We start from the raw sequence: 72,089 nt of genomic DNA, 5'->3' as shown, positions 1-72,089 counted from the left end.
AGGTGAAAAAGAAAGAATATAAGAGAGTAGAGATTATAGAAGAAGAGGGAAGATGTATGTGACAAAGAAGGTGCGATAATGTTATTAGAGATCTGAGAAGATCGGGACTGAAATTATATGTGTAAGGATGAGAAAATTGTTCGTAGTCATAAGGCTAATGTATAATAGGTTTAAGTTTGGATTGGATGTGAGTTAAGTAAAATTTAGGTTGTAACATAATGCAGTTTGATTCGGTTTGGTTCGGTTTACAAAATACAAACCGCAACCTGAACCGAACCGTGCGGTTTTGTTAAAAAATGACCCAAACTAATCTGAACCAAATGCGTTTTTTTGCAGTTTCGGTTTGGTTTGGTTTGATTTGCGGTTTTCTATTGGGTTGGTTTTGTTTTGAACACCCCTAAAACTAGTAAACTAAATCATATAGTATAAATGATTTTAGAACCGAGCCATACGACAAAGAAGTAAAACTGAAACAGAAAATAAAAATATATTAAAAACAAGTTTTAAAAGTTTTTAAAAAAAATTGAAAAATAATTTAACAGTTGTGTTATTTAACAAATAATTCAATTTAAAAAAATGTCTTCTAACGATTTTGTATGGTTCAGAAAATCAAATAACAGTTTACGGAACCAGTCATTTTAGTTTGGTTTGGTTATGAGTAAATTAAAACAGTTTGATTCAATTTGAGTGAATTTTTGCTATAATTTGAATCAATTCGGTTCGATTATGTTTTTTCAATAAACATACTATGAACACCCTACACACAATAATACTATCATAATTATGCAAAAAAGATAACCGTTTAAATATAACTATGGATTATATAACATGAAAATAAGCTGAAAGAAAATATGGTTACTTAACATTGACAATTACTAATTACACCTAAACAAGGTGTAGATTCAGGCATGGTTTTAAATTGCGTTTGCGGCTGCGGATGCGGTTGCGGTTGCAGTCATTGTGGTTGCGGCTATTGCGGTTGTTGCGATGCAGAATGCGGTCGTTGCGGCGTAAATTCATATTTAAGAACATAAAATATTATATTTTATTATTTACTTTCGATTTCACATATCTTCCATTTTCTCTCTAAATTTTCATCTATCAACTATCTACCCAATACTATAATGTTGCCCAATCTTACTAATATACCCTTCCTTCAAATATTTTTTACACTAACAAAAGGCTATCTAAGTAATTAACAAAATAAATATTGCTCAATGCCATTTTTGTGTTTTTCATTGGACAAACTCAAAAAGTTTTGTACTTCCATTCAATCTTCACCGTTCAAATTCTATATCCCTTTCCCACCATAAACTACATTCTCTTTTCTCTTTCTCTTTTCTGACTCCCTTTTCTCTCCGTCTTCTCCTCTGAGAGAAACCCTAATTTATCTCCTGCTACCCGAGCCCTTCTCTTTCTCACTCTTTCTCATTTCAATCGCTCCATTTCTCTCTTTGAAACCAACTTACACTTCTATCGTTTATTCTAAATCTTGGTACTCCTATTGCTCTGAGGTGGAATAATTGTTCAAGAAGTTGGGTGTTCAACCACTGGTCTTTGAAATGGATGCAATGGGTATTTCAACTTCAAACCCTAACTATTGCTTGCGAATTCGTCAAACTCTATCGTCACCTGCATTTACCGGGTAATAATCTCTCTTTCCTTTTTCCTAGATCCAGCTTCTGGATCCGAATTCGTGTATGCAATTTATGTCTATCTTAATTGATTTTGTATTTCATGTTAGGTCCACAAGGTCCACAATTGCAGAAGTTTCTGAAAAGACTCACTGGCCAATACATAGGTCGAAATGTATTTGTTGGTAAGCAATCACTCGAAAAAACGCAGGTTCAGTGGTGAACGTTTGTCCATTTCATTTCTCTTATTCAATTGTCTTTTTTCAGATCCAGTTTTTTGGTGTCATGGTGTGAAGATGTTCATGTTTATTTCCTTCTTCCAGATCTAGTTTTTCCCTTTTGATCTATACTCTGAGACTGCAAAAGTCACATTTTCTGGTGAGCCTTCAAGTGTTACAAATCAGTTTATGAGTTTATCAGTTAAAATGAGTTTATGGGGTAAAATGAGTTTATGAGGTAAATCACTTTCTACATAAATTCAAAAAGTTTGGATTAGCTATTAACTTGCATGAGGTTTATAATTAAAATGAATTTATGGATTTCTTCTAATTGAAAATTGCAATATTCTTTTTTTGGTTGATATTTTTTGTTGGATGCTTACTAGGATTTTAGATAACTAGATTTGTTTTTATGTATTTTTTATCCCAACTTATACTCTACTGGAACTTTTTGAATTGTTGGCATTTGGACCTCCTCCATGTTTATACAATCACTGCCGTTGGTTTTTAAAACCCTATAAGTCTAAAGGCTTTCGGATACCACACGCGTAACTATTAACTATTTGGCTATTGCACTGGTATATATCCTTTTAGTTACAATTACTACTATTCCTGTATAAATACCGTGTAACAAACTTGAGTGACTTCTGATTTTTTTGAATAGATACATTAGTGCACACTTCTGATTTCTTTTAGTCAATACTTTTTGAATAGATACTTTTAGTCAAGAGGAGCTTGGTGCTGCAAGTTTGCAAGAACATGAAGAGATCACAAAGTTGAAAAATATAGCTGTTATTAAGCTTGAGATTGAGGTATATTGTATAACCCTATGTCAACTCACATGAGTTATATTGTTATAATAGTATAGCTCTTTGTATAGCTCACATGTGTTTGAGTTATATTGTTATTCATTTTGCATTCATTATTAGGATTGTTTATATATTGCAGGGTCTCAATATTCTAAAAGCTTCTTTGACATCAACTTCTTCTTTAACAAGAGGTCTCAACAATGTTTTTAGTTTGCGGATGTTGTCGTAGATACAACTGTGGGGGCAATGTTTTGATTGTGTTAGGTGCATTTTAACTTATGCTTCTTATATGGTCTTAGATCTCTCTATTAACTTAACTTTGCAGTAGATATACTGATTCAAATAGACTACTTTGACGGTTTATTCTTAAATAGACTAGGCCATTTTGAATCGACCCATCTAGCTCATCAACAAATGAATAAAATAACAGGTTCATATTCTCTACAGAATAGTTTGAAATATATATAAAGCTATGGGTTTGTCTTTTCAGTTGCTTTTAAGTCCAACTTCTTATCTTAATGAATTACATATGTCTGATGAAATTTGGATCCTTCATGGATTTGAAGCTTGTCTAATGTTAATGCATACAATATTTATTTTGAATTGATCTTTGTAGATGTTATCATCTAATGATGAAACTATTAAACTTATATCTGAATTCCAAAATGATCTATATCCATCTTTTTCACTTGAGTATGTCCTGTGTATTTTTTTTATTATATGCCCTTTAATTGACGCAAAAGATCATTGTTTGGTTGTAGATTAAGTGTATTATTTTATACATGATTATGGGTAAATTTATGATTTCATAATTACTTAAGTTGTAGTCTGCATAGAAAATAATTTCTCATTGTTACTTGTGCTCTTTTGACATGTGAAACAGTATCCGATAAGAATGATCAGCAAGATGATGTGGATAGTAACGCTGAAGGCTTGACCGAAGGTGACGAAGATCAGTCTGATCTGGATTTCTTACGGACAACAGGGACATTAGAAAGAAGAAGTGAGTTCATTCCTGGTAGAGTTGTTATGGCTAGAAGAACAAGCTAAACAAGAAGGCTTTGGTCGTTGGAGCAAAGTTTCTCTGGCTGGTGTCCCTATTGAGTTTGACATTTTGTCTATCAGCAGAGTTTGGTATTTGAAAAATTGTAGTTGCATTTCAATTTTAGGTTTGTTCAAGTTAAATATCATGGATTTGATGGAAGTCATTTTCTACTGCTATTGGAATAAAGTTATTTGTTAAATTCATTCTGCCTTAGTTTTTCAATCTGCCTCAATATTTTAATCTGTCTCATGATAACTCTTTTTGTACTACCCTGCCTCATATAACTTCAATATGCCTTACTTTAATCAAATATCCGATTAAAAATAGCCCAAAGAATTAACATCTTTCATTTATGCCTATATTTATCAAACACATTTTTGGTTGACATTTTCCAAAACATTAACAGCCCAAAAAATTAACATCTTTCATGTATGAAAAAGCATATTTTTCCTCGGTTAGTGATGTGCATCTTGCAGGCTAGGCTAGGTCCTTGAAGGCTGCACCATTGTATGAGATTGATAGGCGCTGCTGAGCGAGGCATGCAACTGATGGCTCACAGAGCTCTTGGTAGGAATGCTTCTGGGAAAATGATTTCTCAACATGGCTCATTTACTTCAGATTTGGCCAAGGTATTATTGTGAGAAAGCCAAAAACAAAACTCTCTCTCCGTTTCACTTTTTACCCGATATTGCTAACTTATATCTAACTGTTATTGTTCAGTGCCGAGTCGAGCCAGAGAAAACTAGATTACTTGTGTTGGAAGTCGCATACCAGCTTGATCGATATGGAAACAAAAAAGCTCGAGGGATAATTGCAATGGCTAAGGTAGCTGCACCACAAATGGGATTAGTGGTACTTGACATGGCAATCCAAGTGCACGGAGCGGCTGGTGTATCGTCTGACACTGTCCTATCACATCTGTGGGCAACCGCAGGGACATTGAGAATCGCGGTCCATACGAAGTTCACTTGGGTACCATAGGCAAGTTAGAATTAGAAATACAAAGAGCCAAGCTTTGAAAACAAAAAGAAAGTCGCTCGTGCCTGTTTGGAATCGCGGTGAATTTGTTCAAGCTCCGAAGTAAAGCTTTTACCATGCGGCGGCTCGCCATGATTTCGAACAATACAAATAAAAACTTATATGAATGAAGATGTCACAATCCCACTTAATAAAGTGTTCCAAGGAAAAAACATATATTTACACTAGCAGTGTTCTTATGTACTAAATATGATAAATATTTGTTTTGCTGCAGATAAAATTTGGGCCGATGTTGAAACAGTTGCTGAGTTTTGATCCAGATGAATGGACTGGAAGTTTAATTGAATGCTTATTAAAAGATAAAAAGAATGTCTTGCTTAAAGAATTGTTGTCTATGTGCTATGTGCTATGATTGTTAGTCCTTTTCTTTTTTGGATGTGTGTTGTTGCATTTTGGCAGGAGGAGATATAACTCACTATGTGTGACAATAGATTTTGAAAGAAAAATTTGTCTCTGGTTGTTTATGCTTTTTGTAAGTTGGTGTTTAATCATTCTTCTTTGACTTTTAGTGTAGATGAAGAATTAATCATATCTTAATAACATAACATGTTTGATCATAGGCCAACCATGAACTACTGCTTTGAGACTATATTTCTGGATTCTGTTATATATTTAGTGAGCTAAAGTGTGTATCTTTTACATTATACTAGTGAACATTTTGTATGTTAGTTCTCAACTCCTGAATATACACACATTTGCTATTGGTTATAAGTATAGCTTCTCACATTAATAACTTTTCTCTCCTAGGAATGTGTTCAATTTATAATTATAATTAGTTACAACAGGCCATTATAATTAGTTGCAAAACATTAATAAATTATTTTCTTTTAAAAAATTATTAACAAAAATTGAGAATACTTTAAAAAATTAATAATGTTTTGTTTAAAAAAATTAACAAATATCTTAATATTATTTTGATATTTTTGAATATTTAACACATTAGCCTAATTGTTATTTTACACATTAACACAATTGTTTGATAACTCTCTTAATGATTAATGGATATTACACACAAAATTAGCACATAAATACAATAATAAAATATTTAATTTTACGGGTCACTATCAACACAATGCATATTTTATTTTAATCAATAATGACTTTTATTTGAAAAGTAAAATCTTTATTTTCAAATATCAAAATTTTCTTTTTTCTTTTTCTTTCTCCATCTCATTGGACCATTTTTTCAAAATTTTCCTTTTTTAATCTTATCGGTCACTACCATCACAATGCATACATACCCGTGTTGACCTATCTTAATAATTTCCATTTTATGTATGCAATTTGGTTAAACTTCTTTACTTAATATTTTTCATATCGTTTATAAAATACTACACCACAAATAATACACCCGGGCGACAGCACGGGTCTCCGACTAATATCTCATTAATAATTCGTCACCCTTTTAAATATCACTAATCCTTTTAAAATATATCTTAAATCTATAATATAATTAAAAAAGAAGGTAGACCAAATAATTTTTGCGAGCATTGCATAATCTCTTGCGGCCTGATGCGGCTTGATGCGGCCGATGCGGTGTTATGATGCGGTGTTATGATGCGGTTTTTATTGTGATTTGCAATCACACCGCAATTGCGGTCTGATGCGGATGCGGACACTACCGCAACCGCAATATTGCGGCCGCATCAGGTGATGCGGTCTGCAATTTAAAACCATGGATTCAGGTTGAATTAATTGTGCAAAAAGATAACCGTTAAAATATAACTCTGGATTATATATCATAAAAATAACCAAAAAGAAAAGATGGTTACTTAACATTGATAACAAACAATTACTAATTATTAACTAAACAAGGTTTAGGTTGAATTAATTAATCTATCAATCTTGCTTCCACAACTGGCTATAAAACCTTTTTATGAAATCTTCTGCAGCCTTATCAACTTCATTGTCCTTCTCATCATCATCATCATCATCTCTTAAAGGGAATGGTGAGTCACTCAGCTTCATTTGCCTAAACATTGGACTGTGCTCAAATCCAGACTCTGTATGAGATTCTTCTACAATTTTTTTATCACTGTTAAGCATCTCAAACACTGCCTTCATTGCATTCATAGTCTTCACCTCATCATCATCTGCAAGTGGCGCTTGAGCATTGTATTTATGGTTGTGGATATGGTGACGCTTCCCGTTTGAGAAGAAGTTGTTGGGAGTGTTGCTACAGTTGAATTCGTACTCCCTTGAGAAAGTGAATTGGTGGTGTGAGTCGTGGGAGTGGCGGTTTGAGGTGGAGCCGCCGTGGTGGTGATGGTGGGACATTAGATTGGCAATAACTTTTCCGGACAGCTTGCTGCGGCGTTTGAACATCATGTTTAGGTTCATGATTAGTTTGCCTTTTGATATTCCTTTTCTCAACATGAAGAAGACAACACGTACCATTTTCCACACTCTCTTTGATATTACTTGTAGATTGTTTTCCATTTCTATAGAAGCTGAATTTGATTTGAAAGAGAGTGATTTTGAGAAAGATAGATTGAGAGTGATAGTGAGATATGAAGAGATGGATTTGATTTATGGACAAGAGGAAGGAGGGTGATGAGGTTATTTATAGTACGTAGAGGGAAAGGAAAAATTAAAGGAAATAAAAAATGAATATTGAAACCAGCATATGGAAATTGAATAACCCGTGAGTGCATACATGCTTTATATATTGCTTTATGTGTTGGTAATATTTTGTTATATTTTACTTAGTACATTATTGGGGAGTAGCTATGCTTTTTGGAAAGGACAAGAGTGCTTTATTACTTGGTTGAATGAATCAAATACTTAAAATATTTTTAAAAGTGAAGGAGTTTTATGACTACTGATTTAGCTTACACTAATACCTTTCAAAAAAAAATGTTCTCACTAATAGTTAATTAAAGTAAAGAATACCTAATCTTACAGCAAGTTTGGCGTCCATGGGCAATTGACATATACACTCACATTTTTAAAGACAATCACTATAAATTAAAAATTTGAGTATATATGATATGGGCTTCTTGGGGATGTCGGCCTAATTTTCAAGAGGCCTACTGTCTCGAGGGTTTATTCTAGGAGAAATAGGAGAGAGAAAATATTGTTGGTGACGTGGCAGTGAATCTCATGTGATTTTATTTGAAATGTTATCATTTGGCACGAAATAAGTGAGAGAGAATATTCTGACATTGTGGCTGATAAAGTGGAGAGGAGATATTTTCTCTGGTAGAGGCAGTGTTGTGAAAACCGAACCTGACTGCCCTGTTGGATTGGTTGAACCGGGAACCGGACCAGTGTTCGGCCTGGTCTGATAGCTCGATCGACCTCGTCACAAAACCGAAGCAAAATTGAAAAAACTGGGTTGGACCGGGAAAACCTGAAAAACCGGTGGTTTGTGTAAGCTGGCGGTTCGAAAGCTTTATTTTTTTTTAATTTTTTTTATTCAAGACGACGTCGTTTTGAGTTTTTGCAAATTAAAAAAAAAATTAAAAACCTAAAACACGTTTGTTCCTCTTCCTACGCAAAAAATGTAAAACTTCTTCCTCGTCCAAACCTACAGTGTCGTCGTCAACAACACCGGCGTCCAGCATCACCACCGCCGTCCATCATCACCACCGCCGTCCAGTATCACCACCGGCGTCCGGCATCACCACCGCCGTCCATCATCACCACCTCCGTCCAGCATCACCACCGGCGTCCATCATCACCGGAGCCGTCCATCAACACGTTTGTTCCTCTTTACTATTTTATTTTCATACATATGGTAAAGATTAGAATTTGTTGTTTGTTTCTAATTTTTTGTTGAAAATTTAAAATGATTGTCTCTCTCTGATATGGCCGTTTCCAAATAGAATTGTAAAAAACTCTCTTTCCCTTTAGCCGCCGATTTGCCGAAAAGCTATATAAATCCTTTTCTCTGTAGAGCTTCATGTTTGTCAAATGCTTATGAAAGAGAGTATTGATTTACATTAGTGTTACACGGTAAAGTAAGAAACACTTTTTATATTCAAATGTGTTAGAGTTTCTAACTTTCATATTTAGGATTTACATATTATAACAAAATTAAAAATTATAAATATTCTAATATATCATGTAGCTTTATAGTATTCATGAATGAAGAATGAAAGGTTGTTTCAAATGTCACAAGTGAGTACTTTAAATTAGTATTTTAAATTTCATGATCAACTTTTCTACTGTTATTGATTTTTATTACTGCTATTGTTTGTTTATTTAGGTTGCTGGTACTACATGTGTAATTTTAATGAAGACAAACAAATAGATTAACAAAATTGCTTTTCATTAAGAGCAGCTTGCAACATTAATAGTAATCTAGAATTTATGTCATGTAGGAAACGAGTTAATGACTCTAAAGTACTCAATTAGATTATGTTGCAATTAGACTTTGTTTGCAATTAGACTTTGTAATTTGTAATGTTTGTTATGTGTAATACTTATGTTTAAATTTGAATTGAATTTGTGATTTTTAAGTACTGAGCAAACTATATTTGTGCTTTTTAAGAGCCTTAAACTATATGGATTATTAGTATTTTCAGCACCTAATGCACAACTTCTAAATTTTGATTTTTAAGAGCCTTATTTATAGACTATGTTGTTAATGGACCAGCTTTTAAGTGCTAGTTATAATTTTTTTTAGAGATTGAATGATCCGGTTCGACCAGTTTTATACCTATATAGTTTTATTATAATGACAGGTTTAATCCGGTTTGGTCATGCGGTTCGACCAGTGACCCAGTGGTTCAACCGATGAACCAGTAACCTAGTAACTTTCACCGGTTTGATGACTGGTCCTGTTTTTAAAACATTGAGTACAGGAGGTCTGCCTCTGAAATATTCCTACAATTGTACTAGTTGCTTGGCTATGCCCTTTTTCCATTAATATAAATAACCAATTCATCTCTATTATCTTTTATTGTTTCTTTCATAAAGTCTATCTCAGCTATTATTGTTGAAGACTTACAAAGACTTGGGGAAGTCACTATTACAAAAAACACATTACATCTCAGACGCAAAATATATTTAACCTCGACTAAAGCGAGGTAACGAATGACGTCATTAAAAGTTGTCACTTTCTTCCTTGGTGTTTTAATAATCGAGGGGTAAAGATATCTGGGTTCGAACCCCAACATCCGCATTTTAATAATTTTCAAAACTAGCGTATCACACCGCTCGGTTTATCAATCAAAGTGAGGGGTGAGATAGATTTTTTAACTTGTTACATTATTTACACAAAATATTAATAAATTAATTTTTTATAAACTACATTATTTATTGAAAATATTATATTGTTTACACAGAATATTAAAGTAGATATTAATTTGTCAATGAAGATAAAATGTTGGATCTTCGAAACATTGAATTTTGGGGTTGATCAAATATTGGGTGCAGAATATTCTTTACGGATTTTGCTTGCATTTGTTTATGATATGAAGCAAAAAAGGGTTAGATAAATAAATGATTTTCATCTCAATTAAATATTTAAGCAAATGCATCATAAATATCTTTTCATGGCAAATGCTCCTGAAGACATTAAAGTGTTGGATGTAGATAGTTTCAAGCGCTTCATTATGCTTCATTATCTTTTTTTTATATTCTGAATGCTTTTGTGATAGATTTGTATGTTTCATGCGGATCACTAATGTTAGTGTCTTGAGCGTTGATACTCATGAAATGGATGGAGAAGATTTGTTTAAGGATGGTGATCAATATCATCAATAATTACGATAAATTATACTCTTGATTTTGACAAAATTTGAGGTAAAAAATGCTTACCCCTCAGTTTCATTAAAAAAACCGAGGTGAATAAGCTTTATTTTTTAACATTACATTGTTTACACAGAGTATTAAAATATATTATTACAACAAATACAGTTTCATCATAGTCACTGTTATTCCAACTTTTAAGGATTGAATCCATACAACTTCTAAGAACATATCTATTCCAAATTTGGAAAATGTTTTTGCTGCACTTGCAATCCATCACAAAGAATTTTCTCAATTTTCTTTAAGTTCAAAGATTTTATTATCTTGAGCAAATATATTCATGTCAAATGCTTTCACAAGAAAGATAAATAGTGGTGGATGTAGATAGTTTGTTGTGGATCGATAACTTGCCAATATCTTGAGCGTTGTTCCTTTATGAATGTATGGTAGAGATTCGTTGTTGTGGCTGTGTAACAAAATTCCTCAGTGTTTTTAAAAAACCAAGGGAAAAGTACTTTCTTTTTTAATAGAAAATAAAATAAAATAAGGTAACCCCTCGATTTTAGTAAAAAAACGAGGTATTAGGTTTCAAGGAAAAAATAGAATGATAAAAATTTGAAAGTAACATGTCGTGTTTCCATTTTAATTTTTTACCAGTCACTATTTTTTGTATGCAATTTTCATCATTTTTGGGAATAAATTTCTCAATGTTGTCAACCCAAGAAAATATGTGGTGTTTTCTTTGATTGAAAATATTGGAAGGTTATTCCAAATATACAACTGTTAGGAGTGAATTAGTAGTGTTTTCATGAGTCAAACTAACTGCTTTTTGAGCTAAAGTTGAGTAGATCTTATGAGTTTTGAGGATTTTATGGTTAGAATTGAACTTTAGAGGTTCGATACTAATTGTAGAACAACTTGCGTCACTTTGGGTGTTATTTGTGTAGATATTGAACTTGAGAAGTAAAGACGAAGAAACACGCATGCATGGAGACTCTGGAGAAGAGAAATCACAAAGAAGTGGGATAAAGCAAAGGCCGAGTCGCGACCTTAAGGAGCGAGACGTGCCATACCCTTTGACTTGGGTTCGCGCCGCGCCAATATGTGTCGAGGCGCGGTGGCTGCGTTACAAGGATAAATTGTTATAAATAGAAGCCATAATCCTCATAAGAGGGAGATCCTTTGGTGAACAAAATTCAGAGAGCAATCCTATTCCAGAGCATAAAACAACTTCTGACGGAGAATTCAACATCAATTGAAGACATTCCCTTGATGAAGATGAATCCCTCTATGAAACTTTGTGTGTTCTTCATATCCATGGAGAGCTAAACCCCATTGTGTTGAGTTTATGGTAGTAGTTAACCTATGAAGATGCAATTACTTTGATTAATTCCTGAGAACAATTGTTTAAGTTTTATTATCAATAAAGAACCTTGCTTTTATTTTATATCATTGTTGAACTATCAATCAAGAGATAGGGTTTATACTTTTGCCCTAGGTTCTTATATTGACTTGTTGATTAATACTCAGAGATGAGATTTTGAAGAAGTTTTCATACATCATCGTGGTTAATTCCCTTTATCTTTATAGTTATTTTGAGAGATCGAATATCATACTGGTAGAGGTGGTTCTAGATTGATTGTTAGACATAATATCAGTTGGATGAATGAAGATAATAACTAAGATAATGTTCACTTGTGGATTAATTGATTATTGCATATGAATAGGTTGATGAACCCTAGAACTCAACATATTCATTCACCATTATTATTCGTCTTTAAGCTGTTTATCATTCAATTATTATTCTGTTATTTGCAATTTGAGATTAAACAATCAAAACCAATACTTTTCACTAACTCATTATAATTCGACTATAGAATGGAAGCAATATTAACTCAGTCTCTATGGATACGTTATATTAGAAAATATTTACCCAAAATACTTTCAACAAATTGGCGCTGTTGCCGGGGACTGTGTCAATATTGCACGCATTGCAATAGTTTTTTATGAGTTATTTCCATTAATCTGGTTGTTTCACGTTTTTGTTAGTTTTTGCAAAATTAGTGTATGCGCAGCAAAGTTTCCAGTGATCAACTTCTCTTCGATCCCGAGATCGAAAGAACCGCTAGGAGATTGAACAGCAAAACACGAAGAAGAGCAAACATAGCAAAAGCAAGAGACAACACAACTGCGACTTCGTCACAATCTTTAGAAACTATTGACGAGTCGTCTGACGGACTCTACTTCCACGAACTATTTGAAGAAGAGCAAGAAGCCATTATACAACACGCTGTTGTAAACATGGCCGCCATAGCTCCATGTGCAAATAGTCCTCGTCTCAATTCGCAATTCGCGAGGACTGGCGCCAACGGGCGGACATCTGAATTGAAGACCGGTATTCTACAGCTCATCTGTGCAAGTCCTTTCGCCGGATTGGACCATGAATATCCATACACTCATCTGACTCGATTCTATGAGTTAGCAGGTACTACAGGTGTAGCCCAAGCAGATGAAGAAACATTGTTCAAAAGGTTGTTCCCACATTCTTTGCTATCAAAATCTAAAGATTGGTATCTAGATCAACCCGAAGCAGTTATGACTGATTGGAATACCTTGAAAGAAAAGTTCTTGGAACGTTTTTACTCTCAAAACCGATTCTTTGATGCCAAAACAGCAATTGCGGTATTCTCTCAAGGCAGTAATGAATCACTAAATGAAGCTTGGGAAAGATTTAAAGCTATGCTGAGAAAGTGTAAAGGACACGATGTTATACGGTGAACTGACTTTTTATCGAAATGTACGGTAAGCAAGAGTCGCCACCGACTTTTACTTTATCCAAAACATCAGAAAGGCTAAAAGAACAGGAAAAAAACCTTTTTAAAGAAAACAGGGTTCGGGAGGTAATTTATGCAAAGGGAAGGTGTAAGGCACCCTTTGCATCCATGGTTTTCCATGGGCTCTTAATTGCTTTGCTCATTCGGAAGGAAAGAAATGTAGAAGAAGTGAATACGGACTTTAGCTCGTAAATGAGCGTAGCCATATCGAAGTTTTTTAAGAAAAAAAGATGAAAAAGAGTTTAATCCAGAGCAAGGCAATTAGGAGCAATTACCTTAATAATGTAGAAATGTTCTTTTAGCCTTTTAGGGTGAAAGGGTCCACCCATGCCATAAGAGGGCAGGAAGCCTTTCATTTGGAGGTTGAAGGGTCGTCGCAATGTCGTTCGCCATAAGACTGTCCCATGCCATAGAGAGGCAGGTAGTCTAAGGGAAGGACCAGAATAGCCTTTCGTTTAGGCAACCAGGGGATACCTCAGCCTTTCGTAGGCAACTTCCGAGGGACGAGATCATATTAATGTATCGAAAGGCAGCATCATTAGGGACCTATGATCTTTGCATAATCGAGGCAACATGGCTGAGGTATCCTCGTATTCGAGGAACATGGCTATTCTGCAAAAAAAAACAAGGCAACAAGGCAACAGGCAACAGGCAACAAAAGGGGTTACCAGAAAAAGGTGCGTGGGTGCAACAATCACGTGATCAATTCAAATATTTATCTTGTAAAGATTAAATGATTCTAAGTTCAATTTCAAGGTTATCACTCCCTAGGATTACTAACCATGCAAAAATATAAACAATATAATTAAAGCAATATGGGGGGGAAAGAGAAACCAGCGGGGGAAAGGGAGAATGAAACCAGCGGGTTTGACATAAGTAATAATTAAAAGCAGAAAAAATAAAAGAGATTAGAGTTTAGGGTTGCCGACTATTTGAGCTTTGGCGGTTGACAAACCCTGAAAATTGGAAAAGGGTGAAATAAACAGAAAATAGGGGTGAGAGCATTATCAATTCAATGACAAATAAAATTAACCCTAATTTTAAAAAAATGGCAAAAAGAAATTAAAATAAATGTGAACAAAACTTAGCTTTGGATTTGATTTGATATGGTTCGTAGTCGGGAGTACTCGGGGTTAACCCTGAAAAATGGGCAAAACAAAGGCAGACAGAAAAGAATTGAGTGTAGGCAGAGTTCATTATATTTAAAGGTAAACCCTAAAATAAATAAAATAAAAAATATTAAGATAAGGATTAGATCGGGACTTAGCTTTGTAATGGGCATGGCGCGTAGTCGGAAGGAACCCTGTTGCTAACCCTGAAAAGAATACACAAAAATACTATTTTTTCAGTGTATGGCTAATTCTCGTGAGCCCTGATTCGGGCGTAAATTAAATAAAAATCACATTTAATTATTTTATTGGTTTCTCAACCTAAATAATTAAATCAATGAAAAATAAGTCTCGATTAAATATGACCTTAATATATAAAAAACTTATGATTTTACGGAACTATATGAATTTATTAAACTGATTAAAAAACATAATTAAATAAACAAAAGTAAAAATTTTATTACAAAATAAAAATAAAAGTTTAATTATATATATAAAAATAAAAAAGGGTTTTATTATGTATAAACATAAAAGGTTTTATTAAAAAAAGAAAGAGTTATTGAGAAAAAAGAAAAAAAAATATATGTATATAAATAAAACCGGTTTATATAATAATAAATAAAAAAATTTTAAAAAAAAATTTAGCTTTTGATTGTATGTGGCGCATCCCTGGAGGTGTATGGTACGCATGCTAGCCCTGGCGCGTTAGATTTGGAAAAGAAGAGATCTGATGGGAGTGCGCTGAGGGACCATCGTAACAGCATGCAACTTGATACACTGGATCTGGGAGAGGAAATTCAAAAAAACGCACGCGCGGACGGCCAACCAGGAGGTGACACGCCATCGTCTTCCTCCTTGACAAAGCCTACAAATTTTGCTACGGTTTTGCTTTGAATCTAGTTCGTAGCTATTCACCCTGCAAAACATAAAAACGTCTACACGCAAAAGAAACTTGTCGCGAACCCTTGGTTCTGATCGTCCAAGCATTACGAGTCTATTGGCACCTGTATTTAGTCTCAATTTTGCCTAAACAGAAAAGCCCTAATTTAAGCTTTCTAGATCCAACAATGGCAGAATGCTCGTATCCTCATATTAACACAATTAACTTTCCAGGATCAGTTATAGAGTTGAAATAAGCATGAATATGCAATCAGAATCCAATGATTATGCGTGTATGATAGAATCCGATGCAAATTTAAAAGGCACAAAAACGTGACTTACCGTGGAGTGTTCTTGAGGTCTTAAGGTCTTGGGATGATCCAAACAGCTTCAGAGAAGATCAAGGAAGGTGTTTGAATGCTTGCTTCGCCTTGAATTGTCCTGCAACTGAAAATTGGATCTTGGAATTTCCTTCACTTTTTCAAGTCGGTTTAGGGTTCTTGGAAGCCAGAATTCGTAACCCTTGCACTCTGAATATGTTTCACATTTATAGGAGAATGTTTTAGGTTAACTAAACTGAACTGAATCTCCATAAATCTTTGATTGAAATTGTGAAAAATTTGATTTATAAAAGTTTCTAAATTTGGCCTTGATTGATCTTTTTTTGTACCTCAAACTATGTGAACGAATTTTGGGTGTTTTAATGAGAATATTTGATTGGTATTTGGCTTAGAATCAAAGCAATGATCATATCTTTCATCAATTTATTATTTTATATAATTAAATTATGATTTAAATGCATAAAAATCATAAAATAATTAATAAAAACAATATAAAATTGAGAGATATGTTTTTGGGGCGTGGATGGGCTTAGGATAAGTTTTGGATGAAAATAATATGGGCTCATTTGAAAATGTTTGGGATTTTGGATCTTTTTCCTTCATGCATACCCTTGAAAATCAGTGAACTTGTACACCTTGCCATTTCCTCATACTTCAATTATTTTCCAAGTTCTTGGACTTTTTAGAAACCTTGAAGAGTCCTCTAACCAGTTTTTTTGGTCCCATGTCAAAATAATTTTCTATGCTCCTTGTGTGTCAAAATAATCATCGGAACACCATATATTTCTCCTTCACTCCTAGCGCTCCCTTTCTGCTGCTGCTCTCCATTCTGCGGATTACTTCTTCAAATACCTCGTCATCTTCTTCCCCATCAATCCCTAACTCCTTTATTGTGTTCCAGACCTTTTTTGGGGCGCTTTCTAGAGTCTTCCAAATTCATCTGTTCCCTGTTTGCATTCCTGAGTCCGTAATTGAATCCCCCGAAGTAATTGAGTTTTCGCTAGCTCCTTTCTTCTTTTGCAATTGCGGAATGTGAATTGTTGTGGGTGGTTGATCCAAATTAGGGTTTAATTGGTGTTGAATTAAAGTGGTAAAATAGGAGGGGGCATAGGGGATTTTCAGAGATTCGTATACATCCACCAGGGCTTTCTTTCTTTTGGGCTTATGAATCTTTACTAGGTCAACAAGGCCCATAGCGGAACAGGATATGGAGTCCGAATTTTCCTGGCCCACATTTCTCACACTATCCACCCCAGTGGGTCCCATCATGGTACCATGTTCCCTAATCTCCATATTTTCAGCCGCCGTTGACTTACCTTTCGTACACTTTTTCTCTCCATCACCATCATCATTAATTCCACACTTCTCCCAATCCTGATTGTGATAATTTTGTGTACTTTCTGCCTTACTCTCGTGCGATATCCCCAAGTCCTCCTTCCCCACAAAAGTATCAGCTACTGAACTTGCTTCAGCCGTTTCCATACCTCCTTTATCCCTCCCTTCAAAAACATCCCTGGTCGACTCTGACATGGCGGTTCCGGTGTCCTCGAAACTTGCATCCTCCACGCTTTCCAATTCATCATCACTCCATGCGCTACCATCTTCCTCATTCGGGCCTGAGGCTTCAGATATACTGGGATCATTGTTTAAGGTTATGCGTTTCGGACCGTGCATGTCTTCCACCAACTTGATTCTATAGACATGATTATTGATCTCAATGTTGATAGTCTCGTTCAGCACCAGAGAGTATTTAGTCCTGACTAGAAATCTCACTACATCCATTCTTCTGTGGTTCTTTGTTACTTCATCCGCGCAGACGAAAACACCTATCGTGCTTGAAATGAATGCGTAGACCTTCAGGTTCCAAGCGTGGCATGGGAGGCCATAACATCTCATCCACGTCACGCGTTCATTATCTACATCCCTTGGTGACCACGGATGGATATCTACGAACCAACGCTCCACCCAATCCTTATCCTCCTCAATCATCGTTTTTATGTTCCCTACCTCTTGTTCCTCCAGTAGACATAGGTTCGCGCCCAGTGGTGTTGCTTTAATGTTGAAGAAATCTTCTGCATGGAGTGCTTGTTGGATATTATACGTCGAGCCCGCCGTTTCCACCACCCCCACAAAGGCTCTTTCAAATCTCTTCATATCCTCTTCCTCCATGTTGAATTGTAGGTGTGCAAATCTTGGAAGTTTGTCTCTCCCACACCACCCCAAGTTATTTTTCTCCTTGAATTGTGTTGTAAACTTCTTGTCATGTTCTACTCTCATTCCTCCTTTCACCACGTTTGCATAGGAACCTGTGTCACCCCTTGTTGTGTTATCTTTCCAAACCTTGCTTTTCTCACTTCGTTTGAACCTTTCTGCTTCATTTTTCGACTCCCTGGCACCAGTTACTACATTATCCTTCCGTCCACCATCTCGATCACCACCACCTCTGTTACATCTAGGGATGTTGGCATATAACTTCCTTCCTCTAATGAATATGTTATCTAACTTGGTTGCTAGAGCACCCTCATTTTCTACCTTCCTGAACCTAACAAATCCGAATCTCTTTCCTCTCTTGTCTCTTCTGGGTGGTATTGACACCTCCATGACCAAATCGTAACCCTTGAAGATCTCGAAGAGATCCTTTGCACTCACCTCCTCCGGAAACTCTGTAATGAAAAAGTTTGATACTTCCTCGAGACTAATAGGTTCCTTTCCTCCTTTCGCTCTCCAAAACGACCCCCTGTTGGGAACTTTTCTCGTGGTGTTTCTTCGAACTTCTGTCCATCCTCCATTGACCATGTTAACGATCTTTGAAAATATTAACTGAGATTAAAAAACTAGGTCGTATACAGAAAGCAGATACACCAGCATAAAAACCAAGGCCCCTAACCCTAAGGTTAGGAATTTAAGCCGAAGATCTTAATGCAGTAATCTACTTCAAGTATACCTGGTTGTGATCTTAATAATGTTTCACTTATATATCTAAAAACATTTGTGCCAAGTTGTCTGATAGTGAAATATAAGAGACTATTAATCATTCTTATATATTTAATGGTGTGTTGATGTTGTTGTATATTTTTTTAATAAGCTTTCTATATTTTCAATCAAAGGAAACTATTGCTTTTTTCGTCAGACAACATATATTTATAGTATATTAAACCGGAATCACGCATTATCTCGCAGACACTACAACAATTTTTGTGCATCATCTAAATTTATGTGGCACACTCCAAAACTCTTGTTCACTACTTAAAAAGAAAAAGTACATACTTTTTCTCTATGAAATATCATGGGTTTGAATACCGACAAAGACAAAAAATAACTTTCTAGGATAATTGGAGATTCATGTTCTAAGTCGTCTAAATTTTCAGGATCAATAACTTTAGTGCGTATAATATTAAAGAATAAGCACAATCAGGTTATAGCTACCCTTACATTTTTTGATAAAATGCCGCAGATAACCACTAGTAGTAGTTGTTGCACCAAGAAAAGACAATCATGAGATTTTAAGTCAACTAACTTGAGATCATTCATTGTCACAAGTTTGTTCACATTTGATGAGTATCCTAGGGGAACTTTGATACTGTGCAAGGATTCGCAAAAACTTTGTTTTAGCCAGAGTGTGACATGCTGGGGGAAAATATGCTCTATTTCTTATTTCTTTTGGGGCTAACTCTTGTCGTATACCCATTACAATCATATCTTCGCGGGATTTCTTAGTATTTTTTTGTCTTGCCTTTAATGTTGAGAAGTGTACCAATCAAACCATCACATACATTTTTCTCCACATACATCTCATCAAGACAATGTCTTACATCTAGACTATACCAGCATGATAGATCTAAGAACACATACAAGTTAACTGATACCATTAGAATTAACAGCTAAAACTCTCTATCCAAACTACAAAAACTCTAAAACTCACCTCTTACCGTCCACCCACCTATTACCTTAAGATTAAATAGTCTTAACACATATGACATTCTTGTAAAATTTTGGCATCCTAGATACAACTAATATTCTAGGTCTCTTTGCAAAGTCTCTACCACATCATCTTTCTAGAAAGCATCTACTCTCATATTAAGAATCAAGTCTTCTAAAGTATCATTCATAGATTTTTCATCTTCATCTGTATGTGATATAGGTGTCTTTTTGTCACTTTACCATGTCATACCCATTTCTTGTAATTTTGAATATTTTAACCACAACCTAAATGATTGAATATATCTTTCTTTGGATGTTTTTTTTGTATTAAAGTATTTTTTACAAGGACACCAAAATATTCCATTATTCTTAGAAAGGTTTTTTGTATCACTCCATTGTCATACTCTTTACTTAATCTATTGGCTTTCATCCAACTACGATCCAAAATCACATCAAACTTTTGAAAATAAAATAAAAATATAGCCAACAAAACTATAAAAAAACAAGACAAACTCAAAATAACAACAACGACGACGACGACGACAACGACAAAAACAACAAGACAAAATATTATAACGGAGAACTTGTACATACCGAAAATGTGATGGGTTGGGATGATATCCAAGCTTCCTTCCTACTTGGTGAAGAATGATGTTCTTTTGTTGGATGGAGAAAAATATTGTTCTTATGGTAAGTCTCAAAAGGTGAATGAGCTTGACTTAACATTAACTCCGAGTGAATAAAAAATTTAGAAAGTTTTTATCTCGGTTTCGCTAAAAACCGAGGAAACATATCTGACATAAAACCTATAAAATATAAAGCTACTAATTTGGTTCCAAAATGAATAAAAATTAAAGAGATTCTATCTCGGTTTATTTAAAAACCGAGGGATAATATCCGACGTAAGATGTATTAAAAATGAATATGTCTTTTTGGTTATAAATAAAACATAAAATTGCAAGAGTTAGAAATCGAAGCTCAAAACCTAAGAAACTATTTATGTCGGTTTGGATACAAAAAATTGAGGGAAAAAATTGATTTTTTTTAAAAATGAAACATGATACTCGCAGGACCTATACCCTTGATTTTCTGTTGTTCGAGGTGAATTTTTTTGTGAAAAAATGTTATTTGAAGTAGTGAAGCGAATATTTATTTTATTTATCTAACATTTTTTTTCTTATATTAGAAACAAATAAATACAAAAGTCATAGAATTTTTTTTGCACCCAACATTTTCTCTTTCTCAAGATTTCAATGCAACGAAGATCCATCATTTATTCTTCACTGACAATGATGACGATGAATCAGATTTAAAATTTGTTATATATTCTTACTTTAATATTATGTGTAACCAATGTAATATTTCGTATAAACAATGTAGTTTCTAAACAAATTAATTAATTGATCTTCTATGCAAACAATGTAATGAGTTATTTTTAAAAAATTAATTTTTTATGGATTTAGGTTATTAACCGAGAGGTATGTGACGCTAGTTTTGAAAAAATAAAAAAATTATTGTTGAAAATCGAATCAATGATCATTTCAACTATCCCTTAGTTAGTCAAAAACTAAAGAATTAAGTGGCAAATTATTATGACGTCTTTCGTTATTTCATCTCTATAACCGAGATTAAATCAAATTCGTGTTAGAGGTTAAAAGTGCATTTTGTTGTAGTGATTTGATTAAAACACAATTCTGCAAGGCAATTATGGAAGATATAGTATATCCTAAATCCTTTAGATTCGTTGAAATTATTGCTTTAGTACAAAGATGTGTACAAAAGGTACTTGGGAAAGATTCTATCATGTTAGTTAGAGTACATAATACTATCCATCAATTTATTCGCTTATTTTATAGATTTTGCAATTTATTCTCTAATTATTGATAAGCAACTGATAAAATAAACACATGCAAACGCATAATTAACATGAATAAAAAACATGCACCCATATACATTTTTCAATTCTGGATTATATATCTAAAATGGTTACTTAACATTTACAACAAACGTTTACACACTCATTATAAACTAATTGACAAGGAGTAGATTGAATTAGTATTAATTAATCACTCCATCTTGCTTCCTCAACTGCCTGTAAAACCTTTTTATGAAATCTTCCGCAGCTTTATCAATCTGGTTGTCCTTGCCATCATCATCATCTCTTAATGGAAATGGAGAGTCAGTAACCCTCAATTGCCTCACTCTTGAACTACGCTCGAAAATGGACAATGCTGGAGACGCTTCTACAATTTCTTGATCATTGTTAAGTGTATTCAGTATTGTTTTCATTGCGCTCATAGTCATCGCCTCATCAAGTGGTGTAGGCGGTGCTTGACTGGAAGTGAATGAGTTGTGGGAGTGGTGGCTTCTGGTGGAGCCTTTGTGATGACGATGGAACATTATATTAGCAATAACTTTTCCGGCAACCTTTCCCCGACGTTTGAGCATCATGTTTAGATCCTTCATTACTTTACCCTTTGATAATTTTTTTCTCATAATGAAAAATGCCACACGGACCATTCTCCAAACTCTCTTTGATATTACTGGTAGATTGCTTTCCATTATTTATTTTTTAGACTGAAATAGTTTGAGGAAGTGATTTTAAGAGAAAGAGAGATGAAGAAATGTATTTGATTTGAGTACAACATGGAGAAAGGTGATGAAGATATATATAGTGAGGAAAGGGAAAGGAAAATGAGAAATGAATATTAAATCAGAACATTATTTGGAAAAGGCTAGGCTTTTTGAAGAGGACAAAAGAAGTGCTTTACTCAATCGGTATCTTAAGAATGGTGGTATGATTTATTTTACTAGACTAAACATTATTTTAAATATAAACACTTGATATGATTTAATTGACTGATAGGAGCACTTTTTCTTTTAACGTATCTTACAAACTTATTTGATAGCTTAATTTACCAAAAAGTCTTATTTTACAATAAGTTTTAAAATACTTGATAGAACATTCACAGATAATGTGACAATTATAAAACATAGCCATATCTGTTTGAGAATCGGATCTAAATTAGCACTATCCATTTTATTGAATATATTTTTCTCATATTTGCTTTTCTTACTAAATAGTTATTACATTTGTCTTTAGAATCTAGGTTAACTCTTGGTTAAGAATGTCTCTGTCTAGTTAGTGGAAAACACATGATAGCAACTCAATAATTTGCCACGCACACCTACCCTTCTATCTCTCTTTGGCTTTTTAATCACTTTTCTTTGGGTTCTATCTGAAATTTGGATAACGATGCCTATTTATTCTGGATAATTACCCTTCAATCTTCACTTTGTAGTACAAAAACTATCCATCATAGTAACAGCTTTCAACAAAGGTCTGAGAAAATAAAAAGTGTGTGTAACATACATTGCATCTAAAACGTTATCCATTTTTTAGCATCTTTTCTCTACATATGTTTGGTTCAATGGATTTTGAAGACTAAGTAAAAATTTGCATGAGACCCTTTTAAAATTAAATTTTTATCTTCAAAAACACTTTTTCTTTTACTAAATGAAGTTAACTATGTTTGATAGAGTTTTTGAGATCGACTTTATTAGTCTTCTAGACCGTTTAATGTGTTCTTGAAGATGATGTGTGGTTTCGATAACGGATCGAGAGTGTTTTTATAAGAGTTGTAGTAAGCAGAAAAAAGATAATACTATTTTTTTTAAATGTTCTCTTTAAAAATATCAAGAGCGCTTTCATAAATAAATATTTTTGTATATCTTCAGCATTATTTATCCAGTCATCATCACTATATCCTACTAGTGAAGAGTTTGTATGAAAGAGTAAAAAAGGTCATAGCAAATTTTCCACTTATATATTTAATGATACAAATTACTTGTGTTAAGTGGCTAAGTTTTTTATTGAGTTGATAGCAAGCACCAAATGTCTGTAGAAAAATTAGACATGGCTTTCAAGCGGTGTCTATTTTTGCATTGTTGTAGGTATAGACAACGCTTATTTTTAATGTATAAACGCTGACTTAAGTTTATTTTATGCAGCACTTTCTATTAAAAATGTTTGCGTAAATCCTCTTATACAAAATTGTAGGAAACTATTATGATTTGAGCACAAGATTGTAGGTATAAAGATTGTAGGTATAAAGATTGTAGGAGGGAGTACAACATTGTAGGAAACTATTATGATTTGAGCAGAGGGATAAAGAGACTGTTGAACACATGCTTTTTAGATGCTGCAAAAGTTTAGTTTGAATTAGCCAATAAAAAATTATTATTATTATTATTATTATTATTATTATTATTATTATTATTATTTTTTTTTTTTAAGTTGTCAGTTGCATAAGTTTGTTTCCTATTTTCTAGTGTTAGTTGTGGTTCATAATATTATGGGGCATTAGTTTTTATTCATCTGTTTTTTTATGTATTTAAAACTTACTGCATTGGATAATAAAATATCTTTAGCAACAATACTCCCTCTCTCTTTCACATTTCTTTCTCCCTTTTACTCAATTAGAAAACAACAATTAGTATTAAGAGCTCTAATCTTGAGGAATCTGTGAAATGGATGCTGAAACAAGTTTCTCTCAAATTGCTCCCCCTATTTTCGATGGTGAGAACTATGGTCTTCAGGCTATGAGAATGGAATCCTATCTTGAGGCTTTGAATTTGTGGGAAGATATGGAAGAGGATTATGAGGTGCCTCCGCTGCCGAACAATCCTACTATGGCTCAATAGAAAAATAACAAGGAAAAGAAAACTAAAAAGGAAAAGTCATGTTATATATTGGTGTTTCATCAATCATTTTCACCGGTATAATGACTCTTAAAACATCAAAAGAAATATGGGACTATCTGAATATGGAATATGCAGGGAATGAAATTAAGGATTAGAGGAACGAAAGTGCTAAACCTGATGAGGGAATTCGAGTTGCAAAAAATGAAAGAGTCTGAGACAATCAAAGAATAATCAGACATATTATTTGGCATTGCTAAGAAGGTAAAATTCTTGGGCACTGAGTTTGCTGATTCAAGAATTGTTGAAAAAATTCTTGTAACAGTGCTAGAAAAATATGAGGCATAGCTTTTTTGGAGAATACAAAAGATCTCTGTAAGATCACTGTGTCAGAAGTCACACATGCGTCACAGGCCCAAGGGCAAAGGATGCTTATGAGGCAAGATCATTCGGTTGAAGGTGCTTTACCAGCCAAGAGCAAAGAAGCTGAAAACAATGCAGATAATCGCAACATAGAAAAGGGTAAAAAGAAAAATTATCCACCTTTTTATCGTTGTGGAAAAATGGGTCATCCACCATTTAGATGCTGGAGAAGGCCAGACACAAAGTGCAACAAGTGCATTGACACTACAACACGGAAGGCCTACGAAACTGCTTATTTTGGGCTTTAAAAGCGCTTAAAAGCGCTGTGAAAGCCAGCGCTGGCGTAGGTAACAAAAGCGCTTCTGAAAGCGCTCTGGTAGACCCCCCCTATAAGAGCGCTTTTCTGGAAAAAGCTCTCTGGTAGGCCCCCCTATAAGAGCGCTTTTCTGGAAAAAGCGCTCTGGTAGCTCAGCCTATAAGAGCGTTTTTTCCAGAAAAGCGCTCTGGTATCCCCCCCTATGAGAGCGCTTTTTCTGGAAAAAGTGCTCTGATAGCCCCCCTATAAGAGCGCTTTTGTAAAAGCGCTTTCGTAGGTTGCGTTTTTTTATTTTTTATGCTTTTTTTTTAATCTTTGGCAGCGCTTTTACTAAAAAGCGCTTTCGTAGGTGGACCTTTAAGAGCGCTTTTTAAAAGCGCTGTCGTTGCTAAATGAGGTATTTTAATGTGCAGCCTGTAATTTAAGCCTCCCAGTCGACCTGTAATATTTTCGACCTGTAATATGTTTTCAACCTGTAATATTTTCGACCTGTAATATATTTTCGACGATATATTTTCAACCATAGGTAGGACAATATATATATACTAATATAATACCATTATAATATCCAAAATTATATATATACATCATTACAAACTAAATCAGTAACATCAACAATATTATACTTCAAATCGACACAAATCCTACATGAAAAGTTGCTGAATAAAAAATTGACACAAATCCTCTTTGATTTCTTCCAACTTAAGTCTCGGGTACGAAGCAGCACGGAATTCGTCCAAGTACTACAAAACAAAAACATAATATGAATGATTTAGTTAAATGTAATAAATTATATGAAATTATCTTAAGTTATAAATTCATACCGTGAGCGGAATCTCTAATTGATTCGCCTGAAGGATTTCTTTCATAAACCTCAAAACATAGTATCCGCAATCTGAACTGTTTCGCTGTTGCGGACACTACATAGAAAAACAAATAAGATCAAATATCACAATAGTCAAGTAGCATAAATATTATAAGCAAAAATATTATAAGCAAAATTGTGAAAAATAATGTACCTGCACTTTGATCCAAGTAATGTTGTTTGATTTAGTCCGGGATACATGTGCGTCTCGTTGACTTCGGAACACTTGTATTGATCTAACAAATATATAAAAGCATATGTTTAGATCAATCTCACAAATAATTAAATATATAAATATACACGAATATTTAGAACGATCCCACTTACAAATCAATCATTTCCTTCATAGCCGGATAATTGGTCCAGTCACCATTTACCAAATTCAGATAATACACCACTTCTCTTATAGGGTTGATAGCAAGAAACAACTAGTGTGCTCTATAAATTAAAACAATAGGTTATATGAAAATTTTGCTATACACAAAAGAAGCAGAGATTAGATGAACCAAGAATGAGAAACTAACCCTACTGGTCGGGTATTATACGCCCAAAGATGCAGACTTTCTGTATTGCCGGTGGACATGAATCTATCGACTAAGCGTTGTCTAACTGATTCCGGTTCCGAAGCAATTGCCATTCCGCTGCAATGGGCGGAAGACACGAAACGGAATCTGTTTGACAATGGAGTCCCGCGCAACACTCTGTCATACAACAACCTTAAATAAAAACATAATAAACATTAGATTATTTTCATTGAAATGTGTAAATAAATTGTGGGACTAATTAAATAATATATCGGATGAGTGAATATTACCGGATGTATGAGTGCATATTATCGACGCCTAGTTGTTCATGCGTAAAAATCTCTTCCAAGTCATCAATTCCAATATTTGACATGAATTCAATACCGAAGACACCTTCATCCATATTGATTTCACGTAAAGCACCATCCTTCAAATCGGACATATCAACAATTGTTCCGAGCATCGTCCGATATCGAGGCACAAAAGCACCGCCTTTTTTTGCCGCTGGCTTCGGAGGACCAGTGGGTGGTACGCTACGAACTGGCTGCGTCACTTGTTATGACCCCCGAGCAGATGCCTAAAAATCATATAAGTTAGGTAAAATATAAAATCATGCAGTTTTAGATTCAGATTATATATTAACACTTTAAATGTACCTCTTTTAGTGATGCAACAGACTCCTCCTCCTGTAAAATCCCTTTACCCTTAATTGCGGGTTTTGTAGGAGCAGTCTAAAATTAAAATGTAAAAAATAATTAATAAACGGTGCAGAATTGACATTCGAAAACTAAATTATTCATAATCGTTTTCAATATACCTCATCACTAATGGTAATGAGCTCCGAGGGCCATGCAACAAATGATCCTATTGCATCTCGCAGCAATGTCGTCTCTGAGACCATGTCAGGTACCGGTAGCATCGCATCATGATCTAATACAACATCCACCGATACTTTCAGGTGTCCATCCGGGAACGGACGATGGTGAAGTAAATCTCCCAAAGAGTTGTGCACTTTTCCCTTGCCAACTAGGCGATAATTCGGTGACGATAAGTATAGTTGGCAAGATGAAATGCCCTAAACCAATAGTAAATATAAAGTCATTATCATTAATAAAATAGAACAATTTGTAAGGAAAAAAATTTATAATTACCTCGGGAAATTTCCTTTGACAGTTGATACTAGCCTTATCACTAGTTTCTTTCACCGATGAAGTGTTTCACTTTTCTCTCATATACATATCTTTATCTCTTTGCAATTCAGAGACTTGTGCTTGCAATTCCTGCAATTTTTGCAACACTTCTTCATTGGTAGGATTTGATCTTCTCCTAGGATGCTTGTAAAAAGTGGTTGGAGTCACACCATGACCTTTACCCCTCACCCGACCGGGATACTCAGGAGCATCTAGTGCTCTACTAAGTACGCTCCTATCATCCTGGTCCTCACTGGTGGATACTGATTGTGACAAGGTCTCCTGTAATTCATTTACATTTCAATAATTATTAGTGGAGATAAAAAAATCATTTATATATTAAAAAACATTTGATTTAATTAAAGACACAGTGTTATACTTACACATTCAGCATAAACTCTTTGAACATCGGGATCGACAGCTTGATTCTTGCCCACACGAGCTTCCTTCCACAACACATGTACTAGAAGTGAGGTTTCCTCACTTTTCGTCTCCTCTAACTATGCATTGACACAAATAAAATAGTCAAATAAAACACATTTAGACAATTAATTAAAACGCATTTCTATTTACTTACAATTTTTTCCTCTAAGCGTGCATATCCCAAACGCCCTTTTTTGTATGGATACGCGGCTTTTGATGCTCTCGCACTATTTGTGGCACTCCTTTTCCGAAAAGATTCATCTCTTTGCTCTACAAACTTAGCCCAATCATTATCATTAATGAACATCTCATACTTTTTTGGACGTCCCGGGGCCTTTTCAAGAAAGTTTCCTTCTTTATCCTTAAGATAGTTGTTTGTTAGATAAGCTTTCCACCCTCTATATCTTTTTCCGGCCAAACTAAGAATGAAGCGTTTACGCTCATCTGGTATGGTAAAAGACCTCTGCAAACAAACATACACATAGAGTGTGTTAGTATAAGTAATTTAATCAAATTATCGTCAAGATAATAACAACAACCATATATGATACCTTAAGCTCGTCCCAAATCATGTCTTTTTTCTCGTCCAACTCTTTGCTTTTCAGATTCCATTTAGCTACGGAGACTGGAATATGCAAACGAACAAGTGTACCAATATAGCTTGTCAACTTTGCAGAATTAGGACCAATTGGTTGGTTATCAGAATTCCATTCTAAATTATATATCAATCCTTGGTCTCTATGTCGAATGATTCCCTTCATAAGGGACACACCTCGTGCAACTTCTTTTGATGATGTATCCGGAGCATCTATATCTTGTGAGTTTTCTTGTGGGTTCTCTTGTGGGTTTTCTTGTGGGTTCTCCTGTGGGTTTTCTTGATTACTAGCCATTGAACCTGTATAAAATAAACTAAAGCACATTAGTACACTATTAATAAGCTAACAATCTATACAAGTCAAATGGAAGTCAAACCATGCATTTACAAGTAAATCGGAATCGAAATCGGTGAAATCAGAATAAGCGACAAAAAAAGAAAGTTGTCGGAATTGAACGAAATTTACATGGCTATGGTAAAACGTCCTCACGGACTCAAAAATGAAGTCAGTTTTCCAAAATTCAGACCCTAAGCCCGACTTTTGATCACGGACAGAACCAAAACCGATAAAAAAACAGTCCCGAAATGTAAAGATAAGTGAATGAGCAGCTCCGGAATTGTCAAAATAGTATAGTTACATGTAAAGAAGTCGACAAACGGATACATGGTTCAAAAGTTATGTACAAAACGAAAATATGCACCAAAATTGAATAAGTATTGTAACAATCGGAATACAAATTGAAAAAACTATACAAATTGAATATATAACATTAGTCGGAATATGTATACTATTACCTTTTTCACTAACGTCTCTTTCTTTTCTTGGTAGGATTGTGTGCTACGCGTTTCTTAACAACGCGGACGGTTGGATTGATCCAAATACCCTTATTATGATCATTTCTAGTACAAGATTCGTTCTCATCTTGATCGTTTCTTGTACAAGATTCAATGCCAACACCAATATCACCTTGATCTCCAATGTTTTCATCAACTATTTTGTTTGATAAAAGCACTATAGACCATTTTGTACTTGTCGGATCATTGACATAGAACACTTGTTTAGCTTGAGAGGCTAGAATGAAAGGCTCATCTTTGTACCCCACCCTGTTGAGATCCACTTGCAAAAATCCTGACTTATCCATTCGTATGCCACTATTATTTTCAACCCACTTGCAACCAAATACAGGAATTTGAAACTTTGCGTAATCAAACACCAAAATGCGCTCGATAACCCCAAAATATGACAAATTTGCAAATTTCGGATTTAAGTCATTCGCACTTGATATGTGCATTGCTTCAGCTACCAAGGTAACACCACTATTTTGCATAGTACTTTTATCATCCTGTTCTTTGGTATAAAATGTGTATCCATTAATTGCGTATGCGCTATAAGAAAACACAATTATACTTGGACCATAGGCTAAACATCTCAACCTTTTTGTTACCGAAGCAGGATCTGAACGATACTTTGAATAAATATGTTCCCTAAACCACGGTATGAAACTTCGATTGTGCTCTCGTACTATCCAGTTCTCATTTCTATTCGGATTTAAATCTCGGAGAACAACCTTGTGCATTTCAACATACGGCTCAACCTCAATCTCATTGTGCAGACCATACAAGTGCGCTTGATCCCGTTCGACCATTGATATTGTCACAACTTTATTTCCAATTAGCCTTTTTCCTTCTTTTTTTTCGACAATATGAGATTTGGGGAGTCCAATTGATTGAACATTTGTCAGATATTCAGTACAAAACTCAACCGCTTCTTCAACAACGTATCGTTCGGTAATACAACCCTCCGGTCGACTTCTGTTTTTCACGTACCCTTTTAATATTTTCATATAACGTTCAGCAGGGTACATCCATCTCATATAAGTTGGTCCGCACAATTGTGTCTCTTTCACAAGATGAACAACTAGATGAACCATCATGTCAAAAAACGAGGGAGGAAAATACATTTCAAGATTACATAAAGTAACAACTATCTCTTTTTGCAATGTTGGTAAGATCGCGGGATCGACCACCTTACTACAAATTGACCTGAAGAAGAAACACAGCTTAGTTATTGCGCTTCTTACTTTTTCTGGCAGAATAGAACGTATACCTATTGGTAAAAAATGTTCCATTATAACATGGCAATCATGCGTCTTCAAACTCTTTAACTTGAGGTCTTTCATGGACACAAGTCTTCTAATATCTGAAGAGTAGCCTTCTAGAACTTTAACGTCACTGAGGAACTTACACAATGTTTTCTTCTCCTTTCTAGATAGAGTGTAAACAGCAGGTGGCAGATATGTTTGTTTTCCTTTCGTCACGGGTCCCAATTCAGTTCTCATTCCCATGTTTACCATGTCCTTCCTTATGTTAAGGCCATCCTTAGACTTTCCTTGTATATTGAGTAACGTACCTATGACGCTGTCAAATACATTTTTTTCAATATGCATAACATCCAGGAAATGTCTTACGTACAACGACTTCTAATATGGAAGTTCAAAAAAAATTGGCTTCTTCTTCCACCCACCCTTGACAAGTGAATGTGCAAAAGGCTTGCCAAACTGAGTGCTCACATCTTTCACCTTTTCAAAAATTTGATCACCTGACAAAAAAGGCGGGGCTGTACGATGTTCGGCCTTTCCATTGAATGCTTTTCTCCACCCACGGTAGTGATGATTAGAATTTAAGAATCTACGATGGCCGAGAAAGACATTCTTCTGACAAATCTCCAATCGTGTCGTATCGGTTTCATCTTCACAAACAGGACACGCCTTTTGACCTTTATTGCTGTACCCGGATAGATTTCTGTATGCTGGAAAATCATTAATTGTTCCAAACAACATCGCCCTCAAGTTGAAACTTTCTTTCCTACACCCATCGTAAACCTCCAAACCGTTCTCCCACAAAAACTTTAAATCTTCGATTAACGGTGCCAAGTATACGTCTATGTCATTCCCTGGTTGTTTAGGCCCAGAAATTAGCATAGATAACATCATGTACTTACGCTTCATACATAGCCACGGAGGTAGGTTATAAATCATAAGAATCACAGGCCATGTGCTATGCGAGATACTTTGAATACCATGCGGGTTCATTCCATCAGTAGACAATGACAAGCGAAGGTTTCTTGCTTCTTTTCCAAATTCAGGATAATCAGTATCAACTTTCATCCATTATGGTGAGTCTGCCGGATGTCGCAACTTTCCATCAATAATTCTTTCATCTGCATGCCAAGTCAAGTGTCTTGAATCAGTTTCACTATGATACATGCGTCTAAATCTCAGAATTATAGGAAAATACCATAAGACTTTGGCCGGAGACAACTTTTTCTTATATCGAGGGGCACCGCATTTAGGACAATCATTCAACGCTGCATACTCGTTTCGAAACAAAACGCAATCGTTTGGACATGCATGTATCTTATAATAGCTCATGCCAATAGAGGATAACATCTTTTTGGCCTCATACGTTCGATTGGGAAGAACATTATCATCTGGTAGCATATCTTTCATAAGGGCTAATAACTCTGTGAAACTTTTATCCGACCATCCATTGTCCGCCTTTAAGTTGTACAACTTTAACACCGCAGACAATCTTGTGAATTTTGTACAACCCTCATACAACGGTTTCTCTGCATCGCTTACCAACCTCTCGAACATTTTGGGACAATCCTCAAGATCTTCTTCAAGCGCTTCTGCAATCTCTTCGACTCGATCATAATCATATGTGTTTGTGCAATCGTCGTTTGAAGCATACTTCGTATTACACCTCGACTCAACATTCCCGTTACTTTTCTCACCATGCATTGTCCAACATGTATAACTTCTATCAATTCCAAACCGTAGTAAATGCGATGCCAACTTATTCCCGTCAACCTTACCCCCATAACAGCAACCCAAGCAAGGACACGACATTCGAATCGGGTCTTTGGAGTGCGCAACCGCAAACTTAACGAATTCCCATACCCCTTTCTCGTACTCTTTCGACAATCGGTTTGAATTCATCCATGTTTTATCCATGTCTTAATTAAGCTAAACAAATGCTTTTGCTTCTTGGTTTCTCTATCAGGTACTAAGGAATTTTGTCAAGATAAGAAATAGCTATCATCATTATGTCTTGATCAGAATACCTAATGAAATCCTATAAAGTGTGAATAATAGAAATAAATCTTGTCAAACCACTCAAGTCTTGAAATATAATGTAACTGCTGTGAATAAGCAACACTGAAGCAATACCTAATGAGATCCTATAGCTTTCATATTGGTTAAGTTGGTAGTTATCTAAAGATAGGAAGTTACAGTTGTCTCGATTGTTTGAGTCTCTAAAAGAAGACAGTACCTTATTTCAGCCTACTCCCGATTTCTTAAAGAAGACATTACCTTATTTCAAGGTAATATAAGTCCACAAACCAAAAAACTGGTTGAGAGACACTAAATTGAAATTAAATAGAACCATAAACAATAAACTATAAGCAGAAAACAACAAACTATAAGCAAGAAGAAAGGACTAGTAACCTGAGTTGGACTTGATGTGGGAGACGGGTAGGTTTGAATCGGCGTTTTGTACAAGTAGAAACCAGAGCCTTCAAAGTAACTGTAAAATTAAATAAAAATATACCAAAACAAATCAATAGACCTCCAGTAGAATAATAATATGATTAGTATTGTCTCCATAGAGATTATACTTAGAGGAATCTGATATATCCAAACATAGGCTCAAATTAGCACAAATTTAAAACAAATATGGAAAACCGAAAATCTGAAGACATTTTATCAAACTTTCAGGAACTATCTTATATCAATGAGATTTGTGTATTTTTGTGTTATATTTTAAGTCACAAAATTAGGTGGCTTGCCATGGTAGATTAAGTGTCCCTTGAGAATCTGAGACACCTATACAAAGTATACTATGATACTATTGATCTTGAGATTGTTGGTTTACTATTAAAACAAAAGTATGGAGAATTTTAAGATTACTCTTTTGATCTATTCCATTTCTACTTCACCTTTTTTCACAGTAACTAAATAACATACCTTGGCACCGGCCTTTACACTTTCAGCCTCAGCACCAACACTTAGGACCTGAAACAAATATGAAAAATTATCAAATAGTAAAAATACACAATAACTTGTTTCAAAATAACGAATCTTCAGATCTAAAACACCATAAGGCACACTATTTAATATGTATACTTACTTCGCCGGTAAGATATCGCTCAAATTTAACACCTGACTTTGGCAACAAAATTCCACCAGCGGTTGTCTGCCCCAAAAAAATTACATTCGCAAATCAGCTATGCAATCATGCACTATCCAAATCAAACTCTAAATCGTGATGTTATGATCGTGTAGGTACAATATCATGATCAACTCTAAATCAAACTTCATCAATATACAATATCATGAACAACTCTAAATCAAACTTCATCAATATACATTAACAACTAACCTATCCAGACACAAAAGTTCACACACTCATAAAATCGATCGTGTAGTTACAATATCATGATCAATACAGCCACAATTGCAGCATCTTAAACACCAATAATCAAAAATGAAATTCCATGTACTAAATCCATACAGAATCTGAACTTTCAAACTACATTCCATGTACTACATTCCAATTTCAGCTACAATTTTTGTTTCATAAAAATCTATCAAACTCAAATCAATCTCATTGTCACTTAAACAGAATCTGAACTTTCAAACTAAATTGACTCAGTGACTGACTCCCAACCTCTGAACCTAAGCTACTAAATCCAAACAAAGAGAAAGAACCTTTACATGTATGTGTCTCTCGATTAATCGCTTCTTGAACAAAAGCCCAGAGTTGAACAAGCGACGAGCAGAAGCCGTTGAGAAAAAGACGATGAGAACAAGCGTATGCGCAGAAACGATGGCTCACGATTGAGAACGGAGAATGGTGGCTCACGATTTTCTGAGATGGTGAGTTTTCTGAGTTGAAATGGTGGGCAACGAGAAACGATGGCACGATGTTTTCTGAGTTGAAATGCTGAGAAAGAGGAATTAGGGATTTCAAAGATTTTCTAAGTTTTCTGTGGGCAGCAATGGCAGAGAAAGAGGAATTAGGGATTTGGAAACGATGAAGCACGTTTAGAATAATTTTGTTTTTAAAAAATTTTAATTTTAAAAAGGCTATGACAGCGCTTCTGAAAAGCGCCTTCGTAGCCAGGCCTTTACCAGCGCTTTTTGGGGAAAAAGCGCTCTTGTAGCCCACCCCCTATAGCAGCGCTTCTGAAAGCGCTTTCATAACCCCCTATAAAAGCGCTTCTGAAAAGCGCTTTCGTAACCCCCCCTATACCAGCGCTTTTAGAAAGCGCTTTCGTATCCCCCCTATACCAGCGCTTTCGTAACCCCCCCCTATAAGAGCGCTTTTTTAGCGTGTTTTTTAATTTTGTTTTTAGCGAAGCCTATACCAGCGCTTTTTCCTAAAAGCGCTTTCGTAGGGGTGCTGCTAAAAGACAAATTTGGTATAGTGTGAGATTGGTCATGAAGATGTAATTTGCAGAGTTAAAATTCAGCAAGTTGCAGTTGAAGCAATAAAATGCATAACCGAATGAAGAGGACCAGTTATTTGTTGCAACCTATTTTTCTAGCAATAAATCTTGTGAATCTTGGTTGATCAATAGTGGCTGCATCAACCACATGACCTATACAAAACAAATTTAAAACACTTAGACAATATTGAAGTAAAATGGATCAGAATTGGAAATGGTGAACAAATTACAGTAAAAGGCAACTGAAAATAGCTCTAATTTGTCATTTAGGTACGAAGACTCTTACTGATGTTTTATATGACTTTCATAATTGAACTTCGTTGGGAAGCAGTTCAGAGAGAGACATCGAAAGTTGATCATGTTGAGATCTTTAACCTCTGTGTAAAAACTTTTTCCAAGGAGTCTTTTTCATACTAGGTATCTACCAATATGTTGGAGCAAACTTAAGAGGTCGTATCAACTTTCCTTGAGCCTTGCACTAAAAAACCCTAATTAAATTTCTCCATAATCAGACTCTAACAAGATAGGTCTGCTTTTGGAGACAGAGTACGGATCAGAAGCTGAGTACCTTTAGTCCAAGTCTTTAGAGTTTGAGCTGTCACCAAAAGCTGAGATACCAAGTTCTGAGTCATTAGACTCTGATCCTTCAAAATTTGAGTCCTTTAGCTTCTCTTCATATGCTCATAACAGGGTCAGAACCAAGTTGATTTTTAAGCTAATGATCATGCACACTTGAAGATATGTTAGTATACCCAATTGTTCTTTGAGTACTTTGTTATCATCAAAAGCCAAGGGATATGAACAATTTTGTTCAAACAAGATTTTTTAAATAGGAAAATCTATTATAAAGGAGTATAAGGATTACTCCACCCATGATTACAACAAACTGTTACCCTTTAAAGCAAAGGAGAGGATTAGTGTTCCAAACGCAAAAATTACAACCAACCGAAATTTTACAAAAAGAGGATATATACGACCAAGATCTCATAACAATAGCTGGCCTACACTCGTCAAAGTTAAACCCAAAATTGTTGAATATAACGTCATTATGACACAGCCACAAACTCCACATTGTGGCAAGCCAGATCAACGCCAGAGTTATTATGTTCGATTTATTTTTCACTTTTGACCAATTAAGGAAAAAGCTCTTAAGCTCCATCAAAGATAACTTCAGTGCACTGCCTATCCAACTAATAGCAAGCTTAATATGCCATCTTTTTTCACCATGATCCAAAGGTATCATCTTCCTCAGCTTTTGTTCAATATGCTCAGAAATCTCACAACAATAGCAAGAATGACATCTATGACAGTCTGCTGATATCATTATTTATTTTCTATTAGAATTTTTCTAATGGCATAGTCCTTACATTTTCATATATGGAAATTAGTTGTGTACCTAATTCTTTATTGACTTCATGACTCTAATTCAAATAGCATGATTCAATCATCATTTGTGTTTTTATTCTCATGAATACACAATAGCATATTATTATCTAATGACATTTTGTGGATAGTAATGAACTTTAATTTGTCCTATACAAGGAATATTGTTGGACTGTTTAGTAGCAGTTGCGTGATTCAATCTCGTCATTTGAAATTAGATGTGGAGTACATTGAGGAAACTGAACAAGACCATTGTCAGTAAAGGAGGCCTATTAATAAAGAGAAAACATTATAACAAAAAGAGTATAAGATTCTATCTCAGAACTGGGTAACCATTGTTGCTAAAGTTGCAACAGTGAAAGTTGTTCAGAATAGAATGTGTGAAATTTTTTGCAATGGCAGTGAAATCGTATTTTTTAAATTTTAGAAAAATTTTAACTCCAGATTATCTGGGGATTTTCCTGCGGGTTTACTGAAAATAACTTGCATAATTTACGCGAAGATATACCTATGGCATTAAGTGTGGTTTTTCGTGCAGATATTTTTTGCGGGTTTACTTATAAATTTACCATAAGATCTTCCTATCAAAATATTTACCTACAAAGATTTTAGCTGAAAACCTGGAAGGACAGAAAAAGCTGAAAGAAATCTTTTTTGTAGTAAAATTTAACTTACATCCGCAAGTAAATCTGCAGGAAAATAAATTATTTATAACGTTCGGAATGGAAAAATTGATTTGTTATAATTTCCAACTCTTGATGATTCTTTAATTTTATTGTCGTTGATTATTCTAGAACTCTTTATCATGTTTTGTCCCTTAGCATGCCTAAAATAAAAAGCAAATGCAATCACATCAACGATATTTATTTATTAATTATAAATTTAACAAGACGTTGGGAACTTCCATAAGCTATAGCTATATACACATGTGATCTTCCCATCAATCTCCCGCAAACCGTAAGAAATTGGCTTTATGGGCTGCCACTTATGTGAAAAACATTTTTTTTAATGAACTTGAATAAAGAAAAAGAGAAAAAGAAGAGTGTGTGTGGAAGAAAAAATAAAAGTTGAGAAAGGCAACAAAATTTTGGAGGGTCCAGCTAGCAATAGAACTCTATAAACATGTTAGTGGAATCATATTAGGATAGTGAAGTACAATCCAATTTAACTTTAAGCCGTATCAGGGTCGCCAATCACATTAATCAACCAGTTGTTTGTCATATACCTAAATCTTTTCAAATCACCATACAGACACACAATTAGGACTCTTCAAAGAGCTATAAGGCAGACCGAAACACCAGACTGAAATTAACATAAACCAAACCGTTATGTTTCGCTCGTAAACCAAATCATATTGTACAAACTAGTAACTAACCCGTGCGTTTGCACGGGTTCTGGTACGGGACACACATTTGTTTTAAGTCCCCACTTAATATTATAATATATTTATTATATAAAAATTAGTAAACAAAAAAATTGATAGTATAAGTAAAAAAACATTTAGATTGGATATTTTTGAGTAAAAGAAATCACTGTCCCAAAGAGGATACTTGCATACCAGATATTATGGGGGAGTTGTAAATATTATATATATATATATATATATATATATATATATATATATATATATATTGAAGTATTTAAAATAAATATAACTTGTGATAACAATGCGAGGGTTACCCAAAAAATAATAAACCCGTGCGTTCGCACGGGTTCTGGTACGTGACGCGCATTTGTTTCAGATGTATATTTTTAATAGAAAAATGTCTGGTACCTGTGAAAAAATAATTATTAAATGTATAGAAAAATGTCAGGTACCCGTAAAAAAATAATAATTAAATGTATAGAAAAATGTCTGATACCCGTAAAAAATAATAATTGAATTTATAGAAAAATGTGTGGTACCCGTAAAAACATTTAGATCAATAAAAAAAATTTAATACAAAATATAGTTTTGTTATAAACCCGTGCGTTCGCACGGTTTCTGGTACGGGACGCGCATTTGTTTTAGATGTTTATTTTTTAATAGAAAAATGTCTAGTACCTGTGAACAAATAATAATTAAATGTATAGAAAAATGTCTGGTATCCGTAAAAAAATAATGATTGAATGTATAAAAAAATGTTCGGTACCCGTAAAAAAATAATAATTAAATGTTTAGAAAAATTCTGGTACCCGTAAAAATAATAATTGAATGTATAAGAAAAATGTCTAGTACCTGTGAAAAAATAATAATTGAAAGTATAGAAAAATGTCTGGTACCCGTGAAAAATAATGATTGAATGTATAGAAAAATGTTCGGTACCAGTGAAAAAATAATAATTAAATGATTAGAAAAATATCTGGTACCCGTGAAAAAATAATAATTGAATGCATAGAAAAATGTCCGGTACCCGTGAAATAATAATAATTGAATGTATAAAAAATGTCTGGTACCCGTAAAAACACTTAGATCAATAAATTTTTTTAATACAAATACAATTTCTTTATTCATTTATCTACAAAATACAATTTCTTTATTCATTTTAATACAAAATACAATTTCTTTATTCATTTCTGTCATTTCAAAATCGAAAAATATTTTGAATATCATTCATTTATAAATATGCATTTAAAATGATTATTTTTTTTTTAACATAAATGATTACTTTTTTTATTCTTCTCAGGAATATAACTAATTACGATTTAAAACATGTCCATTTTATTAATTAGAAATTGTTACATATTTAACATTTTTTATTAGTTGTGCAAATTTACCATTTTTATGATAATTAAAAACATGTTTATTAATTATTTAATAATTTTCTTATTTTCTATATATTAATATAAATTTAGAAAACTATTTTAAATGTTGATCATAAAAAATTTGTCATTTCAATATCGTAAATGCTTTGAATATGATTCACTCATAAATATGCATTTAAAATGTATGATTTTCTTTATTCTTCTCACAACTATAGCTTAATTACTATTTAAAATATGCTCATGCTCTTAATTAGAAATTATTGCATATTTAACATATTTTTTAGTTTTGGCTTAATTAACATTTTTATGATAATTAAAAACAAATTTGTAATTACTAAATTATTTTTCTTATTTTCTATATATAAATATTAATTATAAATATGTAATAAAAACTACAATCTTTTTATATTTTACATATAACTCTTTGAATGTAATAAAAATAATATTTTACAGTTATTAGGAAATGTTTTCTAAAAATTCCTAGAAAACATGTTGAGTAAAGCAAACAGTATAGTTGGGTTTTCAAGAAATATATCAAATGAAAAAGATTTGGGTTTGTTCAAGAGTGCAAGTAAGCTGGTAGAGAAATAAGCTGTGGCATAGAAAGAGTAGGTATCAAAGAATTGCAAAGAAGCCAGCCACGTGGCTCACTATCTAAGCAAAGGGTCATTCTGGTCCTTTCCAAAACATCAATCTTTCTTATATTGTAGATTTAAATTCTAACATAATTTGTTGCATAAAAATAGGTGGGATTGAGTGTGAACTTTAATCATGAATTTGGATCTGGTTGATATTTTAAATTTGGATTCAAACATAATTATAATAGTATTTTTATGCCAAAATAAATACATATAATATGAAAAAATTTAATAATATCTACATTTACAATATCAAACATTATAATAATTAATCCAAAATAAATGCAGAAATAATTACTCAGCATTAACATATTGATTTGTTCCAATCTTTTAATTAAATTACTTAAAATTCAATGAATTTTTTTTAATTATGAACAATTATTAATGGAAAGATATTGCAGAGAAATTAGGGAAGTTATTTGTAAATATTTCTTCACATGTTAAAAAAGGAAAATTTATAAGTTATTCTATTTTTAATCTCTTTTATTTTCCTGCACCAAAAAGTGATAATTTTCTTTTGATTGGGAGTTAAAAAAATAAATTAAAAAAATCTTGAAATTAAAATTTCATTTTACAATAAGTCTCAACTATTGAAATCAAAGATGTCACATAAGGATCCGTCATGTTAAGACCTTCATTGCTTCCTTCACCGGCCACCGTATTTGAATATTTGAACGGAAGTATGCTATTTGTCTGAGCGTGCAGATAAGAAGTAGCGGAGGCAACAATATTATAATTAGTCATGGCACTTATCCTATATCCACCGTTATTTGACTGCTATTCTTCTTCTGGCTTCTCTAAGCTTCCAACTTCTTGAGGATTTTTCTCAGGTTTTGCTGCCGATTCCTTTTTCTCTAGCGATGAAGTTACAAAAACAGATCGTACTGTTTTAAGAGTTTCACTGGCTAAATTATCAAATAAAAAAAATAAATTAGTTTTGATTTTGTGGAGAGTTTAAACTAATTTCTGAATCCAAAACCATATATATTCTTCTCTATAATCCAAAACAATGTAAAACCCTTACTAATAGAGGTTGCAATTATGCTCCAACCCTTGATATTGCAGCAAAATATGGGCAAAAGCGCCTAATGCAGTCGCAACGGACGCAAAGACCTCTCAAATGCCACCACATAGTGTGCTTCTTAAAGATAGAGAGATAACAACCACCCATTTATAAAAATTATTATGAATGTTGCTCACTCAAATGAAATTTTAATTTACAAAGAAACTAAGGAAGGACCAATATAAAAAACAACATGTTATACTAAGATCCGTCGGAATTCGTTTCAGATTCAAAAGATAAATGAGAGAACATAAACCTTTGATGAAGAGTGATGAATAGTAGCTAAAAAACAGAAAAACTAAAAAAAAAATGAGTTAGTTATTAAAACATGAAAAATAAATAAATATTTATAAAAAAACTTTACTCCACTTATAATGAATGAGGTGATGAAGAACATGATATATTTGGTTCTGAGAAAGTTATGAGAAATAAATATGATGAGAAACCAAACATTATAATAAGCAATATTTCAAATCAAAGTATTATAATAAATTTGTTATTATAAACAAAATTGTACTAATAGAGACTCATAAAAACTTGTAGTATATGAAAGGAACAACCTTTAACACACCTTTCATATAGATTCATATAAACTGAAAAATGAGAGGAACAATGTTTAACGACCTTTCCATTATTTCCCAACTTCAAATCTAAGACATACTTGCTGCAAAATAAGAGCAAAAAAGTAGATCCACAACATATCTTACATTAACCACAACAATAAAACATCAACAAACACAAATCTCAAACAGAAAAAAACGAAGAGATTGATTTGGGACTTTCATCGAACACGATGCGGGCAAGTGCAAATTTTTATATTTTGAAAGCATGTTAATAATAGAAAAAACTCTCACAACAACAAATAACACCATACAAATGAAATAGAAGCAAAAGAAAGAAGAAGAATACGAACAAAAATCAAAAGGGAAGAGGAGATCCGCATTTGATCGAAACCTGCAATAACAACAACAAATATAATCAACAACATAATCATCGGTTTTTCATAGATCTAAGTAGAGAATGATAAATTATCATTTTTGTTGAAGAAAGGAAAGAGAGAAAAAAGAAGAAGAATAAGAGAGAGGAAGCAGAAGAGAGAAAAAGGGGAGAGGAAGAGAGAGGTAGAGGAACAAATAAGAAAGAAGAAGAGGAAGAGAGAGAACCTGCAGAAAAAGTGACTGGAGCATGAAAAGTGGAAGAAGTGATGGGAGCATATAAAGTGGTTCAGTAAAAGATTTTAGGTGATTCTATCAGAAAGTTAAATGATATAATTCTTTATTTTTTGCAATCCATAAGCTTTGCAACCAAATGAAGAAAAGGCAATTGAAAGAAGCTCAAACCATCCACGTGGCTAGATATACGAGCAGCATGGCAAAAAGGGAATTTCCATAACATTCAACTTTCTTATATTGTAGATGATTTTAGAACCGAGCCATACGACAAATAACTCAAATTGAAAATAAAAATATATTAAAAACAAGTTTTAAAAATTTTTTTAAAAAAAATTTAAAATAATTTAACAGTTGGGTTATTTTACAAATGATTTTGTATGGTTCAGAAAATCGAATAACAGTTTACCAAACCAATCATTTTAGTTCAGTTTGGTTATAAGTAAATTAAAACTGTTCGATTCAATTTGTGTGAACTTTTACTATAATTTGAATGAATTCGGTTCGATTCGGTTTTTTCAGTAAACATACTATGAACACTCTACACACAATAATACTATCATAATTATGCAAAAAGATAACCGCTAAAATATAACTCTGGATTATATAACATGAAAATAACCAGAAAGAAAATATGGTTACTTATCATTGACAATTACTAAATATTAACTAAACAAGGAGTAAGTTGAATTATTTAATCAATCAATCTTGCTTCCACAACTGGCTATAAAACCTTTTTATGAAATCTTCTGCAGCCTTATCAACTTGTTTCTCCTTCTCATCATCATCTCTTAAAGGGAATGGTGAGTCACTCAGCTTCTGTCGCTCAGATCCAGACTGTGCATGAGATGCTTCTACAGTTGTTTTATCATTGTTAAGCATCTCAAACACCGCCTTCATAGCATTCATAGTCTTCACCTCATCGTCATCTGCAAGTGGCGCTTGAGCATTGTATTTATGGTTGTGGACATGGTGACGGTTCCCGTTTGAGAAGAAATTGTTGGGAGTGTTGCTACAGCTGAATTCGTACTCCCTTGAGAGAGTGAATTGCTGGTGTGAGTTGTGGGAGTGGCGGTTTGAGGTGGAGCCGCCGTGGTGGTGATGGTGGGACATTAGATTGGCAATAACTTTTCCGGCCAGCTTGCTGCGGCGCTTGAACATCATGTTTAGGTTCATCATTAGTTTGCCTTTTGATATTCCTTTTCTCAACATGAAGAAGACAACACGTACCATTTTCCACACTCTCTTTGATATTACTTGTAGATTGTTTTCCATTTCTATATATTTGAAAGAGAGTGGTTTTGAGAAAGATATATTGAGAGTGATAGTGAGATATGAAGAGATGAATTTGATTTGAGGACATGAGGAAGGAGGGTGATGAGGTTATTTATAGTTGGAGGACAGGAAAAAGAAGGAAATAAAAAATGAATATTGGAACCAGCATATGGAAATTGAATAAACCGTGAGTGCATACATGCTTTATATATTGCTTTATGTGTTGGTAATATTTTGTTATATTTTACTTAGTACATTATTGGGGAGTGGCTGTGCTTTTTAGAAAGGACAAGAGTGCTTTATTACTTGGTTGAATGAATCAAATACTAAAAATGTTTTAAAAGTAAAGGAGTTTATTATGTGGGAAGTTTAGAGAGAAAAAGATAATATTCTTAGTGCTCATTGAGTTTATATCAATTAATTAAATATATAACTAATTACCCAATTAAAAATTTATTTATCTTAATTAATACTTTATTTAATCAATAATCAGTTAATTAATATAATTAAATAAGAATATATATTATGGATGTATTTCATTGGTGGTCCCCTATGGGTATCTTAATTGTAAATGTGTCTATCTTACTAGACTACCTTAATTACCTGATTCACAGAAAGGAACTTTGAGCTTCCAAAGTAATTTGATCGATGTACTTAGTTTAATAAAAGCAACATAAATAATGGGTATCTTAAGGATGGTGGTTATACCAATGGGTCAATCTATCTTACTAGACTAAACATTGTTTTAAATACAAACACTTGATATTGTTTATTTGCAACGTATCTTGAAAACTCATTTGATAGCTTAATTTACAAAAAAGGCAGATTCTTAATTTCAAATAGGATGATTGAAATTTGGGGTATTTTGGACCAAAGAGTGGGTGAGAGGGATATTTCTGACCACTGTCATATTTGGCTCAACGTGGGAAGGATCGATTGGGGGCCAAAGCCTTTTCGATTCAACAACGCTTGGTTCCACAACGCTTCCTTTATCCCTTTCTTGAAGGAGGAGTGGGGGAAAATAAAAGTAGAAGGGAGAGGTGATTATGTTCTCTACGAGAAGCTGAAAATTCTAAAATCTAAAATCAGAAAGTGGAATAGAGAAGTGTTCGGATGGGTAGACCTTCGAGTGAGCGATAATGTTGACAGCCTGAACGTGTTTGATAGAAGGATAGTTGATCAACAAGATGAAGACATTTCGGCTTTGGTTGAAGATAGATACAAGGTTTCTGAGGAACTCTAGGAAACGTTAAAACTGAAGGAAAGCATGCTTAGGCTCAAATCAAGGCAGTTGTGGCTAAAAGACGGAGATAAAAACTCTAGCTTCTTCCATAATCAAATGAAGGGTAGGAGAAGGAGGAATTCGATTACAGCTCTGTGGGTGTGCGACGGGAACAAAAGTTCAGGGCCTGATGGCTTTTCTTTAGCCTTCTTCAAGAATTGTTAGGAGTTTATCAAAGAAGATATTTTCAAGTTTGTGGGTGACTTCTATAAAGATGCCAGGCTTATAAAAGTTGTCTCTTCGTCTTTTATAACTCTGGTTCCTAAGGTTTGTCATCCTCAAAACCTGCTGGATTTTAGACCTATATGTTTAGTTTGTAGCATGTATAAGATTCTTTCCAAGTTGCTTGCTGCTAGATTAAAAGGTGTGATAGGTAAGCTTGTTTCGATTAACCAATCGGCCTTCATTCTTGGAAGATCAATGTTGGATAGTGTGCTGTTAGTTAATGAAGTTCTGGACTTAGCGAAACGAGAAAAAAAAGAGTGCATTACTTTGAAGGTTGACTTCGAAAAAGCCTACGACTATGTCAACTGGGATTTTCTGCGTTTTATTCTGATCAGAATGGGTTTTGGTTATAAGTGGCTCAAGTGGATGGAAAGTTGTGTTTTTACGAGCTATACATCTATTCTAATCAACGGTAGTTCGACTAAGGACTTTAAGTTGAAAAAGGGCTTAAGGCAAGGAGATTCGCTTTCACCGTTCCTCTTCGTGCTGGTTACGGAAGCGCTAGCTGGTCTGATGAGAAAGGCAGAGGAGCAAGGAATTTACAGGGGGTTTAAATGTAATGGAGTTGAAGATGTGAGCCTAGTGCAATTTGCGGACGACACTGTCTTAATAGCAGACAGAAACAGTGATAATTTCTGGGCAATGAAGATAGTTCTGAGGGGTTTCCAGCTTATGACGGGTCTAAAGATTAATTTCCTAAAGAGCAAACTTTATGGTTCCAATGTGAATGACTGGCTTATGGAGGCAGAGTCTGATTTCTTGAATTGCGACAGGGATGAGTATCCGTTTAAATACCTTGGAGTTAAGGTTGGTGACAGTCCTCGTAAGGTTTCTATGTGGAGGGATTTAATTGTGCAGTTAAAAAAAAGGCTGGTTACTTGGAAAGGAATACACTTGAATATGGCGGGTCGTGTAACGATGATCAATGTTGTATTGAATGTGATTCCTATTTTCTCGTTATCTTTCTATAGAGCTCTGGATAGTGTGATCAAAGAGATTCGTAAGATCCAAAGTAACTTTCTATGGCATAACTCTGAAGGCAGCCGAAATATCCATTGGGTAAGCTGGAATTCAGTGTGTAATCCGATAGACAAAGGAGGTCTCGGTATCAAAGACATTAGGATTCTTAATACGGCGTTGATGCAAAAGTGGAAGTGGCGTATTTTGAAGGAGAAGGAAGCAGGGTGGTGTAGATTTTTAAAAGGTAGATATGGAGAGATTGCTCTAAAAGTTATTATAGGGAACAAATCAGTGTTAAGTAATAACGATTCTGTGTGGTGGCGTGACTTGGTCTTATCGGCGTCTTCTAAAGATTCTAACCTTAATCTGTTTTCTGCAGCTGTTTCATCTAGAGTTTCCAATGGTAGTGACTCTTCGTTCTGGCATTCTAAATGGTTAGGTAACCAAGCCATCAAGGAAATTTATCCGGAAGCCTTCGAATCTGCTTTAAACCAGAATTGCAGCATTGCAGAAGTGGTTAGCTGGAACGGGCAGGATTATAGCTGGGACTTGGAGGTTTGTTTGGATGCTAATGACCCTTATTTCCTGTTACTGGCAGCGGAAATGAGGGATTGGTTAGAGGTTAGCTCTTTGCATAGAGATGAGGACGACATCCACGAGTGGATGCTTACGGATGACGGTAACTTTACTATTAAATCCTGCTATGTCTTGCTGTTTGAAGGGGCGATGAGGGCTCCCACTTGTCAAGGGGATAAGGCTAGAGCAGTGGAGGCGCTTTGGAAGGTCGAAGCTCCGACAAAATTGAAATTCTTTGGATGGAGATTTTTTATCAACAGAATAGCTTCTAAGGACAACCTTATCAAGCGTAACATTCACGCGGTAAGCCTAGATCCTTCATGTATTTTCTGCCATCTTGCATTGGAAAATATCGACCATCTTTTCGTTTCTTGCCCCTTTGCGGATAGTCTGTGGAAGAAAATTTCAGTTCGGTTGGATGTTATTGAGTTCGTCTCTGTTGAGGAGTTTAAGCATATTTTCCTATATTCGGATAAGATCATGAATAGGATGAAGAGGAAAATTGTAGAAGTGGTGTGGTTAGAGGTTATATGGAGCATTTGGTTAGTTAGAAACGATAACGTTTTTAACCAAGTCAATCCGTCTTTTGTTGAATGTATGTCCGCTATTGTTTTTAGATCTTGGATTTGGTTATCGTCTTGTAGTAAGTTAAGACCGGGATGTAACTTTGCTACTTGGAATACCCACCCTCTTCTTTGTTTTGGGTGTTGAGGCTTTCCGTCTTGTAATGTCGGCTGTTTAGCCTTTTCATTTTTAATAGAAATCTTGCCTATTAAAAAAAAAAAAAAAAAGGCTAATTTTAAAGTTTCTTAAAGAAGTGACAGAGCTAGCATTCACAACAATGCGACAATTATAGAGATAAAGGATTGGATAACACTTAGCCTTATCCATTTGTGAGTTGGATCTATATTAGCTCTATCCATTTCATTGAATTTATTTTTATCATAGTTGCTTTTCTTAGTTAATAATGACTACATTTGTCTTTAGAATCTAGTTTAATTCTTGGTTAAGAATGTCTCAGTTTAGTTAGCAAAATGTGACTATTGTATTGGATTGAGCAAAAAAAGTATCAGCTCCATAATTCTCCACGGACACGCACCCCTCTATTTCTTTTTGGCTTTTTAATCACTTATTTATGGGACAATCCTAGAGCTCTATCTGAAATTTCGATAACGTGCATATTCTGGATAATTACCCTATCAATCTCAACTTTTTAGTACAACAACTATCCATAGTAGGAGAACATTAAAATCTACTTTCAACAAAAGTTACCGAAAAATAAATAGTGGGTATTATATGCATTGAATCTATAATGCGGATTTTTTTTTTAACATCTTTCTTCTTTTAAAATAGCACTTTATAAAATTAATTGTTAGTTAGTCTAGTAGTGATTGACTTTAAATTTAGTAGGTAGAATCGCGGTTTGATCATCTACAATTGTAATTGGGATGAGACACAATGTCGTCAATTTATTTCTGAGCTATTAAAAGATTTTCATTGTCCTTCTTCACAAAGAACGTTTTGTCAATTTCTCACTGGACACAACCAGACACAGTAAGAAATTTTGTAAGTCTTTCATACCAAATTTTGTGAGCTTGTTTGAGGCCATAGAGAGTTATTTTTAACTTGTAGACATGATTGAGAAGACGTTCATCAATAAATCATTTAGACTGCTCATCATAGACTTCCTCATTCAAGTACCCATTAAGGAACCACTACTAAAAAAGAAACTTTTACCACGACTGAGAAAAGGATTTCGCCAAGGATGGTGGTATGTCGTAAAGAATAATATGGTAGTATATACTCTCTTTACTATCACGACTATGCCAAAGAAGACCTTAGATAGTGTTTTTTATATCTTAGACACCGCTTTCAAGTGATGTCTATTATGGCACGGCTGTAGGTATAGACATCGCTTATTTTTAGTGTATAATTAAGCATTGACTTAAGTTCACTTTAGGCAGCACTTTATGTTAAAAGTGTTGGCATAAGTTCTTTTTAGGGAGCGTTTTTTATTAAAAACAGTGGCGTAAGTCTCTTTAGACATAATTTTTTTATACTTTTTTATAAAAGTGATGGTGTTAGGCATCATTGGGGAATGCTTTCTGATAATAGTACTGGTGTAATTAATAAGAGTGTTTTATATATACTTTAAGCAATGCAATGATGTACATATTTACAAAACAATGCAAAGGAATTGGGCAACGATTACTCATAATTCAACATCAAATTTGTGTTTAGATTTTCAAAATCATAGATTAATAATATATTATGATCAATAAGATATATATTACACACAAATATAATTATAAACTTTGTTAAAGTAATTGAAATTTTCATAAACTTCATATACCCTGTTATACAAACTCAAAAGTATATAAATGCAAAACAGTGATAACCTATATCTTTTCAAAATTACTTTAATAATGGACGTATGTTTGTCTAGACTATGTCTTCTTCCAAATCTTTTATTTTGTGTATTCTGCACATAAAACATTTAAGTGATCTTTAAACCAAGATATTACTTAAAAAATATTAAAATAAATTTACTTACACGGAAATAAAAGATTTTAATTAACGAAACTCAGTGACATATCAAATTCCTAAGCAGAAAACACCCTCATTTCTAAAGTTGTCGAAGGATAATAAAATAAATAAACTTAAAAGATAATGCAATTGATTTATTACTAGGAAAATATTTCCCTTACCTTTTTTACATACGAAAATCCTTCTTTCCCGCGATAGTGCAACAAGAAAAAATATCAATCAAGCTTGAAAGTTCACATTTGCACCTAAAATGTTGGTTGTAGGGGGTCAGCATCCATAATCCACAACCATACAAGAAAAAACAAAACAAGAAATAAAAAATCATAAAAACATGAATATACCATTTATTTTTCAAAAAATGGATTCTCAGCCGCAGGTAAAGATTACCATGAGCAAGATAATATCTTTTTCATGCATTCACTAATTAACTCACGTCCTTGCGCATATTTTCGTCCCTTTCACTCATCGTTCTCTTATTGACTCGTTTTTCGATAATTTATGTATAAATTAAAAATAGAATATTAAAATACACAATAATATAACATTTGAAATTAGATAAAAAATACCTAAAATTACAATATAAACTAGATAAATATACGGTTATGTTCATTTGGTCATTTTAGTGTTGATTTCATACAAATCGGAGTTACAATGATGAAGACAAGAACAAAACAATGATGTTACCTGAACCAAGAAAATGATATTTTAAATGAGGTAAGAGAAAGATGAAAAATAAAATGAAATTACATATTGAAATTTCAAACGAAACGGAGAATTTTTTTTACATTTGATTTGATTCCGAAATCAAAAGTTCCTTCATTTATTAACCATCATGTACTATTCATCTCTCTTTCTCTGATTAAGTTCTCATAATTTTATTATGCTCTAATACATTAACATTTTCTTTTTTTCTTTTTTCTTTCTTCCCCTTTTAGTATAAAGTTTTAAAGTTTTTAATGTTAATTTTTAAAAATTAATAATTAGTTAAATTTTTAGTTTTTAGAGAAAATAAATAATTAAAAAATATATATTTATTTGTCTCATTTATCATATGACGAATTAAATATAAAATATTTTTCTTATTTAATATTATTAATAGTAATAATAATTTATAAGAGAAAAACAAGATGAAAATAAATATATATATATATATATATATATATATATATATATATATATATATATATATATATATATATATATATATATATATATATATATATATATATATATATAGCTAAAACAAATTTTGAAAAATTAGCAGGATTACATAAAATATTATACTTATTATTATTATAATTATTATTATTATTATTATTAAAAATAATTAAAGTTAATACTTTTGATTTTAGACAACGCGTTGGAAAAGGCCTGTTAATATTTTTGCATTAGACATCGCTTTCTAAAATAAACTTGGGTAAAAGAGCATTAATATTTTTAACATTAAACAGCACTTTCTAAAATAAGCGTTGGTAAATAAGCACTAAAGTATTTTCGGCATTGAATATCGCTTTTCAAAATAAACGCTAGTAAAAGGGCACTAATATTTTTAACATTAGACAACCCTTTCTAAAATTAGTGCTGGTAAAGAGGCATTAAAATATTGTTGATATTAGACAATGCTTTTAAAAACAAGCACTAGTAAAAAGGCGTTAATGTTTTGATATTAGAATACACTTTCATAAATAAGCACGGGTAAATGGTGCATTAATATTTTTGACATTAGACATCGCTTTCTAAAATAAGCGCTTGTAAAGGGGGTTAATAAATTTTCGATATTAGACAACACATTTTTGTTTATTTTTGGGCGCTAACTAATGTGCTACTTATGGCAACGCTTTTCTTAAATTATAAATGATGGCTAATGTACCATTTAAGACAAGTGTTTTTTCATTTGAGCATTATCAAAGAAAATGCAATGTGTAATATATAATATTAAAAAATTAAAAAATTTGTTAAGCATACAACAGTGCTTATATAATAAAGGTTGTCTAATATGGCTACCTTAGTCAACGAGTATTTTCAAAAGCACTGCCTATTATCCCATCTTATTTTTTACTTTTGCATTTATAATTAAGCGTTTGTAACAGGGTGCTGCCTAAACACTCTTTTGGCATAGTGCACAGGCACGTAGTCGTGGTAAAAACACAATAGCACATAATATATCACTATGGTTATAGAAAGTTAACAATAGTAAAAAATAGAGGTTAGGGGTTTGATACTAAACACTCGTATTTTGAGAGATTTTTCAACATTTCACTACGGTTGAACATTTCAATTGAAGTGAAATACTTATCGTACAACATTTCATCATAGTTATTCCTTCCAAACGTTGTGATATATTTACCGGAGTTTATTATAAAATATTTGGAAAGCTTATTTCACCGACTATTCAATAATCATATAACTTTTATATCTGTTTTAAAAAATAATAACATGAGAAACTGAGTTATATTAGAAGAACAAGTTACACTAATCATTATTTTGAATTTTTTACAACTCATTATCCGTCTCGCTTTTTAATAGTTAAAATTTGGTTTAATGCTTGTAGTTTTTCAATCAACACTTCCTTATTTATTAGTTTATTATGCAAAATACTAAATACTTGATTAAGTTCATGAATCTAATTTAAATTGTTTTATTTAATCATCATTTCTATTTTATTCTCATGAATACGCAATAACAGATCATCATCTAATGACATTTTGTCGATATATAGTAATGAACTTTGTTTTGTCCTATACAGGGAATGGTATTGGACGTTTTAGTAGCAGCTGCATGATTGAATCTCATCATTTGAAATTGGATGTGGAGTACATTGAGGAAAATGACCAAGACTATTATTAGTAAAGGAGGTTCGTTAATAAGGAGAAAACACAATAACTAAAAGAGTGTATGATTCAATCTCGAACAGGGTAATGGTATTCGACGGTTTAGTAGCAGATGCATGATATGAATATTATCATTTGAAATTGGATGTGGAGTACATTGGGGAAACTGGCCAAGATTATTATTAGTAAAGGAGGTCTATTAATAAGAAGAAAACACAATAACAAAAGTGTATATGATTCAATCTTGAACAGTGTAACCATTGTTGCTAGAGTTCCAACAGTGAAAGTTGTTCAGAATAGAATGTGTGAAAAAATTTGCAATGGCAGTGAAATCAAAACTTTTTAAATTTTAGAAAGCTATTAGCTCCTGATTCATCTGGGGATCCTTTCCTATGACATTACTTGCGGATTTTCCGATAGGTTTAGTGAGGAATACTTGTATAATTTTTCTGAGAATTTTTTTAAGGAACTAATTATGGTTATATCTAAAGATATTTTAAAATATTTACGCATAAAGGTTTTAGCTAAACACCATAAACGACAAAAAAAACTAAAGGAATTTTCTTTTCCTGAAAATTTAACTTGTATTCGCAAATAAATCTGAAGAAACAAGAGTATTTTTAAGGGTGGTGTCGAGGGTGAACCAACACCTAGTTCATCGTGAACCACAAATAAGAACCGTTGGATGGTGATAATTTATTAAATTTTATAGTGAACCCTTTCCTACAATAATATTTTTTTCTTTATCTCTTTCCTCTCCTCCCTTTTACGTGTGAATCTGGTAATAAGGGTTGTAGTTTTTCTTCTACTCTACATCCCTCAAAACAACTCTCATATTTTATCAAATTTACCAAATCTCTCTCCATTTTCTATTTTTTTTCTCTTTCATCACTTTCTCACATCTTTTTTCCACAAAAAAAATATATTATTGATCTATATATTTTTATATACAAAAAATGGTATTTATGGTTCAAATATTTTTTATTCAAAAATGTTATAGGGAAAAAGTTTATTCGAAATATCTATTATTGATCTAAATATTTTTATATATGAAAATCTAATATTGATCCAAATATTTTTGTAAATGATACCTAAACAAAAATAATATTTGTATACGGAAAAAAATTCTATTATTTACGAAAAATGGTATTTACGATCCAAATAATTTTTATTCAAAAATGGTATACAAGAAAAAATCTACTATTGATCTAAATATTTTTATATACAAAATTTACTATTGATCCAAATATTTTTGTAAATGATACCTAAACAAAAATGAAGTCTGTATACGGGAAAAAATCTATTATTGATCTAAATATTTTTATATACGAGAAATGATATTTATGATCAAATATTTTTTATCCAAAAATTATATACGGGAAAAATCTATTATTGATCTAAATACTTTTATATATGAAAATTTAATATTGATACAAATATTTTTTTAAATGATACCTAAACAAAAATAATATTAGTATACGGAAAAAAAATCTATTATTTACGAAAAATGATATTTATGATCCAAATATTTTTAATTCAAAAATGATATACGGAAAAAATCTAATATTAATCTAAATATTTTTATATACGAAATTTACTATTGATTCAAATATTTTTGTAAATGATACCTAAACAAAAATGAAGTTTGTATACGGGAAAAAAATTTATTATTGATCTAAATATTTTTGTATACGAGAAATGATATTTATGATCAAAAAAAATTGATCCAAAAATGATATACGGGAAAAATTCTATCATATGATCTAAATATTTTTATATACTAAATATTCAATTATTTATCTAAATATTTTTTTAACATATTATTTAAAATAAATGATGTATCCAAATACGTGTAACAGAACAGAACCTGTGCGTATGCACGGATTTGTTACTAGTTACAAATTAAAAATCAAAACTCATTAAATTAAATCAGAACTCCAATTTAAAAAAAAAAAAAATCATTTAAAATGCATGGGGTTTGTAAATCATTATATGGTCATGGAAGATGGTGGTTGCAAAAGGATAGTATTAGAAAGTGCTTCTCGGTAAACATAAAAAGTCCTTTTTTTTTATTTATTAATAATTACTTGTGGAAGTTTGGGTTATAATGGTGGAGGAGATTGATTATGAAGAATTAATGAAATTATGAGTATTTTTTATGGCTCTTTTTTTGTCATTTGTATGGTTGATGCTAAATGACACAATTGTTTTGTAAACAGTTGTAAAAATGGAGGAGTTATGGCGCCATTTTTTTAAAAAAAGTTTTTCTGAATACTTGTCTTAATGATAGAGTTAGTTTTGTTTCAATAAAATGATTTTAGAAACTACTACAACATACAACAATTGATTATTACGAAGAAATTTGATGGAAGATGTAGAATTTCAATGGAGATTATATTTGTCATAGTATATTTTTAGTGAAAAGATTTAGTGAGGTATTAAATATTTAAATAATGTGAGCCTTGATAATCTAAGGGTTATAAATTATGGTCCACTAGTGATGATAAATTGTTAGCACCCTCATCCTAGAAGTCTCCATTTTTAAGAGTGAATTTTTTACCTATATTTTTTATGTCAATATTTACCAAAAATAATTAATTGTTGTGTAGATGATCTAATATCAGTCAGACTGGAAAATTTGATTTGTTATAGTTTTTAGGTCTTGATCTTTCTTTAATTTTTTTTTGGAAATCTTGATATTCCGCTTTACGACCGACTAATTTAAAAAGGACCAATTACACTATCTATTAGCGGAGATTCTGTTTAAAGTTAATGATTCTTTAATTTAATTGTTGTTGATTATAATAGAACTCTTTTCCGTGTTTTGTTCCTTAGCATTCCGAAAATAAAAAGCAAATGCAATCACATCAATGATATTTACTTATTAATTATAAATTTAACAAGACGTTGGGAACTTCCAGAAGCTATAGCTATATACACATCTGATCTTCCCATCAATCTCCCGCAAACCTTAAGAAATTGGCTTTTTGGGCTGCCACTTAAGTGAAAAACCTTTTTTTAATCGATTTGAATAAAGAAAAAGAGAAAAAGAAGAGTGTGTGTGGAAGAAAAAGTAAAAGTTGAGAAAGGCAACAAAATTTTGGAGGGTCCAGCTAGCAATAGAACTCTATAAACATGTTCGTGGATTCATATTAGGATAGTGAAGTACAATCCAAATTAACTTTAATCCGTATCAGGGTCGTCCAATCACATTAATCAACCAATTGTTTGTCATATACCTAAATCTTTTCAAATCACCCTACAGACACACAAGCAGACCGAAACACCAAACTAAAATTAAAATAAACCAAACCGTTATGTTATGTTTAGCTTGTAAATCAAATCATGTTGTACAAATGGTTTTAGAACCAAGCCATACGACAAATAAGTCAAACTGAAAATAAAAATGTATTAAAAATAAGTTTTCGAAGATACATTTCTGAAATCAACTTCTTTTTGAGAGAGAATGTGTTTTTGGAGATACATATCCGAAATATTCAAATTTTTGATCTTGGAATGTTTCAGATATTTATTTCCGAAAAAAATCAATAATTATTAAAAAATTAAAATCAAGATGAATCAATACAATTAATTATATAATTAATTGTATTAATTAAAATAAACTATTAAATATATATCATTATAATCAAGATTTAATAATAATAATAATATTAACCTAATAAATATTTAAATTAACATTTTATTTTTATATAAAAATTAATAATAATAATAATAATAATAATAATAATAATAATAATAATAAAGATATTTATTTTCTCTTTTTTTATGAAACAAAAAGAAATTATTTTATAAACTAATTTTCGAAAACAATTTTGAAGTTATAAAAAATCATTTTATAAACAAATATAAATTAAAAACATTCTAACTTATATAAAATTATTTTAATTTTCAAAATTTCCTAAACAATTTTAAAGTTAAAAATTATCTTACTAACTTATATAAATTAAAAACATTCTAATTTCATAAGTAAATTTCGAATTATATGAAATTAAATATATAATTTATTTAGTCATTAAATAAAATTAAGACAAAATTTCTTTTAATTTTTTTAAACTAAATGAAAAATGATTTTTTATCATAATTATTTATTAAAATAATTTTTATATTTTTTATTTTTATTTATTACTTTTAAAAACTATGTAATTTAAAATTTATATTAAAATATGAATAAAATGGTAAATAGTTTTATTCTTATTTGATCTCTTTAATTTTAAAATTTTACTGAATAATTATTAATGTATTTATTTTTTATATATATTAGTTGTAGTTTTAGTAATTATTAATATGAAATTTATTTATTCATTTTAATTAAAATTACAATAGAAATATCAACCGGATAATTATCATTATTTTTTTGGAAGAAATAAACTTTATTTAATTTTCAAAAAGAGATGAAGTACAAGTGATATTACATAAGATCCAACTAAGCCAACAGACAACAAAAAACTATGTAGCCATAAGCAACTAGGACTCAAGCATCAACTTGCTAACAAAATTCCTAATTTTCGCTTTTGCCCAGCATCTGTAGACAAGAGCATCCATAATCTTGCTGACAGTTCTCCTTAGGGTGCCACCATCCTCAAAGATCATTTGGTTTCTATACAACCAACACTCATGAACCGTCTCCGTGAAAGCACACAACAAAACACGAGCCTTGGTCCATTTCCTACCACACTCACCAATGATCCAGCATAGCTCTTTTTCCCATGCACCCGTCTGTAAAAAATCCCAAGCCACCTTAGGATTTCCTCCCAAATCTGTCTCATCTCATGGAAAATAAACAAGAGGTGGTTCTGTGTCTCGATCTCGTGACAAAAACGGCATTGATTATTAGTGAGCATCGCAAATCTACACAATCTCTCTTTGGTGGCTACACTGTTGTGGCACGCCATCCATAGGGTGTGGATCGCGCGAGGCCTAGCAAGATTGTTGGACATGACATTACACCAGTTAACATTTGGGGCCGGATCACATAATGCACGATACATAGTCCTTGTTACAAATTTGCTTTGGAGCAGCATACTATTCCAATCCTGCAAATTGCTGACACTATCACGAACATTCAAAATGCTCTTCATTATCCAAGAATCATATTGTTTGCTCGAGATAGTCAGAATATCATCATTCTTGATGTAATAGCTATGGACCCACCGAATCCACAAGCTATCAGCTTTACCAGACAAGTTCGAAACATTCTTCAATAAACAAGTCTTGTTCCAATTATGTAAAGCTAAGATATTGAGCCCTCCTTTACTTCGCTGGCTGCAAACTTTCTTCCAAGCCACAGGTGACTTTCTAGTAATGACTTCAGTACCTTCCCATAGGAAAGAACGGCAAATAGCTTCAACCTTTTGAATCACACTCTTGGGGATTAGGAGGCATTGTAACCAGAAATTGTTGATGGAGAACAAGACACTCTTGATAAGCTGAGTTCTGCCCGCAAAACTAAGGAGTCTTGAGCTCCAATGCTTAATCCTAAAAACAATTTTATCAACCAGCCCTAGACAATTCTGCACAGACAATTTCCTACTTGTTAAGGGTAAACCTAAATACCTAAAAGGTAGAATCCCCTCTGCAAAGGAAGTAGTGTGTAGGATTTCCTTTCTAACTTGCTCATTAACATTTCCAAAATATGTTTTACATTTGGAAGGATTTACACACAAGCCTGTGGACTCAGAGAACTTACCAAAAGCTACCATCACCTGTTGAACAGAAACAGTGTCTCCTCTAGTAAAAATCAAAAGATCATCAGCAAAACTCAGGTTGACAATTTTCAACTTCTTGCATTTAGAATGATACCTGAATCTTGTATTCTCATCAAGTTTCTGGAGGATCCTATTAAGATACTCCATAACTAGTATAAATAACAGGGGTGACAAGGGGTCTCCTTGTCTCAAACCCCTTTGTGCTTGCAAGTGCTCAGAGACAACAGAGTTAACTTTATACCTGTAGGATACAATCTTCACCATGAGCATACACCATTGGATGAACCTATCTGGGAATCCCATCTCAATCATAATGTCTTCCAAAGCTTGCCAATCAACACTATCATAGGCCTTTTGCAAATCCATTTGAATCATACATTTAGGAGCCCCACCATTGACACTATAACCCTTCATCAGTTCATAAGCTAGCAGAATATGGTCTTAAATTTGTTGGCCAGGGACAAAGGCTGCTTGATCAACATGTACTACTTCTTTCAGAACTTTACCAAGTCTAGTTGTCATAACTTTAGAAATAATCTTGTAAAGTACTGAACAGCAGGAGATGGGCCTGAAATCTCTAACCATACAAGCATTAGAACTCTTGGGAATAATAGTCATTAGGGTACTATTAGCTGCCCCATATAGCCTTCCATTGTCAAAGAAGTCCCACACTGCAGCCTGGATATCCTGTTTAATAATAGGCCAAGCAGTTTTGAAAAATTTCACTCCATATCCATCAATACCTGGGGCAGTGAGGTCCTTGCTGGATTTCATAACATCATATATCTCTTTTTCAATTACTCTGGCAGTCAGAAGATCACATTGATCCATGGATAATTGACTGCCTCTCCTCATAGCATCAATATCAATCTTCCTAAGGTTATATTTTTTCCTGCCAACAAGGTCTCTATAAAAATCCAGCACCTCTTTCTCCATGCCTTTTGATCCTGAATTATATTACCATATTTATCCTTCAAAAAACAAATGCTAGTTCTGTTATACTTAGCCCTTAGGGTAGCATAAAAGTATGCATTGTTGCTATCTCCAAGTCTAATCCAATTGATTTTTGCTCTTTGTCCCAACATAGCCTCCTCTGTATTATTCAACTGAATCACCTTCTCAGAGCATGTTCTGACCCTATCAATCAATTGAGAATCCATTCTGTTCAGTAAAAGGTTCTGCTGAGCAATGAATAATTCACCCCTGGCAGTGTCAATCTGAGTCCTGATCCCACACATTGGCTCATCAAAGTCTTGATAGTAGGTTGGAGTCTAAACAGCTTTTTCCACACTACTTACATGGGCTTGCCTCTCATCTCTTGGTTCCAGCTCTGTTCAACCTCCTGCAAAAAGATAATTATCATTATTATTATTTATAACTTATAAATTATATCAATTTAATAATATGTGAATTAATCAATATCCTTAAAAAATTTAATTTTTGGGATATTTTCGGATATGCATATCCGAATTAATCAAAATCCCAATTTTTTTGTTGTTTCGGAGATGCATTTCCGAAATAACCAAAATCCTAATTTTTTTCGGATATGCATTTCCGAATTCTGGAAAAATCAAAAAAAAAAATTACTTCAAAAATACATTTCCAAAGCAGGGGACAAGTTGAGAATTTTGCTGGAGTCACCCCATAGAGGGTCAATAAAAAAATTATCTCTAATAAAATCAACATAAATTATGGGTATCTTAAGGATAGAGGTTATCCCAGTGGGTCAATCTACTTTACTAGACTAAACATTATTTTAAATACAAACACTTGATATTGTTTATTTGCAACGTATTTATTTGATAGCTTATTTTTATAAAAAACAAAAAAAAAGTTATTTTTACAACCAAAGTTTCTTAAAGAAGTGACAGAGCTAGCATTCACAGATAATGCGACAATCATAGAGATAAAGGATTGGATAACACTTAGCCTTATCCATTTGTGAGTTGGATCTATATTAGCTCTATCCATTTCATTGAATTTATTTTTATCATAATTGCTTTTCTTACTAAATAATGATTACATTTGTCTTTAGAATCTAGTTTAATTCTTGGTTAAGAATGTCTCAGTTTAGTTAGTAAAATGTGACTACTGTATTGGATTGAGCAAAAAAAGTACCAGCTCAATAATTCGCCACGGACATGCACCGCTCTATTTCTTTTTGGTTTTTCAATCACTTTTCTTTGGGACAATCCTAGGGCTCTATCTGAAATTTCGATAACGTGCATATTCTGGATAATTACCCTATCAATCTCAACTTTTTAGTACAACAACCATCCGTAGTAGGAGAACATTAAAATCTGCTTTCAACAAAAGTTACGGAAAAATATATATAGTGGGTATTATATGCATTGAATATATAATACTGCTCTTTTTTTTTAACATCTTTCTTCTTTTAAAATAGCACTTATAAAATCAATTTGTAGTTAGTTTAGTAGTGATTGACACTAAATTTAGTAGGTATAATCACGGTTTGATCAGCTGCAATTGTAATTGAGATGAGATTGAAACCACTTGATGACAATATGTAAGTTTTGTTTTAATTTTAATTATTGATGAACACTTGATGCCAATATGTAAGTTTTGTTTTCATTTTAATTATTGATGAACATTCGAATATGTTAATGTTTCACATGGATGCTTCGTATTTTTACAATAGGTTTGTTTCATGATTTTTCTCTAAAATCTCAGTGTTGTATACTTTATAGCCTTTTGAGCGTTCAGAGTATCCTAAAATGATACATTTATTTGCTTTAGAATCAAACTTGTTAATATTATCTTTAGTGTTCAAAATAAAACAATTACATCCAAATGGATGGAAATATGAACTATTGGGGTTTCTTATTTTTTTCACAATTCTTAAAGAGTCATACCCAGAATAGGTGTGATAGAGATTCCATTCTAAATGTTAATGTTAACAGCCTCTGCCCATAAGTGTTTTCTCATTGCAAAGTCCTATTCTTCCTCTCTACAACTCTATTTTGTGGTGGAGTTCTAGTGCAGGAGAAATAATGGGAAATCTCATTTTCATCAAACAGCTTCTCAAATTGTTTGTTTTCAAATTCGCCACCATGATCACTTTTGACTCTGAAAATTTTAGAGTCTTTCTCATTTTACACTTAAGTACAGAATATGGTGAACGTAGAATGTGACTCATCCTTGTGTCTAAGAAATTTAACCCAAGTCCAACGACTGTAATCATCAACAGTGACTACTCCATACTTCTTGTCACTGGAAAAAGCAATTTTCACTGGTCAAACAAGTCAATGTGCAAAAGCTCCAAAGGCCTAGAGGTAGAAACAACATTTTTAGCCTTGAACGAGGATTTAGAAAACTTGCCTTTCTGGCACGCTTCACAAAGAGCCTCTGAAGAGAACTTCAGATTAGGAAGGCCTCTGACTAAATTAATCTTGTTCAACTGAGAGATCCTTCTCATTCTAACATGGCCCAATCGTCTATGCCAAGTCCATTTCTCTTTGTTAACATACTTAAAACATTTTACGTTCTGCTCTTTAAGATCATAAAGTATAATATTATAGATGTTATTTTTCCTCTTGCCGTTGAATAGGATAGAGCCATCCTTCTGACTAACAACTTTGCAAGAGTTTTGATTAAAAATAATATCATAACCATTGTCACTTAATTGAAGTATGGACAAAAAGTTATGCATTAATCCTTCAACAAGCAAAACATTAGTAATGAAAGAGAGAGAATTGTTACCACGGTTGACGTGTTAACAAAACAGAATTGGGTTGTATTATGATATCAGGTTGTTTCATATTGACTTTGGGATGATTTTTGTTCGTATTTTGAATTACTTTGGTTTAAGGCCAAGTACCTCTTGGATACTCTCACTCTCTATCATCATCTGTTGTTTTTATGTCTTATCTTTTCAATGTTTTTAAAGTGTTTTTAATTTTTATTTAAGGGTACATGTGTAATTGAGTTATTTCTCTTACATGAAATCAATAAAATTAAATACACTCAATTATCTTTCTTAATAAGTGTAAAAGTTATCCTTTTTGCTTATAGATCGGGCCAGATTAGTACCTTATCCTCTCTTGTTTAAAACATCGGTTGTTATCTCTCAAACTAAATTAGGTATCGAGAACTAGTTGGTTGTTATTGCTGAAGGTCGTGTTAACTTTGAAGAAAGGTTAGAGCAAGAATCCTTTGATTACCTGAGGATGGTTTCTAGACAAGGATGGGATGAGTATTTTGATATGCTTTATAATCTTACTTACTCGAATCAGGTTAAGGAGTCTTGGGTGAGTCCAACTACTATTGCAAAGGCAATAGACTATGAGGATGAAGGAATTCCTCATATATGATCTCATAGAAATAATATCTCTCCTTCTGTACCATCTTCAATGATTCATCTTAACTTTCTAAAGCCTTCAGCATTATTCTAATATCAAATTTTGGCCACAAACTCTTTGCCGAAGAACAAGAATATATATGTCTTAGATATCTATGAAAAGAACTTTCTTCTTCTACTTGTCAACAAAGGTGCAAAGGTCAATCTCCCCTAAGTTTTCCTTGAGTATATGAAGAAGACTCTTTTATCCTTCCAAGAAGGAAAAACATTCTTTATTCTTTATAAAAAAGTTCTCTCTAAACTATTCATGTAACAATGAGTTATGAAAATAAATTTTGAGGTGGAATCTCAAGTCTGGGGTCATCGGCTAGAGCTACCAAGAGTTTGGAGATCCTGTGACAATGCCCCTTTCAAGGTCAGGGTGGTCACTCCAGATGGATCTTATGTGTAATTTTATTTTCTTTGTGTAATGTATGATTTATTTTATTTATCATTTGGTTTAAGGCAAAGTACCGGTACTGGTACGCGTGTACACCGTTTGGCCTCCAGAAATTATCAAGTGTGATTTTATTATGTTATTTTATAATTATCAAATTTGTCGGTTTTCCATGTTTTTTTTTGGATAATTGGATTGTATTTTGTATAATTGTATCATTTATTGTATGATTTGACCTCTTTTATAAAATTCACTACCAATAACTATACGATAGTTACACACCAAATAAACATAACATTTTTTTCCAAATAACACAAAAATAATGATATGTTACGTTTGGATTTAACATACCCTTGTGATTTGGATATGTACAACTGAATTGAGCTAACATCTTACTTGAGCTCTCTTATATTCACATTCTCCTTCTTCACAAGTTGACTTCATCTCTAATTAACATGTTGCTTACTCATTTACGCTGTTTCAAAATGCAACAAAACTTAAGTGAATATCAATTTCAAATAATAGGCTCAGTGTGATATTTTAGCATTGTTTTCAAAATTGACATTGAACTCCAATACTAAATTCACGGTTGTAACAAAAAAATGAACATTTTTCTTTGAGACAAAAAATTTTAATTTATTAGATTCGATTTAAACTTCATATTGCAACAAACTCGTTACTTTCTTAATGACTTCATATTGGATAACTTATAATCATAAATAAAAAGCTTCAGTTAGGTCTTTTTCTAAAAAATTGATATTACATAACTCAATTACACAACTTGACCATATAAAATAGTTCTAACAGATAATGTACAAGAGCTTATTTTAAATTTACAGGCATGTGTTTTATCATGCTATGTCCTTGCATCCCACACAGAGACCGCACTAGTGCTTTTTTATACCGTGCATAAACTATGATTGGTTTACCCATGCAAGCCCTTTTTCGGTGTGTGTTCTCGACTTCAAACTCTTTCTGAGTAAACTATTTGCACCTTTTACTTAACTATTGGGAATTTGAAGAATAAATTATCAACATAATTCACAATAACACGCAGCTTAAACTTGAATAATATCACAATATATATTCTTGTTTATGCAACAGAAACACCAATAATTTAATTAAAATCCTAAATTGAAACCTTTATCCCCAATTCGATAAATGTTGGGTAAAAATTAGATAAAATACAAGCCCTAATCCCCAATTTCATAAATCAAATTCAAATCAAATTATATTTTATATATAAAACTAATCACCTAATATATTGTTTCTGGTTAAGAATTCAAAATAATGTTTCAACTAAAAATACAGACTCTAATCCCCAAGAATATATCAACTTCTGGGTGAAAATCAACTTCAACTTACAGACTAAAAAGTGATTGCTTCTGGGTAAGAAGGATTTATCAACTTTAAATTAAAATACATACCCTAATCACCAAATCGATCATTTTTTGGGTAAGACTTCAAATCAACTTTAACTTAAAATACAAACCCTATTATCCAAATCGAACGTTTCTCTATAATAACTCAAATTAAGTTGATTTTGAGAAAATATAAGATTTAGATATGAACAACTATCTGTGAAAGGAGGGAATAGCTTTTAACCATTCGATGAGGGAGTTTAACAACGATGATGGAGGAGATACTGGAGAAGGAAGATGAAGGTGGAGGAAGAAGAAGATGGTTTAGGAGAAGGAAGAAAAACACGTAAAAAATGAGTTTTTTAGTTAAATTTTTTTTTAATTGATAAATTATTATTAAATTGATGAAGGAATGATTTATAATAAATGAAAGTTTTTTTAAAAAAATGCTTATGGTATACTGCCTTCATGCTAACGATGATGTGGCATTTTAGGATTTACTAGTCTTTTTTAATTGGTCAATTAAAATGACTTTTTCAAAGAAGTCAATTTACATACTTCACCATAGAAGTTCCCTTGAATAAACCGTCGGTGGATACATGTTTTGTATTACTCTATATCTTTATAATATTCTGTTATATTTTAATCAAACATTATTGGAGGAGACATATATATGCTTTTTGAAGAACGACAAACGAGTGCGTTTACTTTTCTTTGTTATAAATAAACAACATTCACGGACATTCCAGATGCATCTCCGATGCATTTAAATAAGGCATGAAGATATATTTTCGGACTATATAGCATTTTCTGGTGTGATTTTGGAGTCTGTGTGGAGATGCATCTTTTAAATTTTGAAGGACATTTTTCGAATCTACACGTGCTTGAAAGCATTTTTCGAATTTTCGAGAACATGGGATACATTTAAGGGTGGAAATAGCATCCCTAATTATTTTTCCACTTGCAAATTGACATTTTTCATATTCTTTTTACAATCATAATTCAACAACATTGGAAAAACGTTTTTAATTAGTTTATATAAAATAAAGGAGAACAAGAGAGTGTGCATATATGTGTGGGAGAAAAAAAGTAAGAGCTGAGAATGCCACAAAATTTTAGAGGGTCCGGCTATTGCTATAGACATGTTAGGGGAATCATAATAGGACAACCAAGTGTGTGCCATATATAGCTAAATCTTTCAAAATCTCCACACAAACACATAATAATACATTAATTTGTAAGCTAAAGTTTGTTTCATTAAAAAAAAACACTTTGAACTTGTACAAAATATATGTATTATCCAAGAGACTAGCTAGAAATGATTCATTATGGCCAAGAGAGTATATCCTAAACTCAAAAGATTCATTGAAAATATTTTTTAGGAAGATTCTATATAATACAATCCATTAATTTATTCTCTTTTATTTTATAGATTCTGTAATTTATTCCCTTATTATTGATAAGCAGCAGTTAAATTAAACATTTGCAAACTCATAATTAACATGAATAAAAAACCTTCACTCATAGGTATTTATATCATAAAGTAACAAAAAAAAAAAACGCAAAATATGGCTACTTGATTAATTATCCACTAAACAAGGTATGTTGAATTAATATTAATCAATCAATCTTGCTTCCTCAATTGGCTGTAAAACCTTTTTATGAAATCTTCAGCTGCCTTATCAATTTGATTGTCCTTCTCATCATCCCCTCTTAAAGGGAAACCTGGAGACACTTCTACAATTGCTTGATCATTGTTAAGCATCTCCACCACCGCCTTCATTGCATTCATAGTCGTCACCTCTTCGTCGTGTGTAAGTCTTGCTTGAGCATTGTGCTTGTGGTTGTGGATGTGGTGACGCTTTCCTATTGAGAAGAAGTGGTTGGGAGTGTTGCTACACCTGAATTCGTACTCCCTTGAGGAAGTGAATTGGTGGTGTGAGTCGTGGGAGTGGCGGTTTGAGGTCGAGCCACCATGGTTTGGATGGTGGGATATTAAATTGGCAACGGCTTTTCCGGCAAGTTTGGTGTGGCGTTTGAGTATCATGTTTAAGTTCATCATTAACTTACCCTTTGATATTTCTTTTCTCAACATGAAGTAGGCAACACGAATTATACTCCACACTCTCTTTGATAGCACCGGTAGATTGTTTTCCATTTTTATAGAAACTGTTTTTCTTTGAGAAAGAGAGATTGAGAGTGAGAGAGAGATATGAAAAGATGAATTTGATTTGAGGACAAGAGGGAGGAAGGTGATGAGGTTATTTATAGTTGGAGGAAAAGAAAAAGAAGGAAAATAAGAAATGAATATTGAATACACCATATGGAAATTGAATAAGCTGTGGGTGGATGCATGTTTTGTAATGTACTATTATTTTATGTGTTTATAATATTTTATTATATTTTAATCGGAACATTATTGGAGGAAACCTGTATATCAATATGCATATGCTTTTAAAGAAGGACAAAAGGAGTGTTATTACTTTTTTTTTGGTTAAGTTAAAAGGAGTGCTTTACTTTGCTTTGTTGAAATTGTTGAAAATCAACATCTACCAAGGCCACAATTGAGTTTGTACATCCACCAATGCATTTTCTTATTAAATAAATGCAATCAAACACGTGAATTTGAGAAGCTGTGGTGAAGTCGAATACATAACCTTCTTATAGGATTTTAGATACGTAATAGTAAGACCTTACTCCTACATACTAGTATATTTTAAAATCTGTGTATGATTGGCAGTTTTTTGTTGTGTTATGTTGCTTATCGTTTTGTTTATTGTACCCTTTCTTCTGAAGAAATTTCTCTTCAACTTTTTCTTTTATATATATATATATATATATATATATATATATATATATATATATATATATATATATATATATATATATATATATATATATATATATATTGCCTTCCGTATGCAAATAGTTCAAGAAAATATTAAGAATTTTGTTTTACTTTATATAAAAAAATGTTACACAAACAACCGAGTTTCGTTATATTATTTGAATAAATTAGACTTTCAATGCTACAAATACAAACAAAACTTATATAATACTATGGTTCCTAAAAATGTGCAAGGGCGAGAGGTAGGGGGATCCTCGGGGATCCCACTTGGCCTTCTCTTTAGTGATTATGAGCTAAATAATAATCTTCATCTTAGATTTTGTTTGAAAGTTTGGAGAAGATGGGAAGGAAATTTTGTTGAGTTTAACTCCATATTGTTGAGATATGCACAGAAGGTTTACAAAAGGTGCTTTGTGATGAGAAACTGACAGACATCGCAACTATTTATTGGAACGAGATGAAAGAGAATATCGCGTGTTTGGTAAGACTTTGTGTTTCTGATGACGTGATGAATCATATCCTCAACCTTTCAACCCCGAAGGATGTCTTGGATAAATTGGAAAATTAGTACATGTCCAAGACGCTCGTGGACAAATTGCTCGTGTAGCAGCGTCTCTATAACCTGAAGATGCGAGAAGAAGGCCGTTTACAAGCTCATGTCAATGCTTTCAATAACATTCTCGTTGATTTGACACGACTTGGTGTGAAGGTTGACGATAAGGATAAAGTCATTATTTTGATATGCGCTTTACCAAGCTCTTGTGATCACTTGGTGACCACTTTCACATACAGGAAGGAAACAATCACACTGGATTACATTTATTATATCCTTTTGCAACATACACAATGTCGCCAAAGCATAGAGGAATAGGTGAAGGAAGTTCAGATGAAGATTTGTTTGTGAAGGGAGGTCAAGAATGTGGCAGAGGCAATGGTAAGGCGGTGGATTCTAAAAATAAAAAGATACTCAAGTCCAAGAATAAAAAAATAGCATAATGTTATGGTTGCAAGCAAATTGGTCATTTAAAGAGGGATTGTTCAAACAAGTCAGGAAATAGTAGTTCAAAAAATATAGTTCAGTCTGATGGTTCTTGTAATGAAGAGGATTTGCTTTGCGTTTCATCTTAAAAGTGCATTAATGCATGGATCCTTGATTCTAGGTGCTCCTACCATATGATGTCACACCAATAGTAGTTCAACTCTTTTAATTCATGTGATTTTGGTTTTGTCTATTTAGGTAAGGATAAAACTTGTATCGTCACTAGAAAGGGGAAATTAAAATTGCTTTGGATGATGGTGGTGTGAGCACGTTGAGTGGGGTGTGTTTAGTTCCGAAATTGAGGAAGAATTTGATTTCTCAAGGTACTCTTCAAGCGAATGGTTATTCATTCTGGTCATATGGATATAGACATATCATGAGAGTTAGAAAGGGTGAAATGACAGTGATGACAACAAGGAGGATTTTAGGAAACTTTTATAAGTTTTTGGGGGCACAGTTATGGATGATGTAGCATTTGTTGAAACTAATAATGATGCAACTAAATTGTGGCACAAGCGCTTGGGTCATCTCAATGAACGTGGGATGATGGAACTACATAAGAGGGGTTTTTTTAGGGGTGTTTGTTGTTGCACAATTGGAATGTGCAAGTCTCATTGGGAAATAATGTAGAGTTTGTTTCAAGTACGAGCAACATAAGACCAAGGGAATCTTATACTATGTCCATTCTGATGTCTAAGGGCCTACGAAAAACCGTTCGTTGGAGGTTTCAATAACTTTGTAACATTCACTAATGATTTTTCTCGTAAGTTATGGTTTTATTTTATGAAATATAAATATGAGGCCTTTGCCAAGTTAAAACTATGGAAGGAAAAGGTTGGGAACTAGACAGCGAGAAAAATAAAATATTTGTAGTCTAATAATGGAAACGAATATAATGACAAGATATAAAAGGTTTCTAGGCAGCAGCACTCAATATGGCATGCTATCTAGTCCACGGATCACAACGAGCTTCATTGGATGGAAAAGTCGCAAAGGAGGTGTGGACATTCAACCTCATTGATCTAGGTAATTTGAGGATTCTTGGGTGTCTAACATATGTGCATATTTCCATGTGTGGACATTCAACCTCATTGATCACAACGAGCTTCATTGGATGGAAAAGTCACAGAGGAGGTGTGGACATTCAACCTCATCGATCTAGGTAATTTGAGGATTTTTGGATGTCTAACATATGTGCATATTTCCAGTGAGAATTGGTCTAAACTTGACCCAAGTCACAATAGTGCATCTTTATTGGCTACAATAAAGGTGTGAAAGGGTACAAGTTATAGGATTAGGTTAAAAGGAAGATGGTTGTCAGTAGAGATGTTGTATTTGATGAGAAGTAGATGTTGAAACAGTCATATGTGACAGTTGTTCCAGATATTGAGGTAGAAAATTCCAGTCAGGACAAGATTCAAGTGGACATTGAAGAGCCACAATGAGTCCAAGGCATATTGTAGCCTAACGGCAGGATGATCCAGGCTCATATCCAGGTGGAGTGCAAGAGTAATATGGAGTGTGCGTGATAGGGAGCCCTTCGTATTACACCTCCAGTGAGATATGGGTTTGAAGACTTTGCAACATAAGATCTTTTTACTAGTTCAGGGGACCCTTCTACTTTTTGAGAGGCTATGGCTATCCAAGAGAAAGATAAATGAATGGGTGTTATGGTGGAGGATATGGAGTCCTTGAAAAAAATGAGACATCGTTTCTTGTTCATCTGCCATAAGGAAAGAGAGCTATTGGTTGCAAGTGGGTGTACAACAAAAGAGAATGGGTAAAGTTCAGGGCTCGTCTAGTTGCAAAGGGGTATTCGCAATAAAAGAGTATTGATTATGATGAGATTTTTAGTCCGGTCATTAGACATAATTCTACCAGAGAAGTATTGGCCCTGGTAGCCAGCAGGAATATGTATTTAGAGCAAATGGATGTGAAAACAGCTTTCTGCCATGGTAATCTAGAGGAGCAAATCTACATAGAGCAGTCAGAGGAATTCAGTGATACTAGACATGGCAGACTTATTTGCAAATTTAAGAGGTTTTATTATAGCTTGAAGTAATCTCCAAGGTACTGGTACAAGCATTTTGATTCATAAATGCTATGAATTGGCTATACAATGTGTGATTATGATTGTTGTGTTTATGTGAGGAGCCTTGATAATGGCTCTTTTATTTTCCTGTTACTTTATGTTGATGATAAGTTGATTGTTGTCAACCATTAGCATGATGTAAATGAGTTCAAGACCAAGTTAGGTAAGGATTTTGATATGAAGGATCTGGATGGTGCAAAAAAGATTCTTGGTATTAAAATTCAAAGGATCAGAGGAGCTAGTAAATTATGGTTGTTTCAAAAAAGCTATGTTGAAGGTGTTTTTAGCGGATTTGACATGAACAAAGCAAAGTCTGTGAGTACTACATTGGCGAATCATTTTAAGGTCTCTTGGAAACAATCTCCACATGAAAACTCAGAGATTGAAGGTATGTCTAAGATTTCTTATGCCAGTGCAGTTGGTTATTTGATGTATGTTATGGTTTGCACTAGATCGAATTTGGCACAAGCAGTTAGTCAAGTGTGCGAGTTCATGTCCAAGCCAGGGAAGTAGCATTGGGAAGAACTCAAGTGGATCCTAAGATAATTGAATGGGAGAGTGAGAAAATAATGATTTCATCTGTTCCCAAGACATAGAGCTACCCAAAAGTTGCTTCAAACATTTTGGTAGTTGTAGGCATGACAATTGTCATACTTTAGAATCTCAAAACTTTTTGTTTGACTTTTGACTTTCCTCATAGTCCAAAAGCTTGGGGTTCCCCACAAGATTCTGACTTTGGTCAATCTGAACCAGAGAACCTTCTAACTTCATAAGGCTAATTGTTCCAGTGTCAAATACTTCAGAGTCTTATTTTACACATTCATAGGAAAAATCATTTTTCATTCTAGACAAAATTCCATTTTTAGATTTTTCAAAATAAATACAAATATGTCTTTAGCATGGGGTTTTATGAAGATATCAGTCCATTGATGGTCTATATCAATAACTTTTAAATTTAAAATTCCTTTATGAACATAGTCCCTTATAAAATGATGTTTGATTTCAATATGTTTTGCCCTTGAGTGTAAAATAGGATTCTTAGATAGAAAATAGTAGAAGTGTTATCGCACAAGATAGGAATGTTATCTTCATTAATTTGATAGTCTTATAGTTGACTTTTCACCCAGAGTATTTGCATGCTACACAGAGAGGTTGAAATATATCCAACTTCTATTGTTGACACTACTATTGTAGATTGCCTTTTACTGGACCATGAGATCATATTTTCCCCAAGAAACAGGCAGCTTCCACTAGTGTTTTTTTTCTAGTATATCTCTAGCATAGTCAGCATCACAATATCCTACTAACTTGTATTCTTTTGATTTTTGATACGCTGAGCTAAGGTTAGTAGTACCTTTCAGATATCTAAAGATTCGCTTAACAGTTGTTAAGTGAGATTCTTTAGAATCTAATTGGAATCTAGAACATAAGCAAACACTAAATAGAATGTTAGGTCTAGTAGCAATCAAATATATAAGAGAAACAATCATACCTCTGTATAATTTCTGTTCTACCTTTTTACCTGCTTCATTCATCTCAAGAATACAAGTTGGATGCATTGAAGTCTTAGATGTTTTGCATTCAGATAAGTTAAACTTCTTCAAAATTTCTCTTGTTTGCTTGCTTTAATGAATGCATGTTCCTTTTCAACTTTGATTGATTTGGTTCTCCATAAAGAACTTTAATTCTTCCATCAGACTCATCTCAAATTCTGCCTCCATAGACTTAGAAAATTCTTTGCAAAGAGTGGCATTAGTAGAACAAAAAATAATATCATCAACGTAAATTTTTACTACTAAAATATAATTTTTGAATGATTTGCAAAACAAAGTTATATCAACCTTCCCTCTTGTAAAATCATTTTTCATAAGAAAATTTCTTAGTCTTTCATACCAAGATCTGGGAGCTTGTTTCAGACCGTACAAAGATTTCTTTGTTTATAAACAAAATCTAAATTTGTATGATTTTCAAAACTAGGGGGTTGATGAACATAAACATCTTCAGTAATATAACCATTCAAAAATGCACTCTTAACATCCATTTGATATAAAATTATGTTATGATTTACTGCAAAAGAAATCAGAAGACGAATATATAGATTCTAACCTTGCCAGTGGTGCAAAGGTTTCAATATAGTCAATTTCTTCTTGTTGACAATAGCCTTGTTCAACCAGTCTGACTTTGTTTCTTACCATTTTTCCTTGATAATTTATTTTGTTTATGAACACCCACTTGGTTCTAATAACATGCTTTTCTTTAGGTCTTGGTACCAGATTCCACACATCAAAAGGAATGGGAAACATTCATGTGAAGAATAAGGAGGGATAATAAGTTATCATATGTGATATGTTGTATGTTCTCTTTATCTTCTACACCATATGGCTAGAAGATAAAGAGAACAAAGTGTTTGAAAGAAATTCCAAACTAATCTTGAAGGCAACCTTGTCAACAAACACGACACTCAAGATTATGATCAATATTATAGACCATTAATATATTGTATCAACCATAATTGGAGATCAAAATTAGACTGAACCAGATGTTTGGCCATCTCAATTT

At 33.0% G+C, this 72,089-nt stretch overlaps 4 protein-coding genes across 4 annotated transcripts; all 4 read right to left on the bottom strand.

The window, feature by feature from the left end:
* Positions 1–6,554: 6,554 nt before the first annotated feature.
* Positions 6,555–7,284, bottom strand: LOC131648428 (uncharacterized). The gene has a single exon (XM_058918187.1). It carries the CDS (start codon positions 7,181–7,183, stop codon positions 6,584–6,586), a length of 600 nt encoding a protein of 199 aa, XP_058774170.1. The 5' UTR covers positions 7,184–7,284; the 3' UTR covers positions 6,555–6,583.
* A 14,188-nt stretch (positions 7,285–21,472) lies between these two features.
* Positions 21,473–22,165, bottom strand: LOC131648427 (uncharacterized). The gene has a single exon (XM_058918186.1). It carries the CDS (start codon positions 22,085–22,087, stop codon positions 21,584–21,586), a length of 504 nt encoding a protein of 167 aa, XP_058774169.1. The 5' UTR covers positions 22,088–22,165; the 3' UTR covers positions 21,473–21,583.
* A 20,436-nt stretch (positions 22,166–42,601) lies between these two features.
* Positions 42,602–43,450, bottom strand: LOC131648426 (uncharacterized). The gene has a single exon (XM_058918185.1). It carries the CDS (start codon positions 43,287–43,289, stop codon positions 42,717–42,719), a length of 573 nt encoding a protein of 190 aa, XP_058774168.1. The 5' UTR covers positions 43,290–43,450; the 3' UTR covers positions 42,602–42,716.
* A 21,608-nt stretch (positions 43,451–65,058) lies between these two features.
* Positions 65,059–65,828, bottom strand: LOC131648425 (uncharacterized). Its single transcript, XM_058918184.1, has one exon. The coding sequence runs from the start codon at positions 65,707–65,709 to the stop codon at positions 65,176–65,178; it is 534 nt and encodes a 177-aa protein (XP_058774167.1). The 5' UTR covers positions 65,710–65,828; the 3' UTR covers positions 65,059–65,175.
* Positions 65,829–72,089: the final 6,261 nt, after the last annotated feature.

The sequence above is a fragment of the Vicia villosa genome, linkage group LG2 (genome assembly GCF_029867415.1).
Source record: "Vicia villosa cultivar HV-30 ecotype Madison, WI linkage group LG2, Vvil1.0, whole genome shotgun sequence".
Taxonomy (NCBI): domain Eukaryota; kingdom Viridiplantae; phylum Streptophyta; class Magnoliopsida; order Fabales; family Fabaceae; genus Vicia; species Vicia villosa.
This window is presented reverse-complemented; position numbering and strand designations above follow the sequence as displayed.

What these genes read in the sequence shown, in the direction of transcription:
- LOC131648428 (XM_058918187.1), bottom strand. Translation starts at nt 7,183, where the DNA reads ATGGAAAACAATCTACAAGTAATATCAAAGAGAGTGTGGAAAATGGTA.
- LOC131648427 (XM_058918186.1), bottom strand. Translation starts at nt 22,087, where the DNA reads ATGGAAAGCAATCTACCAGTAATATCAAAGAGAGTTTGGAGAATGGTC.
- LOC131648426 (XM_058918185.1), bottom strand. Translation starts at nt 43,289, where the DNA reads ATGGAAAACAATCTACAAGTAATATCAAAGAGAGTGTGGAAAATGGTA.
- LOC131648425 (XM_058918184.1), bottom strand. Translation starts at nt 65,709, where the DNA reads ATGGAAAACAATCTACCGGTGCTATCAAAGAGAGTGTGGAGTATAATT.